The sequence below is a fragment of the Lygodium microphyllum genome, chromosome 3 (assembly GCF_053477565.2).
Source record: "Lygodium microphyllum isolate KBCC chromosome 3, Lygodium_microphyllum_v1.1.10, whole genome shotgun sequence".
In the NCBI taxonomy this organism is placed as follows: domain Eukaryota; kingdom Viridiplantae; phylum Streptophyta; class Polypodiopsida; order Schizaeales; family Lygodiaceae; genus Lygodium; species Lygodium microphyllum.
The window spans coordinates 162,433,624-162,505,712 of NC_141137.1; the positions used below are offsets into that span (position 1 = coordinate 162,433,624).

At 42.4% G+C, this 72,089-nt stretch overlaps 1 protein-coding gene across 2 annotated transcripts; it reads right to left on the reverse strand.

Annotated features, from left to right (window-relative positions):
* Positions 1 to 8,624: 8,624 nt before the first annotated feature.
* LOC148039103 (tRNA/rRNA methyltransferase (SpoU) family protein) lies at positions 8,625 to 58,979 on the reverse strand. Of its 2 annotated transcripts, XM_087674988.1 has the most exons (7): positions 58,507 to 58,974; positions 35,599 to 36,019; positions 10,275 to 10,413; positions 10,060 to 10,121; positions 9,787 to 9,925; positions 9,415 to 9,707; positions 9,036 to 9,173 (listed from the first exon to the last, which is right to left on the reverse strand). In XM_087674988.1, the coding sequence occupies exons 1-6, from the start codon at positions 58,847 to 58,849 to the stop codon at positions 9,450 to 9,452; spliced, it is 1,362 nt and encodes a 453-aa protein (XP_087531114.1). In that variant the 5' UTR covers positions 58,850 to 58,974; the 3' UTR covers positions 9,036 to 9,173; positions 9,415 to 9,449. The 2 variants fall into 2 exon arrangements, with proteins under 2 accessions (XP_087531115.1, XP_087531114.1); XM_087674989.1 differs by lacking the exon at positions 9,415 to 9,707 and having other exon boundaries at positions 8,625 to 9,173; positions 58,507 to 58,979.
* Between the last annotated feature and the right edge of the window lie 13,110 nt (positions 58,980 to 72,089).

Genomic DNA, 72,089 nt, shown 5'->3' on the forward strand with positions numbered 1-72,089 from the left:
AAATTCTCTTAGCAACAAGGCTCTCTCTCTCTCTCTCTCTCTCTCTCTCTCTCTCTCTCTCTCACACACATGGATGGGCGCAACGTCTTTGTAGACAAATGCATTGACAGGGTTGCTGGCATTGACTCAAATAAATTAACTTGGTATTGTATCTTGATATTTAATCTTAATATTTAAACATTTAAATATTTAAATAATAAATATGTATGTACGTATATAGTAATCCATGTCTTCGATGGAATTAGTTGATAACAGATTTTGTGGCCATCCAATCAATATGGGGTGTTCGCATTGAGCAACTGGCAAAGACTATGTGTTGCGTGTTCGTAGGGATGTGCTTACATCCACAAGGTATGAGCGACAGTAGGTTGTTAGGCTCAAGGCTTGAAAAGGGATTTTAGATCACGGTAGACCCATTACTAGGGATATTGAAAACCTGCCTCTTCGTCGGGAGATTCTGATGGTTATCATGAACTAGGCCAACCATAGTTTGGTATAGACTTGGTTAATGTTTTGCCATCAACGGATATAACCATTGGGGGGCTTCAAGTCCGGTGACAGTTTGATGTGGATTTGATGAATGCTTTGCCATTAGTGGGTGGTTGCAATGGTCTTAATCATATGATTATTGAGTCACACGTTAATAATGTTTCAATGTCCAAGTGCCAGAATGGGAGAAATCTTAATGGAGTGGTTTGTAAGAGTGTGTCTCGCCATGTTGAAATTGTAAATGGGGATAATGAGCCAGTTCAACAACATGTTGGTATAGATTTGGCAATGATGCATGTTGATCGAGGAGTGCCTGATATTGTTACGTCAACAAATGGCTGTGATATGTGGAAAATTTCGTGGTTAATGAGTCAAGTGTTCATAATATTGTTGTTTTTTATCCCATTAGTGGTGGATTGTGCTCCATTTTACATGCTTTGCCTAGAACGGATGTTCACCCAACAACAGCAGTACTGCTATTTCAAGAGCCAGATGTGCACTCCATGGGAGGTCTTTCTGAAATATGTGAGAGGTGTTTGACTAAGTTGTGAAGATGCGAGACTTGGGTACAAGAGTCAATTTTGTTTGGAAGGCACTGCTATCGAAATGGAAAAGTAATGTTGCCACCATTGCAACGTCCACCACAGCCATTACGTGATTTATTGCATGGTATGCACCCTCAGAGAAGGATATTTAAAAATAACATACGAGCATACAACAGTGCTCTTGCATTTATATCACTTGGAGCTAATGTTGACGAGCTACCTGTTATCGAGAATGGTTACACCTTTAGAGTGCATGGCTCTATTTATCACCGTATAGGTACTTTGCTTCTTGATGTGCAACGTCAAGAAAGGCCAAGATTTGCACGACTCTATGTTTATGATACCGAGCATGAGTTGCTTAATAGGCTGGGGGTTATACATGATTTATTACTAAATTTGCTAGGGGAGCTTCGATGTATAATGCATTGACACAACATATATGCACAGGCTTTTAGGTCTGTGGGTTTGCAACTACAAAATAATCCCGTGCAAGAACTAAGAATTGAGTATTTTTTGTGTTCAAAGAACCAGTAAGCAATACTCTACTCCTGTAGCAACTGAGGTTGCAACTATCATGCCGGGACAAGGTGACGAGGATACTCTTGATCATTGAGATATTCATCTTTACACTCGAGGTGGTCGATGTGTTGCTATTTCAAACTTGCATAGGGCATATATGCCAATTCTATATATCCTCCTTTTTCCTATGGGAGATGATGGTTGGCATGTAAAGGTTCCCTACAGTAATGTTAGTGTTCATGTTAACATATATGAATTGTCCAATAAAAATTGTGTTACCCAAATGTAATTTTATGCATTTCGTCTTCAAGTGCGCAAAGATACTGAGGTGTGCATATTGCGTGGTGGTCGACTAATGCAACAATTTATTGTTGATACTTATTGTAATATAGAGCAGTGTAGGCTAACTTGGTGTCGCCAAAATCAATCTATGTTGCGGTCGAAGGCCTACAAAGGCCTGGTAGACATCGTGGGGGAAAACGATAATGGGTCAATGCAAATTGTCGGTGCCTCTATTAGCAGGAGGATAGTTTTACCTTCGTCATTCACGGGTGGGCCAAGGCACATGTATCAATTATATCAACATGCCATGGCTATAATGCGATATAAGGAAAAGCTTGACCTTTTTATAACAATGACATGCAATCCAAAGTGGTTGGAGATAACTAATGCTTTATTGCATGGGCAAAGTGCTTATGACCTTCCGAATTTGTCTGCTCGCGTGTTTCATAAAAAGCATGTTGATTTAATGTATACATTGTTGCAGAAGGATCTCTTTGGAAAGGTTACAGGCTATGTTACTGTGATTGAATTCCAAAAGAGGGGGCTACCACATTCTCATACTTTGCTAATTTTAGAGTCGTCTTTCAAACCTTCTAAAGTATGTCACTACAATAGACTAATTTGCGTTGAGTTGTCCGATAGAGTTAAATTTTCCAACCTTATTTGAGACAATTTCAAAATGCAACATTCATGGCCCTTGCGGGGGATTGAACCCCAAGAGTCCCTATATGAATAAGGGTAGATGTACTAAAGACTACCCGCAAAAAACTAGTGGATATGACAATGCTTGATAGTTCTAGCTATCCCATTTATCAAAGACGAGATGATGAAAACTATGTGATCATAAATTGTAATGTTATTGATAATCAATGGGTTGTTCCATATAATCCTTTCTTGAGTAAGAAATACAATGCACATATAAATGTGGAGGTGTGCTCGACAGTCGCGGCTGTTAAGTATTTGTATAAGTATGTGTACAAGGGGCGTGATCGTGCAACCGTCAAATTTTATGTCAAGGTTGATTCAGCACGGAATAGTGATGATATTCATGAGGTGGACGAGATACAAAGTTATTTGTATACACCATATGTTTCTGCCTTTGAGACATGTTGGTGGATCTATGATTGTGCATTACACGATGAAAAGCTTGATATACAGTGTTTGCAGGTTCACTTACTTGATGAGAACTATGTGGTGCTTCGAGATACACAGTAGATACCAGATGTTGTGCAGAATAAAGACCTGCAAAAAACTACTCTTACTGAATAGTTTGTGTGCATCCGCATTCCTCTAGAAGCTAGGACTATTCGCTATCAGGACTTTCCAGTGTATTGGGTGTGGAATGCATGACATACGATGTGGACTAGGAGGAAGCCTGGGAATACATGTGATCGGATGTATTTTGTAGCGCCTACCTGTGGTGAGCTCTATTATTTGCAGATGCTTTTAACAGAGTGTCGGGGATGTACTTCTTTTGAAGATTTGCGTACTGTTGATAATGTAATCTATAATGCTTTTAGGAATGCTTGCATTGCAAGGGACATGTTGGAGAGTGATAATGAATATGTTGTGTGCTTATAAGAAGCTGCCTCTGTGCAAACTGATGCTCAACTCTATACTTTCTTTGTTGCAATTTTGATCTTTTGTGAGTCAGCTTGGCCTAGCCATCTATAGGAAAGATTTTTTGTGCCAATGATAAGAGGATATCATGTATAAATTGCAGCTACATCACGTGCACGCCTCTCTTGGTGTTCTGCAGCATAAGGCATCTAACATGGCTTTGTTACATCTGCAAGACCTTTTGCGCCATATAAGACGAAGACTTTGATTTTGATGGGTTGCCTAAACCTCATCAACCAAACTCACAACTGCATGCTAACCCTCTTTTGCAAGATGAATATGCATACAACACATTAGAACAACATAGGGTTTCTAAATCCATGGAGGGAATGTTGAATGAGGTACAAAGAATTGCCTTTAGTGCAATTATGGATATTGTTGACACAGATACTGAGGATGTATTCTTTTTGGGTGGTCCTGGTGGGTCTGGAAAGACTTTCCAGTGCAAATGTTTACTTGTAAAGGCGCGCAGTGGCAGCCGTATAGCACTAGCAACAGCATCATGTGGCATTGCTGTCTTGCTTTTACCAGGTGGTCATACAGCTCACTCACGGTTTAAAATCCCAGTAAAACTAAATAATCAATCCACTTGTAATATTCATGTTCAAAGTGACCTTGCTCATTTATTGAGACAATCGAGCCCTTTTTTGTGGGATGAGGCTCCTATGACCCATTGATATGTAAGGATATTATTAATGCTTCATTTTTACTCTGATTTGTGACATTACATAAGGATGCTAAGGCTATCTAGGAATATGCGAGTGTCAACAACTGGTAGTGTAGTGGACAATGGGTTCATCTATTGGATTCAAGGAATAGGAGATGAAGTGGGTATTACGAAAAGTTATGATAAGTTGTGTGTTCCACCTAGCATGGTATTAAAAGGGTAGTCTATCGAAACCTTGATTGATAGTGTGTACATTGACGTGTCCAATGTGGATGACTACACATCGTATTTTAGTGAGGGAGCTATACTTGCATCATGGAATACAGAGGTGGCTACTTTCAGTGATCATGCATTGTAACTGATGCCAAGGGAGATCATACAATATTATAATGCAGATTCGATTACAGAGACTAACGACTCATTTTGTACTCTATTGAGTATTTAAATACATTTGACCTTGGAGGTGAATTTCCTCCTCATTTATTATTGCTGAAGATAAATGCACATTATTCTTCTTAAAAACTTAAACCCAAGAAGGTGTATGCGTAATGGCACACGGTTGATATATAAAGCTTTCAATAAGAAAGTGATAGATGCTGAGATAATAATAAGGACAAATGTGGACGAACAAGTTTTTATTCCTCGGATTACTTTTATTTCGAATGCTACACAATTACCATTTTGCGTATATGTAAATTACTCTCTGTGCTCTGTTTAATTGACATATATCTTGAAATTAAATTATTTTTCATATTTCGCTATTTATTTAACTTTTGCAGACACATATCCTAAAGTGACACTATTACCCAACTTTTGACTATCAAAAGGAGCTACAATGTACGTTGTGTACAGTAACGAGTGATAATATCATAAGAATGACACTTGCAAGGATCGAGCGTTTATATGATGATATTAATATTGGCATCAAGCTCCCAGTTTTTATTGAAATTGTGCATTATGAATACACAATATTTTCGAATGCATATATACAAGGTTGACCATAAGAAGAGATTTCAACGCTCTCATATTGATAAGAAACCGAAGCATTGGTTCAAGTATGGATTCAAGGATTTGGATTATTTCATAACACTGCATCAATGTTTGTTGGTACCTACAGAATGGTTCACATGTTCGACCATGTATTATTATTGTTGGGATGAAATGATATTTGTTAGTTATTCCATGTGCTTATATTGTGATTTTTGTTCCAATGCAAGTGATAAAAAGAGGTAGAACTATTGCATCACCCATACGATTACCAATGAAAACTGTGGGATCATTTCCTACTTCGCATTCGTATATTTTACTCAAGGAGAAAGATTTTGCTAATAATTCCTCAAAAAAAAAGAAGCTTTCTTTCTATTAGGCATCTTGGAGACTGTCTCTTTTTGTTGGCATTGGCCATTTGCCAATGGTACTTGAAAACACTCAGATGTCTTATACTTGGCTTTCGTGCCTTCATTTTGACTAAGTCTCTTATAGAAATTATTTTTGTGATGCTTGGTCTTTTTCTCGATTATGACCCGTTTCAATGTAACGTTGTTATTCCACGTACTTATATTGTGATTTTTGTTCCAATAGATGATAAAGGGAAAGGTAGTACTATTGCATCACCCATACGATTACCAATGGAAACTATGAAATCATTCCCTGCTTTGCCTTCGCATGTTTTGCTTAAGGAAGAAGATTTTGTTAATGATTACTCAAAGAAGATGAAGCTTTCTTTCTATTAGGCATCTTGGAGACAGTCTTTTTTAGTTGGCATCGGCCATTTGCCTATAATGCTTGAAAACACTCACGTGCCTTACACTTGGCCTTTGTAGCTTCATTTTGGTTAGGTCTCTTATAGAAATTCTTTTCGTGGTACTTGGTCTTTGTGTCAATTATGACTCGTTTCGGTATAACGTTTCCTTTTTTTCCACAAAGCAAGCATGTGATTCTTAGAACGATGTTGAGAGAAAAGTTTGTAAATATGGTGCATGGAAGAGATTGTTTCTACTTCTAAGATTCTAAGTTACAAATTTTATAAATTACTTTTAGTTTTAAGTTTGGTGTGTGTGTAAGAGAGAGACAGAGAGAGAGGGGATGCTTAGAGAGAATTGGGGAGAGAGAGAGAGAGAGAGAGAGAGAGGAGGGAGAAAGAGGAGAAATGGATTATTGAGCACGGCAACTTTGCATGCCGCTTCGCGGCAACTGCACGTGAAGCGGCCTAGCGTACCATATGCGTGAAGCACACATGGAATGCTATTTGATAATATAGTAGCATGTAGATGTGGGCGAGATCGAGGACGTGGACCGGATCCAGGTCGCACATGGGTACCATGTGGTGGGCGACTGGGTGGGCAGTCGGGTGGGCAACGGATGCAAGGTAGGGTGGGTGGGCACGAGCAACCGGGTGGACAGTCAGCGGGCAGGAAGCTGGGGTGCGTTTGTGGCAACTGGGCAGGGGGTCGTTCGGACAAAGGGGATAAGACAAGTCGGGGGGGAGTGAAGGTCCAGGTCACAGGCGGGTGGTGCGTGGTGTCGTGCACGGGGCGTTTGCAGGCGCGCACGCGTGTTTGTGATGGCGGGCAGGGCGTCGCCCCGACAACCGGGCTGCGGCGCCCGCACGGGGGTTTAAACGAAGGTCGCCCGCATTTCGCGCAGAATTTAAAATTGTGAGGGCATGGCTGACTGACACATGGCACCCGCCCCCCTATTTTCTATTTTCCCGGGGGAGAGCTACAGATTGCCACATGGCACCTGCCCCTCCCCCTCCTAATAACTAAAACTAATAGTACGCACGCACGCACGCACGCACTCTCTCTCTCTCTCTCTCTCTCTCTCTCTCTCTCGCTAGATTTTATCCCTCCTCTTAGCCTCTCCCCAAACAAGGATGTTGATCTCCTATATCTTAAGAGAACCATAATGTGATCCTACAGATCACTTAGGCCCTGACTTTTCCTCTTAAGCACTCCATATTGAATCCCCTCCTAATATTCAATCCTCCATTAAGGGAGTCCCGATCTCAGTCTCAAGGTCGGTCGACATGTGAGCGGGAGATTGAACAACACGGTGGACGAACATTACACCCAACTCTCCTGGTGGGGATTGGATCCGTCTGGCTGTGATTCTCCATTGCTATTATTGCCCTTGCGTTTGGACCTTTATCTCCATTAGAAGGGAGTCAGGAGACACTCTGAACTCCTCTCTAACGTCGCCCCATCAGGTAAGAAAATCATGTCGTGCGGCCGGGCTAAGCAGAGCTGTCTCCTGCGGGTGGTTGGCTGCAGCTAATGTCATTATTTGGACTCTCGCATAGGAGGTAATTGAAAGGACTCTGGCAAAGCATTCTGGTAAGCTGTCACTGTCCACCACCCTGCAAGCTAAGGAGAACTCGAGAGAGGAGACATCACCCCTAATAAGAACTTTGTCTCAAGCGAGGGTCTCACATGAGGGATGCATTGGTCAATATATGCTTCTCCTTGTTTCCATCATGTAACAAGATCATGCCCTTTGACTTGGGTTAGGTGAGGTTGTTTCCTACAAATGGTTAGCTGCAAACACAGGCAAACGGTTCACGAAAGGGTCCCTACAAGATTAGCTAATGATCTTGAGGTCATCGGACTAGCGCTACACAACCATGTATTTTAATCAACTGAAAGAGAGAGAACTAGCGCTTGAAACTTTTAAACTAAAAGAGTTGGGACTTACTCGCTCGAATACAACTCGACATAGGCAAACTAAGGCTTGAGACCGCCATTCGACTGCAAGTTCCAAGTGGGAAGCTCAGTAACCCTTGCTTTGTTACGTGGACTTGAGAATTTAGAAGCTGGCCACAATTTTGACATGCTAGCTAGACTGTAGTTACCCACTATTAAAAAGACTAAATGCCACAAAATTATAGGCACGCTTAGCATTAATGTCTTCAGCTGTGTAGCTTCTAGTATAGAGTAACAATTGTGTTCTGACTATATAGCCCGCTCGTGTAACATAAGGGGCTTACTTTGCATGATGTCAATTTTAGTATTATGATGACATGTGACGACAGTCATGAATAACAGACTTACTTTGAATGCCAAGCAAAAGAATGTTTCTAGAGAGAGAGAGAGAGAGAGAGAGAGAGAGTAATCACTTCGTTTCAGCTAGCTGTAAAATTGCACCTGCAACATGCCATCAACTCCTGAATGCCAAGCAAAAGAAACTTTCTGGAGAGAGAGAGAGAGAGAGAGAGTGTGTGTGTGTGTGTATGTGAGGGATCACTTTGTTAAGGCTAGCTGTAGAATTGCACTGTAACATGCCATCAACTCCGATAAATGGGCACCACGAAGGGGTGTCTAGATCTAGCATTCGAGGTCAATGTTGACATACTACTGTTTCCATCCACTCCGTAAAAAATGCTCAATGGTTCATCTCTTCCCATTCCCATTCTTGCAATGACGTGCAATGACGTCATATCTATTTTCTGTTTTATTTTGGCTCAAATTAAGGACCAATTCACAACATCCCAAAAAAGCAAAAAGCAATTGACAATTCATCTAAGAGAGGGAGTGCCTTAAGATGCCAACATTAAGAAATAAATAGTGTCATAAGATAAACCCAGCATAGTGCTTTTAACCTGTGATCAGATTCGTGTGTAATCCTCAGCATCAGAAAGCACAGAACAGCAGCCATCCTTTGATGGATCGTCTGACATTTCATATAGAACTTACATCAAACCAAAATAACATAACCGACAAAGAACATTTCAAGGTCCCAGGTTATGCCAATTCGCAATTCCCATGGAAGTTTTAAGTGCTTCAAGGTCAAGATGAAGAACATTTAGCGATAACATAGCAATACTCTTACCAGAAGACTCCCCCCGAATTATGTTGGACTCTCTTATGGTACACCTTGTAGCAGTAGGTTGTTCGCCAATGCTCATCAGGGTTTGAAAGATCCAATACTCCTGACCTTTCCATCCTTCCTTCCTGCCAATAGAAAGTCTCTAAAGTAGCATTCATTGATTGCACCTTTTGACTTGAATGTGTTAGAAAGGTTCTGGCTGAGCTTGACATAATCTGGGACTCGTCCTGCAGAGGGCATTGAGGTCTTTTCTAAGATCAAGATGGCAATTGTGATTCACCAAACAGAGCTACCATGTAATTTCATCTGCCTTACACACTTTATAGTAGATGGACAAAATTGAGAAAACAGGATTCCTGTCCAATATAGAACAAAAATGTGTATAACCTGATAACGAACTTTTTAAAGCAGGAGTTACGACTAACAAATGTGCCAACAAACAAAGGAGAGAAAGCAGCTGGAGATTACCAATCAACTTGTATAGCTGGAGAATACAAATTGTCCTAATCAGCACCACTCTTTATGCTAATATTGTCCAGATCAATTTTTAAATAATCAGGCAGTTCAATATCAGCCTCTAGCTCTCCACGTAAAATGCATTGCAAAGAAACAGGCCCCTTAGTTTGGTTATTTTCTGTGAACTCTTCTTTCTTTTTCTCAACAAGTCGATTAAGAACACTGAGAGTTGTCGAGCTATGGCGTAAATAAAAGTCAGCACATAATATCCTCTGTTCATCAGCTGAGAGGTCTCCGTGCACACCCTGACGGAACAAACCATCATGAAAAATAGCTCAACTTTCAAGCTTCAGCAGATAGAAACTTAGTCCCTGAGAAACATACCATGCGGGTTATCCTATCATTGGCTGCATGTTGCATAACAATGCCAGCTGCAACAGAGACATTTAACGAATCCACCATCCCCACCATTGGAATCCTGCATCTCAAGTCTGACATTTCTAAAGCTTCCACGCTGACTCCACTGAAAAGACAAATCAGCACAAGTTCAATGAAAGGACGAAGGTTGATGATCGCACACAATTAATGTGCAGACCCATTGTATCCACCCCAAATAAGTGGAATCTCAAAATCAGAACAAGATAACATTACACTTACCTAAGCTCATTGCCAAAAACCACAGCTGTTGGTACAGTCCAGTCGATGTCAAATATTGAAACCTAGTCCAAGGAGAAGTCTTGCATCTATTACCACTCACTTCCCTTCTAAATGCCTTACAAAGAATTTAGCTCTTGTTACAATCTCAACCTTGTCTCACATCCATTCTGGTTTAAGTCCAGCAAATATAACAGAAACTTAAAGAAGATAGTTACACTTTGCCCTGTGACACTCGCTACAGCAATCCGATAGCCACGTAATCGCAACTCTTCAAGACAAACCTTTGTGGCCTCAAATAGTTCTGCATCCAACCATTTTTCTGAACCCATACTTACCTTTCTGTTTCTCTTATACCTGCAAGCATCGGCAAAAGTTAGAAATAGAAAGTCCATTGAGTAGAGGTAAGCGAACTTAAGAACAAACAACATTTTCTCATACTGTACATATAATAGCATCTTTGGTCTTTGACTAGAGATAGGGTAAGCCAATGCACTAAAGGTTCTCCCAAGATCCACCCTAAGCCCATAACAGGGTGGGTGATTTACGGGAACTCTCCTGGCCATTGGCTTGAATACGTGTTCTCCTTCATTACAGTGCTCTTCTCCCTATAATGGCATATCCATCCATACTTGTGGGTTGTTGATGTATTTGGTTTGAAGTATCCAATGAGCATATCCATCCATACTTGCAGGTGGTTGATATCGTAGGCTTGAAGTAACCAGGTGCCCTATATCAAAATTGAATCCTGACAATGTTCCAACAGATCTCAGGTTACTGTTTTCCGATTCTCCTTTGCCGTAAAACCATACTCTGTTGTTTTTATTCCATTATTATGAAAAAGGATGTGCAACTCATATGACAATTTTGAACTCGATTTGTGCCACTGGGAAGAGCCCAACAGCAGCAAAACAAACACATGAGTGTTCAATTCTGGCCTCTGAACGATTGAAAGACCCCAGCAGCCAGGAAACTCCTTCCACAAACATTATTGCTCATGGGTGTTCAATTCTAGCCTCTGAACAATTGAAAAACCCTAATAGCCAGAAAACCCCTTCCACGAACATCATTGCTCATGGGCAGTAAATTCCATCATGCAGCCATGGAGCCACCATCACCTCTAGGAAGGTCAGTGCAGCAGTAAAAATGCCGCCACAAATTTGTGGTGTGTATGTATTGGAAAGAACAAAACAAAATCCCCAAGGCCTGGTCTTGATATCAAAAGGAATGCGGGTCTTGATATCAGCAGGAATATACCCAATCACCTCTCAACCACTCTCCATGGAAGAGAGAGAGAGAGAGAGAGAGAGAGAGAGAAACGCATGGGGTTACGAAAAAAAAAAAAAAAAATGCATGGGCAGAGATTTAAAACCATCAAACTCAGCCCTAATGATGGACAAGGGGGGAATGAGTGCCAATAGGGTGAAGAACGTATGAACCTTGAAGGCCTACCTCAAGCCTCTTTGTACATTCAGAATCAACAGAAACTACTTCAATAGGACATTCAATGCTGGCCGACCTGACCAGTAACATGATCAACCTGAAACTCATCCCACCAGTCACCAGAATTCCTCTATGTAGCATGCAGATCACTACCATCAGTCAGATGCCAAGCAGAGATTACTTTAGCTAGTCAGCATCTGCCACCCACAATGTTGACCTCCAGATTCTCCCACCAGGAGATCCAAAATCTGTTATTTCTGCATCTCTTTATATGCATGAAGAATCTTCTCTATTCTGTGTGCCACCATCTTCTCCCAGCCAAGTTGACCTCCAAATGGTCTTGCCAGAAACCCCAAAATCTGCCCTATCCATGTCTTGCTATCCACTGCCCACTAGGTTGACCTCCACATGCTCTTGCTAATGCAGATGCCTAATACATAACTGTTGAGCTAAAAATGCATTAGCTTTACTTTTAACAGCCCCAAAACTTGCTTAAATTAACGAAGAAACCTAGTTTATTTTAAAGAAACGTGATCCTAGAGAGTTTCTATGTCCCATAAGAACCAACCCACTTGGGAGGGCCCAAACTTTCTATAAATACATATGCTGCCCTCCCTTCAGTCAACAATCTCGTTTTTGCATATTTCAGGTGTTTCAGCTTGCTGCCCACACCCCGTTCACGGAGGACATAGCCGTTGAAGCTGTCCATTGCTGTCTACATCAGTTGGCGCCTGATTTCCAGACATCTTCTTGCAGTTTGGTGGAGCTGATCCCAGCCAGGCGACTACTATTCCTGCACAGACCTGTTGCCGTATTGCCTGCCACGTTGTCGTGATGTTATAAGGACACAGTGTGAAAAAGTATAGAATACATTATCATCCAACTTCTTATTAATCAAGAGAGTCAATGTGATCTGAGTCATTAGTATTAGTGTGAGTTGCATGGATTATCCAAAAATACTAGATTTTTGGATAATTTTAGCCTATATTTGATATTATTTATTGTAAAAATCCGAAAAAGTTAGAAAAGCTTCTAGATTAGGATGGCATGCAAAAAGCAAGTTGCTTTTTCAGCCAGTTAGGAGATTTTTCATCAAAAAGACAGATTGACAAAATCGTGCGGGTCGCAATCGCTATAAACAGGCTGAAAACTACACACTAAACTGAAAGAAGAAAAGGGAGTGATCTAGGAGATCCGTGACCAGGCGTCTTGCTGTTTTACCCCCCTTTCGGAGCCAACGGAGCCATCAGATTTGGGTTCCGAGCAACAGAGAAAGAGCTGTAATTTTTATGCACGTTATGTTCTACGAAGAAGCTCCAAGAGATCTAATGCCTGCAGATTGCTTCTGAGTAGTGCAAAGATTCCAAGTTCTTTCAATACATATTGATTCAATTCATTGAGAAAAGACCATTTGGAGGTTTTTGTAGTGTTTATCACTTGGGTATTCTCTATCTTCTCTTCCATCTCCTATCTCTACTTCCTTCTCCTTCTGATCTCGGCAGATTCGACCTTTCGACAAAAACCCCTCCGACATTGGTAAACCCGACGTGAAAGGTCGTCAAAAGAAGGAAATACAAGATGGGAGAATCTTCGAATACATTCTCCAATGATGTTTTGCAACAGTTGGTGCAAAATATGAATATGCTTATGCACGTACAACAATAACAACAGGTGATGCAAGCTTCAGCTCAAACAAAAAGTGTTGTGATGAATGCTTTGCAAGCAGTTGAGCGTGAGGTGAAGTTATTCAATGGCAGGAATGTATCTGTATATGTACATACCTATGCTCAGAAGATGGAATTCTTTGCAGTGGCTCAATCTGCATGGAGTCGGTATTTTGTACGTGTTATTGTTCATGAACTGAAAGCACGGATTACTGAATTATACTCGCAGGATGCAGACTGGGTAGCCTTCAAGAAGACACTCAGGGAAAAATTTTACATTGAGGACACCAGTTTGATTACGCGCAAGACTTTTCAAGAGTGGGTTTTACAACCCAATAAGAGTCTTATGGCTACGAAATTGTTAAGAGAATTTGAAAGTCGATTTGAGCAATTGGATCTCGCAGAACAGCAAGCTCTTGCAAGTCAGAAAATTGAATTGTTTCTACAAGCAACTGATCCTGAGCTTCAAGAGAAGCTTGATGATTTGCTGGAGGAATCAGACTACAGAGACAGGTCTGAAAACAGAGTGGAGACATGTCAAGGAAGCTGTTACTGCGCTTGTGAAGAAGCATAGAAGAAGAGAAAGATTGCATGTCTCTAGTTTGCCCACTGTTACAGGCAAAACAGTTGAAGTATCCAATAAGCCATCCGCTTCTGTGGCTAACCCTATGGCTGTGCCTGCTATTGTTCCCTCTGTTAGGGAAGATGTCTTGGATGAATTGGTCAAAGGGATGCAGGATCTTCAATTGAAGATTGCAAAATTGGATGAAAAAGAACAAGAGGAAAGGGGACGGACAGCAGCCCCTAAACTTGGAAAAAGATGTATTTGGTGTGACAGTTTGCAACACGAGAGAAAGGATTGTGCTGCCTATCAGGAGGCCTTGGCATGACAGCTTATCTTTTGGAAAGATGGCAAGATCCATGCACAAGAAACGAGATTGCCTCTTGCTTTGAATTTTGGAAAGGGAGGTATGCAAAAGTTGTTGAAAGACTTGGCTGTCCGAAATGCTTATGCAGCAGTACATGCTTCTACTTTTGGTCTACAGTTGGATAGAATGCATGGCCAAGTGATGGTTGGTCCAAAGGCTGAAATATGGACACATGCTTTACATGCAGCTGAAAAGAGAAAGGTCACTGATAGTGAAATGTCTCATGCAGGGCAAGACATTCGTGGCATAACTGGTTGGGAATCACTGGTAGATGCATATTCAGTGTATGTATATTTAGCAAAGGTACAAAACACGGATGTACTTGTGGAAGAAAAACGAAAAAGAAATGAAGATATTGCAGGGACATCTAAAAGAATGACAAGAAGAAGTATGGATCAGCCTAAAGCTGCAAATCAGCCACCTCCCGAGCATGTTATGGAAGAGGTCAGTCAGGAGCAAAAACAAGATAACAAACAAGAGGGCAAAAAGAAGGGCAAGCAACCAGGATATAAGTTGCAATCTGACATTGAGACAGTCACAGATCTTAAGAAGGTTCTTGAAGAACGGATCTTAAACAATCGGGTGAAATTTACCTTGGGAGAGGTGCTTGGCATTGCCAAGCGAGAATTTCATGATGAGATCATTGACATAATTAAAAGGAAGGGTCAGTTTCTTGGTAATACCACTAGTGCATTACTGCAATTTGAAGAGGAAACTGGTTTGTTGGGTATTCGGGCTGAATATGAGTATAAAGTAAGTACTCGATTATCTATGCAGAATGCTACTAATCAGTGGACAGCATGTGGAAAAGAGAAAAAAGTGGCTGAAAATGCATTGTCTTGTAGCAATATACATGGTGGAGTAAGGAAAATGCAACAATATGGAGAAGAGACTCTAGGATTTATTCCTCAAAGTCACTACACAAGAAATCATTGGGCTAGAGATACCACTGAAACGGTAGTGAAAATAGGGGAACGTGAAACTCCTTGTGTTGCTTTACTTGACCATGGGTCTGAGATAAATATCATTGAGCGGAGATTGTATGAAAATGGTGCATGGTAGACACTGATCATGGTTGGTGTATGAGGGTTGCAAATCATTCTTCGGGAGAGCTTTATGCTGCATGTCCTAATGTAAAAGTGACAATTGGTGATGTACAAGAGGAGCAACACTTCTTTGTGCAAGATAATTCCTCATATGCAGTGATTTTGGGACAGCCCTATATTACAGGTGTGCGTATGGAAACAAAGGTACTTGATGATGGTTCTGCTTATACAAGAGTCAGAAGCAAGGATGGGAGAAAATCAGTCCAATTTCTTACTGTTTGTGTTTAGTGTTGTTCAAAGGGTGTACTCGCCCCTTGATGAATATTTACTATTGGTAATTCTCAGTTTACAGCAAACAGTTCATGTTGGTTTAAGCCTATGGAAGCTATGTGTAGGGCTGAACGCATATCTATGAAACGGGCTATTAAGAAACTAAGAGCATTGGGACTGTTAGCTGAAAATGATGGCATTTCAGGTATCTTTTATGGGCTGAATATTACTAACACTATGGCTGGAATTTCAGCAACTATACATGTAGAAAATGAGACTGAAAATAGAGTGTTGTCAGTATGTTCTTTGGATATGTATGATGTTATAGCATTGTTTGCTCAGCAGGAAGGATTACAATGGGTTGAAGCACTTGTGGAGACAAAGTATAAGACAGTTGACAAAAAGGTGAAACCAATTGCTTTGCCACTTCCACCAAAGAGTGAGGGTATATATGAAAAAGTGTCAAGGCAGCCAAGCTTACGAGATCCTAAAGATATAGGTCATCAGTTTACATCTGAAACATTATAGGAATTGAAAGTTGGTGTAGAAGGGTTTCTTTTACCTGCTGAGAGAGACTGTTTTATGCAGATGTTGGCTAGACATGGGAAGGCATTTGCATTTCAGCCAAGTGAAATAGGTTGTGTGGATCCAAATGTTGCATCTCCTATAGTCATATTTACTATGCCACATGTACCATGGAACTTGAGGCCTATTCCAATGCCTAAAGCTTACTTGCCAAAGCTGATGGACTTGTTAAATGAAAAGATTTGCATGAAGATCTTGGAGCCTTCTTTAGCCCCGTACTCAAATTGTTGGTTTACTGTGCCCAAAAAAAATGGGGCTTTGAGATTTATTCAAGACATACAACCGATCAATAAAGTAACCATAAGAAATGTGGATGCAAGTCCTATGGTTGATGAATTTGCAGAGGCTTTTGCAGGCAAAGCGATTTATTCTTTGGGTGATCTTTACTCGGGTTATGATTAGTTTTAGCTTGCAATTGAAAGCAGGGATATCACAGCCATGAAGACACCTTTGGGGTTAGTACGGATGTGTGCTCTCCCACAGGGTGCAACAAACTCAGTGGCACACATGACAAATGCTATAAATAGGGTACTCACGGATTTTACACCACAATTGACTATGCCCTTCTTGGATAATGTTCCAATCAAAAGGTGTGCAATGGATGAAAAGAATGAAGAGATGGATGCTCATGGATGCAGACAGTTTGTTGCAGACCATATTGTGGATTGTGAGAGGATTTGGACACTCTAGAAGAGGTGCATTTAACTCTTTCTGGACCAAAGTCTATCTTTAAAGTTGAAGAGATTTTGATTGTTGGGCATATGTGTGGGCCTTATGGGCGAAGGCCATCACCAGCAAAAATAGATGGGATTGATAGAATGCAAGATGTATGCACGAATGTATCAGAGGTGCATAGATTCTTGGGTGCATGTGTGTTCTATTTGATATGGATTCCTCACTTTGCACATGTAGCCGATGCTCTTTATCAGCTTCTAAGGAAATGTCAAAATTTTCATTGGAAAAGAAAGCATCAGAAAGCAATGAAGAAATTGAAGTAACTCTTAAAATCTGCTCCTACATTGAGAAAGGCTAACTATTCACATAAAAAGCCTATCATTATTACTGTTGATACAAGCCCAATCGGGATTGGATGGGCAATTGGGCAAGATGATGAGGAAGGGCAAAGATATGCAATACACTTTGGTGCAAAAGTGTTGATTGAACGACAGAGAAGATATCCACAGGTAAAAAGAGAATTATGAGGAATTGTGACAGCCCTTAAATGTGATAAGGAGTATTTTATGGGTGCTCATGTAATCATTGAGACTGATTGTTTACCGGTATTGGGTATGATTACTAGTTGTGCTACCCCGGACATTGCTATGCTCCAGTGGATTGCATACATCAAATCTTTGAACCCTGAATTTCAGCATATTGCAAGAAGAGATAACCCAGTGGCAGACATGTTATCTCGAGCACGCTATGAGAATGAAGATGGGATGATGGATGAGGAGGAAGAAGATGACTTTCTTATGGCTGAAAATGATGTTGCAAGAGTGAATTTAGCAATGCAAGGTGTTGCTACAGCATTAACAAAAGCTTGGACAACAAAGAGAAGACACTTTAGATGTTTTACATCTTGTGTAGAAGTGTTTTTGGAAGACAAATATGCAGGAGAGTGGCTGAGAATTGATCAATATCTCAGTACATTAACAAAGAGAGATGAATAGTCAGATGAGGAGTTTAAGAAAATCAAGAGGAAAGCGTATAGGTTTTTTTAAAAGATGGATACTTATGAAAACATGCTAAAAAGAAACAGGGTATGCCATTGCGAGTTTTGGGTGACAGAGCTTCACAAGTAAAAGTAATGCAAGAATTTCATAAAAGCTTGTGGGCTGGTCATAGAGGTGTTTGGGGTACTTTTACAAAGATCAAAGAAAGATATTGGTAGCAAGGTATGTATAAGAATGTTGCTCACTTTGTGGAAACATGTACGACATGTCAAATGTATTCAACTGTGAGACATCGGGATGGATTGCAACCCACATATCCATTGTCTCTTCATTTTAAGTGGGTGGTGGATTTGGTCACAATGCCTACAGGTCTTTGGCAAATAAGGTATCTTGTGCTTGCTCGTGAAGACTTGACTAATCAAGTGGAAGGGAGAGCTCTACGTACTAAGACGACAAATGTCGTATGTACTTTTCTCTTAGAAAAGATATTTTGTCGATATGGCTGTGTGGGAAAAATTACAGCAGATAGGGGTGAGCTAGATGCAGATGAGGCTCATGATTTCTTTGCACGGTTGGGGATAAAGCTTGCTTTAAAATCAGCCTATAACCCTGAAGGAAATGGCAAAAGTGAAAGAGGTCATCCACCGATTGTGAAGGCATTGGCAAAAGCATGTGGAGAGAAGACAAAAGAGTAACCACGATTGCTCCCTTATGCTTTGTGGGCTGACAAAACAACTCATAGTGCTATTACAAGATATATGCTTGCAGAATTGATATATGGTCAAAAACCTATCATGCCGAAAGAAGAGATGACAGACACATGGAGTGTGTTACCTTGGGAGGAGGAGTTGAATTGAGAGAAGTTGTTGGCCTTACGCATTAGACAATTGGAAAGAAAGTCAGAAGACATAGAGGCAGCAACTGCAAAGTTAAGGGCAGCAAGGATACAGAACAAGAAACGGTTTGACAAAAGACATAGACTAAGACCAAGAACCATACAAAATGGGGATGATAGCAATTTAGATAACCAACATAGTGCCATGCGTAAAGTTTCCAAAAGATGGTTTGGACCCTATGTGGTAAGACAGGTGTTTAATAATGCTACTTATACATTAAATGAGCTGGATGGGACAGCCATCAAACTTCCTGTAGCAGGAAAAGAATCAAATTATTCAAAAGGCGAGAATCTACTACCTATGAGTTACCAGAATTGAAAGAAAATAGTGGTCCTGATACAGGGGCTAGCCAGGAAGATATGAAAGATAAAGAAGTAAAGGATATAGTTGCAGAGGATGAGGAGGACTCAGAATCCGGTGACAACTAGGGTTTTGGCACATACCGGAGGATGTGCAGGTTCAGAGAGGGTGGATGTCATGATGTTATGAGGACACAATGTGAAAAAGTATGGAATATATCATCATCCGACTTCTTATTAATCAAGAGAGTCAATGTGATCTGAGTCATTAGTATTAGTGTGAGTTGCATGAATTATCCAAAAATACTAGATTTTTGGATAATTTTAGCCTATATTTGATATTATTTCTTTTAAAAATTCGAAAAAGTAGCTTCTGGATTAGGATGGCATGCAAAAAGCAAGTTGCTTTTTCAGCTAGTTAGGAGATTTTTCATAAAAAAGACAAATTGACGAAATCGCGTGGGTCGCAATCACTATAAACAGACTGAAAACTATAGACTGAACTGAAAGGAGTGATCTGGAAGATCTGTGACCAGGCGTCCTACTGTTTTACCCCCCTTTCGGAGCCAACGGAGCCATCAGATTTGGGTTCCGAGCAGCAGAGAAGGAGCTGTAATTTTTATGCACGTTTTGTTCTACAAAGAAGCTCCAAGAGATCTAATGCCTGGAGATTGCTTCTGAGTAGTGCAAAGATTCCAAGTTCTTTCAATACATATTGATTCAATTCATTGTGATTTGTTTTTGTAGTGTTTACCACTTGGGTATTCTCTATCTTCTCTTCTATCTCCTATCTCTACTTCCTTCTCCTTCTGATCCCTGGTGGATTCGACCTTTCGACAAAAACCCCTCCGACAACGTCATCTACAGCCTGTGTTTAGCAATTTTCTCTCTCCTCCAGCTGTCACCCAGCTTCTACAGGCTGTCACCAAGCTGTCCAGCTTGCGTTTGGCAATTTTCCCTCCCCTACAAGCTATCCTACTTGCGTTTTTAGTCTTTCTCTCTCCTAACTGCCATCTACATCAGATCTAGCTTCTCACTTCTGCATTTGCTGGTGTTCGACATCCAGAGGCTGCCTTGCTGCGATTCCGGATCCATTCAGAGTACGACTCGCTCTCCAGCTCATTACCTTTGTCCTAATCCTTAGGATACAGGAGTTCGAGGTTCAATATTCATTCACTGCATTGTGTTTGTTGCATGAGCATTGTATATTCAGCAAGTATATCACTTCAATTATTATCTGTGTTTATTGTCTCTGAGTTACCCTAATCGTAATTGAGTTCTTTTATCAGTGTGTGCTTTGTCGTACGATTGTTATTTATGCTTCTGTATCAAAGTATTTCTTTACATGGTATCAGAGCTTGGTACTCTCTGAGAAACCTAGGCCTTTGATCTGAAAGCTCTCCGCAAGAAGCAAGAACAACAGTAGGCTCAAATGACTTTGAACACATCAACACCAATTCACCCTCCAAAACAACCTATACCAAGAACTGATCCAAAGTGGGCAAAACAGCTTGCTCCACAAAGTTCCGACATGGTGGAAGACACTTCTTACAACACGGAAGAAAGGCTATACAAGCTTTCCACTAAAGAATATCATGTGATCATGGACTTTAGACGAAAGAAGATTGAGAAGCTCAATCGAAGAATTGCCCTTCAGGAGAAGCTACTCAATGAAGGTATGCATGAATTTCTCTCTTCAGATCTTGCCCATAAATCTGATGATATTGCACGGTCGTTGAGACCTCCCTTAGGGATGGGCCCCCTGTTGGAGAAAGAGATCCGGAGTATGTTCCATTCTTTCATCCTCTTCCGACCACTCCGGTGCAAGGTACTTTAGATTCCTCTTTTGTTCCTTCGTCTTTTACCTCTTCTGTTTTGCAATATACTGGTAGAAATCATCAGGAAGATAGAGTACAATCCGTTGACTATGGAAAAGGTTCTCTTGAGGACCAATTCTTGTATGTTAACACACGTCGTGGGGATTATAAGAAAAAGCCAGATACCTCTTCTTCTACCCTTCCTTCTTTTCAGTTTACTTCTCAAAATCAGAATGAATTTGGTGTTTCTATTTCTACATTGCATGGTGCATCATCATCATCATCATTTCCTTTTCAAGTATTAAATGGTAAAAATGAGCAAAATGCATTTGCACCTTTCACATCACAAATTCAAAACCCACCCATCCCACCACATTCTTTCGCTGCTTCCCCACTTTCCTTTACACCATTTACATTCCCCTATCAAACATCTCATTTGCACATCACACTGCACTGGGGGGTTAAGGAAACATAAGCACCGCCTTTAGGACCTCATCTTTTCCTCCATCAGGTGGAGTTCCACCTACTTCTCACACACTTTCGGGATCATTGCAGCCTGGGTACCCCCCCCCCAATCTCTCCCAAGTGTGGATCAATCGGTACCACAACTTGCTTCTATAGCATTATCTAGTGGACCTTCTGGTCATGTTGTTGTGCCCCAATCAAGCTTTGGACAAGGCTTTCATGTCCCAATGCCTCTACCTCCATCGGCACCTTATGGAGACATTCATGTTCCAGTGCCTCCACATCAATCGATACTCATTGGACGCTCCCAGCCTATTTTTACCTACCCACCTTTTCCCCCTCATTTTCCTATCAAACACAACCACCACCATCATCTTACCCTCCACCTCCATCTTATCCCACTTTCCCAACACCTCATGGTTCCACCTCATCTTCTGCCAAGCATGCTTTCAATGATAAGACTCGTTTCAACATGTCAAACTTTACCACTTGGTCGAGCTTGATGAGACATGTCCTTGACTCCCAGAACCTATGGGATCTTGTGCAGCGGTTGGAACCCCAACCCGATCCCGTACTTGTTCCATACGAGGTTGTCCACTCGTGGAAGGCTAACAATACCTCCGCTATTGTTGAGCTAATGCAGGGCTTATTGCCTGAGTTTCATTCTCAACATCAGCATTTTGACTTAGCGTCAAAGTGATAGGCATACTTGACTAACTGCTATGCGGCTCGCCACTCCGGATAGAACCCGTCATATAAATCTTGACCATGAGCTCCAACTTTTTAAAATCACTAGCCGAGATGACTTAAAAGTCAAGTTGACTGAGTATCGGTGACTTCTTGCCAAATTTTCCACTACATGGACTCCCAAGTCCTTTGACGATCAAGTCACATTGTTTCTGAATAAACTCCCATGGAAATACTTCAACCTTGTGGAAGGTATGGTTTCAAAGCCTACCATGCCTACTTTCTATGAATTTGAGTGTCAGCTATTGCATTACTCACGGTTGTTCGATCAATTTCATACGAACTCTTCCTAAGAGGGGGCTCTTATTGCTCATTCTCAGAAGGGGCAACAAAGGGAAGGGCAAATAAAATCAAACCTCCACTCAAAATCAAAAACAAAATCAATCCCAGGAATCCCAAGGAAACTCCCAATCACAACTCAAACAAGAGTGGCAGAATATACCTAAAAAGAATAGATATTATCAACATTATCAAAAGGTTGGTCATTTTCACAACGAGTGTCACTCAAAGGCCAGAGACACAGCACCCAAATCTAAGTCTCAGACCCCCGCCTCTCAGTCGACGGGCAACCTCCAATAAGGGAGATAGGGTGATGGCAAGGGGCAGTTTAAAGATCAGACTCGTACTGTCACCGCTCAGCCATCTCAATCGACAACAACTCCAGAGGGATTGTCTGACTGGTCTGTAGAGGCCCACATTGTCTCCATAGAGACATCAAATGCGAGTCTCATCCACGTCTGTGAGTTGTCTCCCGACGAGGTTACCGCAGAGGCCCACTTGTCACTGCCGAGCACTTTAGCTCCTGTTTGGATTGTGAACAGTGGAGCTACACATCATATGGCTTCTATAGCGGACATTTTCCGTTCCCATCTCAATCGACAACTCCAGATGGATTGTCTGACTGGTCTATAGAGGCCCACATCGTCTCCATAGAGACATCAAATGCGAGTCTCGTCCACGTATGTGAGTTGCCTCCCGATGAGGTTACCGCAAAGGCCCACTCATCACTGCTGAGCACTTTAGCTCCTGTTTGGATTGTGGACAATGGAGCTACACATCATATGACTCCTATAGCGAACATTTTTTGTTCCCAAGCCCCTACAGCCACGCGGGTTCACGTAGGAAACAACTCCTCGGTCAAGATTCAGGCTCAAGGCAGCATCAGTTTTGCCACTGACAAGGGTCAATCTGGCTTCACTGTGGACAATGTATACCATGTCCCCTAGCTTGGGGTGAACTTGTTATCTATTCAACAGCTTTGCCAGTTGGGGCAAGCAGTTTTCTTTACAACGACCACAGTCGAGATCCTTGACTCTCAAATTGATTTAGTTATTGCTCGCGGTGAAGAATAGCCTAATGGCCTTTACCACATGACACACTTTCTAACCGAGCCGACAGCCGAGGACTCCGTGTTTCATAGATTCCAGGCATTAGCCACATCTTGGAAGCCTACAAACAATGAGCATCTTTGGCACTTTTGCTTAGGGCATCTTGGTTATGACTCTCTTTATGAGTTATCCCGCTGTCAGCTAGTTCAGGGTCTTCCCCGCCTAAAACTAGCTCGAGATGTATATAAAGCTTGTCAGCTCGGAAAGCAGCACCGTACCCCATCCCTCATCAATCCACACATCGTACTGAGGAGCCTCTTAGATTGATTCATGTTGATCTTTGCGGACCAACATCCACTACCGCCTTGAATGGCACGCTATACTTTTTTTTTATAGTGGATGATCATTCTAGATACATATGGGTGTACTTCCTCAAGCATACGTCCGATGCTTTTACCTATTTTTCTGCTTGGGTGCTTTTGGTTCATAACCAGACCGGTCATCGTGTTGGTTACATGAGGAGTGATAGTGGTCGTGAGTTTATCTCCCACAAGTTTTCTAAGTTTCTACTTAAGCATGGCATCTCTCGCCAACTCTCCTCTACTAACTTGCCCTCTCAGAATACAGTTGTAGAGCGCAAGAACCAGACAGTCATGGAAATGACACGCTCTATGTTGTTCGCAGTAGTAGAGCTTCTTGAGTGCCTTTGGGTCGAGGCTCTTAATACTTCGATGTACATCCTCAACCGATGTGGCTCTTCTTCAAAAGACCCCGTATGAAGCATTTTTTGGCTCTCGACCTATCATTTCCCACTTCAGAGTCTTTGAGTGTCATTCTAGGGGATGTATTTTTGTGTCACAGTAGAAATACACACTTCAACTAGTGGAACAACACACTTCGGATCAAACACGTCCAGTGGCTACGCCTTTGGATCCTACTGTGCACTTATCGAAGAATACCCTACGACAGCCCTTCGATGCACATACCTATCGCTCTATTGTAGGAAAACTTCTTTGGTTAATTCACACTAGGCCAGATTTAGCTTACTCAGTTAGCATACTCAATCAGTATTTCACATCACCTAGGATATCACATTGGATTGCATGCCTTCGTGTGTTGCATTATTTAGGGTCTACTTATTCTTATGGCCTGACATATGGTTCTGGTTTATGTTTGCATGGATACACTGATTCTGATTGGATAGGTGTGTTAGCAGAGTATTTGTCAGCTCATGTGTGAGTCTGAGCTTGATCTGAGCTGGGCATTTTTATTAGGTATTTTAGGTATTTTTCTGGTGTGGCATTTTATGCCATTGGGGCATTTTATGCACCAGTCGGTCAGCTTTAATGCTGTCCGACCAGCATTATTGCTCCCCACTTTTTCAGCCTATTTATACTCAGTGGCTCCTCCTCAGTTAGTCACTTCATCTTCACCATCTGCAGACTCTGTGGAGAGAGGAGCCAGTGCCAGTGCCCACGCAGCCAGTGACTCACTGTTGTATGCGACTGTCTCGTGTTCAGATATATGGATTCCATTTCCCGTGCATACATCTGAGTTCTCATCTGTATCGTGTTCTTTCTTTTCTCTTTTTGTCTTGTGTTTCAGCAGTTTATTTCAGCACATGTTTATGCTTCCACCGCTGCTCCACTTCTGACATGGTATCAGTTTTCAGGATGTGTGTTTCTGTTGTGTTTTATTGCTGATTTCAGGACTGTTTTTATCCCTGCTGATCCGACGACTGTTGTCACAGCCAGGCGACCTGTTTTAGGGCTGTTTTCAGCCTGCGTTTTTTGCAGTTTTGCCCTCGCCTGCTGCCTCTGCACCCTCTGCTGCCTACGCACCCTCTGCTGCCTGCGTTTTTCATCTGCAGCTGCTGGCGACAGTTTTCTACCTGTTTTTCTCCAGTTTACAGCCTGCGTTTTGCTGATTCAGCATCTCTCGTGGCTGGGTGACTGTTACTTCAGGCCGTTTTCTCTTTTTTTGGCAGTTTTTGACTGATTTTTTAACTTTCTGCAGCAGATTTTGTCTTCTATTGATCAGATTTTGGGTTATATTGCATGTGAACTCTCATTTTCTACAGTCTGTGCTTGTGTTTTGGCTGTGTTTCCTCTCTCAATTCCATCTCTTCTCTACTTCTCTTCTTATCCTCTCCATATGGCTCCTCCGTGCACTTCCACTGATGATAAGTTACATGGACCTGATTATCTCACATGGAGTGCTGTCATGAGAGCTTGGTTTGTGCAGAAGCGGTTATGGTACATCGTCTGTGGAGCTATTCCTCGACCTCTCCGTCCTTTTCTTCTTCCTGAAGATTTTGATGAGGATAGCCATGCGACATCCTTGAGATTACAGGGGCGGCTTCTGGCACATTATGGAGATGAGGCTTATGTAGCTTCAGAGAGGGGTGACGGGAAGAAGAAGTCGAAGGCCCAGTGTTACCACTGTGGCAAGAAGGGACATTTGCGGAAGGACTGCAAGAAGTTAGCGGCTTCCAGGAAGAAGGAGCAGAAGACGAAGCGGGATGCTGGCTCTACCGATGAGTCCTCTCCTTCATCAGATTCCGACTCTGATCCTCCGGCCAAGGTGAAGTCCAAGGCGTGGAAGGGATCCTCTTCTTTGGATCGCGGGAAGGGCTTGGTTGCCCCTTCCTCGGCTGCTTTCTAGTGGTGGTGATGAGGTCATCCCTCACGACTCTCTTGTGCCAGAGAGGGAGTGTGAGCGGGTGTTCAGATGGGGCAGCCACACCTCATCTATACTTTTATACAGGTGCACAGGTTCCAGAAAGGGACGTCCCTGACGCATCGACTTCAGTCTGGCGGAATCAAATCCTGGAGCTGGGATTGACATCCAGGTTCATGCTGAGCTGGTTATTTGACAGAGAGCGGGAGGCTTTCGTCTGGAGCTCACATGAGGGGACACTTTGGCGGTCTGGCCAAAGGCGGGGAATCCATGGTCACCTATGTTCAGAGGCATTTTTGACAGGATGGTCTTGTATGCTACTGCGAGACATTAGTGATGGACACAGAGATATGCTATGATCTTCTCTATTTTCAGGTGTTTGGTACGATCGACATCGACATCAGGTTCTCTCCGAGGCACCTTGGTGGTGGCTTGATCACCCACTGCTTGGGTATCCATGGTTCTACTTGGTGGTTCTATGTTGTATAGTTTCTGATCCCTTTTCATTGTACTATTGTCTTGTATCAGATCCCCCATGATCTGAGAGAGGGTGTTAGCAGAGTATTTGTCAGCTCATGTGTGAGTCTGAGCTTGATCTGGGCTGGGCATTTTTATTAGGTATTTTAGGTATTTTTCTGGTGTGGCATTTTATGCCATTGGGGCATTTTATGCACCAGTCGGTCAGCTTTAATGCTGTCCGACCAGCATTATTGCTCCCCACTTTTTCAGCCTATTTATACTCAGTGGCTCCTCCTCAGTCAGTCACTTCATCTTCACCATCTGCAGACTCTGTGGAGAGAGGAGCCAGTGCCAGTGCCCACGCAGCCAGTGACTCACTGTTGTATGCGACTGTCTCGTGTTCAAATATATGGATTCCATTTCCCGTGCATACATCTGAGTTCTCATCTGTATCGTGTTCTTTCTTTTCTCTTTTTGTCTTGTGTTTCAGCAGTTTATTTCACCACATGTTTATGCTTCCACCGCTGCTCCACTTCTGACAAGGTGATCCCCAACACCCGGCGTTCTCATGGTGGCTACCTCTTTACCTTGGGCACGGCTCCCATTTCTTGGTCAACCGTAAACAGGAGACGATGGCGATTTCCACGGCCGAGGCTGAGTACCGGGCTCTCTTCGATAGCATCACCAAGACCATCTATCTGAGGAGTTTACTGGCAACCCTTCATTTCCCATGCGACTCTCCCACTGTTGTCTACTACGACAACCAGAGTGCCATTGCCCTTGCGGACAATCCGATCATTATACCACGAACGCGGCATGTGGAAGTCCACTTCCATTTTTCCAAAGAGCAGGTTGAGCTATGCACTATCCACCTAAAGTTTGTGCCCACATCCGACAATTTTGCAAATATTTTGACCAAAGCGGTTAACCTGCCGGTTCTTCCGTACCTGTTACCCAAGATCGATTTAGGTACACCCTTCCCTACTTCTTCAGCTTGACAGGGAGAGAGTGCTTCCCTCTTGCTTTCCCTTCTAGTTTGAGAGGGGACGGCTCCTACTCTTGATAGTGATAGTGATGAAACTAACACTTTTTAGACATTCATTCATTTATTGTATTATGGACATTTGTAACTTCATCCGCACTGTCAGGATGATATGTCCAAGTGGCACCGTTGCATTGCATCTTGCATGAGCATGACATCTTGCATCACCCTTTACATTACCCCATGCATTGGCATTCTGTTCATGTAAACATGCATCTGTGCGCATTTATCCCTTTTCGATCTTTTGGAGTGGTCAACTCTAGATCCATCATATTCATGGCATTACTTATGGCAGTCTCCAAGGTAGTTTTTTCTTAGCGTGCCTGATTGCTTCACATATTTGCTATATCCACAGCCATTTTTTTTCTTCACCGACACCTAATAATGATAGGGATAGTATGCTTGTTTTGTGAAGCTCTTGGGTCTGACCATCCTTTATCATTCTCATGTTTGGGGTACAGATACTCAATAGGATAAAAACTGATTTGAACCCCCACTAAATGCTACATCTATCAAATTTCCCAAAAAAACAAAAAACAAACAAACAAACAAAAGTCCATAGCTGATTCCATCCGCCTTTGTAGGGCTTGGTAGGCCACTGGACAGCCGATATGCACTCTTTGTCCGATGCCTTGTCTTCACTGGGGTGATCACTTGGGCTCCCTTGGTAAGATTACTATCACCTCTGTAGTCTTAGTAGGCCACTGGGTAGCCGACCCACACGCTTTGTTCGATGCTCTGGTTGCTTTGGGGTGGGACGCCTTGAGGTAAAAGATCTTTCTCGGGGCACCGTTGTTGGGCCTGAGAGGGGGTATTGAGCTAAAAATGTATTAGCTTTACTTAAACAGCCTCAAAACTTGCTTAATTAATGAAGAAACCTAATTTATTTAAAAGAAACGCAATCCTAGAGAGTTTATGTGTCCCATAAGCACCACCCACTTGGGAGGACCCAAACTTTCTATAAATACATATGTTGCCCTCCATTCAGTCAACAATCTCGTTTTTGCAGATTTCCAGTGTTTCAGCTTGGTGTTTCAGCTTGCTGTCCACACCCCGTTCGCAGAGTATATCTCAGCCGAAGCTATCCATTGATGCTTACATCAATTGGCGCCTGATTTCCAGCCCTCTTCTCGCAGTTTGGAGCTGATTCCAGCCAAACGATTGCTGTCCCTGCACAAACCTGCTGCCGTACTACCTGCCAAGTCATCTGCAGCCTGCATTTGGCAGTTTTCTCTCTCCTCCAGCTGTCGCCCTGCTTCTTCAAGCTGTCACCAAGCTGTCCAGCCTGCATTTGGCAGTTTTCTCTCTACTACAGGTTGTCCTGCCTGCGTTTTTAGTCTTTCCCTCTCCTGCAAGATGTCTTGCTTGCATTTTTAGCCTTTCTCTCTCCTGACTACCATCTGCATCACATCCAGCTTCTCACTGCTGCGTTTGCTAGTGTTCGACATCCAGAGGCTACCTTGCCGTGATTCCGGATCCGTTCAGAGTACGACACACTCTCCAACTCATTACCTGTTACATTATAAGGTAAATTAAGGGAAACATGCACGAGGATGACCGTCCGGGGTCTTGGGCGCCCGAACGGGGTTTAGGGGAGCCTAGAACCAAAGAGAGTCCAAGAATAGTAGGACTCACCAAGGTTTGACGGTTGGCAATCGGATCACGATGAAGGTGGCCAGCAAAGAACTAGGCAAGGCTAGGAGGTGAAACGATCGCTGGTGCTCATTTGGAATTGAACTGCTTTCCTCGGGTCTTCATCGTCTTCTTCAGAGCCTCCTGTCAAGGTCGTCGCCTGACATTGGTATCAGAGCCACACGGTTCGACGGACATGACACGTCATCTGTCAGTCGATTAAGGTCGCCCGTCATCCGTCAGTCGTCGAAGATTTCTATACGAAGTGGTAACTCGTGGTTGTGCCACGTCACGTAAGTGTGACACGTAGCAAGCAGAAGAAAGGCGTAAGGCGGAGCATGAGGCGACGGTCGACTGTTGTAGCCGTGAGGAAAAGCGTCAGAACGGTGAGACGAAATGCGTGAGGCAACTGCTGTGGGACGGACGGAAAAACGTCAGATGAATTTCATTTCTAGCATGACTGGTTCACTGCTTTAGTCCGGGAAGGCAAAATTTGTTCCTCACGGCTAGCGTCAGAACGGTGAGACGAAATGCGTGAGTGAACTGCTGTGGGACGGACAGAAAAACGTCAGATGAATTTCATTTCTAGCATGACTGGTTCACTGCTTTAGTCCGGGAAGGCAAAATTTGTTCCTTACTCTTCGGGTTTATTTACAAAACCAGCAACAGTTGCTTGCCATTAAAACCAGCAAAGTACTTTATTTTGTATGCAAATTTCTTATCTTTGCTTTCCAATTCCAGTGTATTAATGGCAGAAAAAGGGAAAGAGGGAGTAATGGAAGGTTCTAGTTCTGGGGACCACCCTATGGTAGATCCCCATGAATCAGAGATGCAATAAGAACAATGGGAAGAATTTTTTGCTACACAAGAACAATTTAATGATCTTACTGCTCGTGTACAAGCTCAGGGGGTTCAAATGGAATTTTTAACTCAAACACTCACTGAAATAAAATCTCAATTAACTTTATTGTTAGAAAGAGATAAAAATAAGATAGAAACCTCGGATGTCCTATCTTCATCGAGAGATTTAGATGTGACTATGTGCACATGGATGTACAACACAAGTGTTGTATGTCAACTTCTATGTGGCAGCCTACCTTTGGGCCACATGATTTAGTTAGAGTGCATGGATTGATAGCTGGAAAGAGAGTTAGAGTCATGATTGATGACTCTGCTACACATAATTTTATAAATTATGCACTTGTCAAAAAATTGAAACTTCCCCAACAAAAGAGTGGGCATCAATATGTTGTTCGTATGATGCAAGGTCAAGATAATAAAATATGGGATACAATGGTATCCAATTTGAAAATTGAGATTCAAGGATATAAAGATAAACTTGATTTCCAAATTATGAACATGGAAAGAGCTGATATTGCTCTAGGGAGGGAGTGGCTATGGGGATTGGAACCATCCTTAAAACGTAGTTACCATCATAATACACTGGAATTTGAAAGGGATGATAAGACTTTTGTCATTCAAGGTGAACATGAAGTATCTGATAATCCTTTGTTGTGTTCCACTAAGGTTCAGAAGCTGATAAAGAAGAAAGCTTGTGAGGTATATATGTTATGGTCTCTTTCTGTACAAAACACTTTTACTTTCTGTAATATAAAGCAACAATTTTCTTATGTTTGTGAGTTGAATGTAAATAATAAATTAAGCAGTTTGTTAGATGAATTTAAAGATGTGTTTCCTTCTGATTTACCAAGTGGCCTTCCACCAAATAGGGGTGATATAAATCACCCAATTGACACAAATAAGGATGCACACCCTATTTCTAAACCACCATATAAGTTAAGTGAAACACAGCACCAAGAAGTTGAAAGACAAATTAAAGGGTTTATACAACCCAGTAATTCACCTTGGGCTTCACCAATTTTATTAGTAAAGAAAAAAGATGGTTCTATGCGACTTTGTGTTGACTATAGAGCACTTAATAAAATAACGGTGAAGAATAAATTTCCTATGCCCAGAATGGAAGATCTTTTTGATCAATTACAAGGGGCAAAATTCTTCACAAAGATAGATTTAAGATCAGGCTATCACAAGTAAGAATTAAGGCACAAGATGTTCCCAAGACAGCATTTCGTACTAGATACGGGCATTATGATTTTTTGGTGATGCCTTTTGGCCTCACTAATGCACCAGCTACCTTTATGAAGCTGATGAATAGTGTTTTACGGCCCTATCTTGGACATTTTGTAGTAGTCTTCTTGGATGATATCTTGATCTTTAGTAAATCAAAAGAAGAACATTTGGAACACTTACAATTAGTATTCCAACTGTTAAGAACACATTCCCTTTATGCGAAGAAAACTAAATGTGAATTCTTTGCACAAGAGGTCAAATATTTGGGGCATATTATCTCGAAAGAGGGAATCAACATGGATCCAGAAAAAGTAAGGGCAATTATTGAATGGCCATCTCCAAGGAACCTGGAAGAGCTGCAGATCTTCCTAGGTTTATCTGGATTTTATCGTAGATTCATTCGAGATTATCCCAAAATAGCTGTTCCAATGACAGACCAACTTAAAGAGAAAGGAAAAAGTTTTAATTGGGAAACAGACCAAAATGAAAGTTTTCAAAAACTTAAGGTAGCTATTGCTACAGCTCCAGTACTATTAATTGTGGATCCCAATAAACCATTTGTCGTTGAAGCTGATGCGAGTGATAAGGCGATAGGCGCGGTCTTATTACAAGAAGGTCAACCAGTTGCTTTTGAAAGCAAGAAATTAGACCGTGCAAAACAGAATTATTCTGTTTATGAGAGGGAGCTATATGCAATAGTACATGCAATGAAGAAATGGAGGCACTATTTGTACGGTGCCAAACTTTTGATTTTATCGGATCATGAAAGCATTAAGTGGCTTAATGATCAACCGGATTTACACGGGCGTAAAGCCAGATGGGCCGAACTCCTCCAAGAGTTCGACTATGAGATAAGATATAGAAAAGGAAAGTATAATATAGTAGCTGATGCACTCAGCAGAATGCCCATCATTAATGAATTGAGTTTTACTCAGTTCACTTCTAACTTGCTTGAATCTTTAAAAGGGAAATGCCAGGTTGATCTGGCATATTCCAACATATGGGAAGCAATAAAAAATGGAAATCCAAATGAAAGTGCTTCTACTGAGGAAGGAATATCTAAGGATATTCAACAAGGAAATGGAGCATTAGGGGTTGCTCAAACCGGATTCAAGTGGAAGAATTTTACCATTGATAATGGTTATTTACTCTACAAGGGTAGGGTATGTGTCCCAAAAGATACAAAAATAAGGCGCCAGATACTCTTTGAGTGTCATGATACCCCTAGCGCGGGACATCCAGGAGTTAATAAGACTTATAGTCTTATTAAAAGGCAGTTCTATTAGCCTGGAATGAATAAGGACGTCCTTGACTATGTGGTCAAATGTAATAAATGCCAGGTTAATAAAGCTGAAAGATTGAAAATGGGAGGACTTCTCCATCCACTAGAGATTCCTTCGGGAAAATGGGAGAGTATCTCCATGGATTTTATTGTTGCTTTACCCAGAACACAGAGGGGGCACGACTCTGTGTGGGTGATTGTGGATAGGTTAACCAAAATGGCTAGGTTCATTCCAACTTCAACTGATGTTAAAACACCAGAATTGACTAGATTGTTCGTAGAGAACATATACCGATTGTATGGCCTTCCGGCAAATATAATTTTTGATCGGGATAGAAAATTTGATAGTCAATTTTGAAGTGCGGTATTTAGGAAGTTGGATACTTGTACTATATCACGCATATCATCCATTATGGTGTCATCATGTACATCATCATTAATTGTTGGATTGTCATCTAATGTAAGTAAAAGGCAAACTAATTGGGAAGAGTATCTACCGATAGCAGAGTTTGCATATAATAGTGCCAAGCACTTTTCCACTGGATATAGTCCATTTATGTTAATGTATGGGTTTCAGCCCAGAGCTCCTTTTGTAGTAGGACTGCATAAGGAAAAGGTTCAGGCAGCTAAGGATATTTTGGAGGAAATGAATAATATGTTAAAATTTGCTCAAGAAAATATTAAAAAAGCTCAAAATCGAGCTAGAGCACATGCAGATCCTCACCGAAGAGACATCTCCTTTAAAGAAGGAGAATTGGTCTATCTTAAAGTGCCTGAACAAACTAAAACTAAAACTATGAAAAAGGGACAATATCCAAAGCTTTCACCGAGGTATTGTGGTCCTTTCATAATACTTAAAAAGGTGGGAGAACTGGCTTACAAGCTCCAACTACTTGCTGGTAGTAAAATACATCCAGTTTTTCATGTAAGTAAATTAAGGAAGAAGCTGGGTGATTTGGATAATCTAATCTTAAATGATAACATTGAGAAGCTATTAAATGACCAATCTAATCCACATGAACCAGAAAGAATATTAAATGTTCGTAATAGACGAACAAGGAATACTATTTATCAAGAATGTTTGGTTAAGTGGAAAGATTGTTCAATAGAAAGCTCAACATGGGAGCGAGTAAGTACTTTAAAGAAAAGGTTTCCCAATTTACAGTTAGACCTTCCAAGTATCGTTTTCGAGGACGAAACCGATTCTTAAGGGGAAGGAAATGTTACATTATAAGGTAAATTAAGGGAAACATGCACGAGGATGACCGTCCGGGGTCTTGGATGCCCGAACGGGATTTACGGGAGCCTAGAACCACAGAGAGTCCAAGAATAGTAGGACTCACCAAGGTTTGACGGCTGGCAATCGGATCACGATGAAGGTGGCCAGCAAAGAACTAGGCAAGGCTGGGAGGTGAAACGATCGCTGGTGCTCATTTGGAATTGAACTGCTTTCCTCGGGTCTTCATCGTCTTCTTCAGAGCCTCCTGTCAAGGTCGTCACCTGACATTACCCCTACCCTGATCCTTGAGATACAGGAGTTCGAGGTTCAGTATTCATTCATTGCTTAGTGTGTTTGCTGCATGAGCATTGTATATTCAGCAGTTATATCACTTCAGTTATTTTCTGTGTTCATTGTCTCTGAGTTACCCTAACCCTAACTGAGTTCTTTTATCAGTCTGTGCTTTGTCGTACAATTTGAACATAATGGTTCTTTCTTCGTGGTGAGTACAGCTGATGTGTATTGTGTGCAAGTTGAATCCCAGGAGAACATTTGAACTACAATGTCACAACGGCTTAGAATTTGTCACGAAGTGTCTCAAAATGCTTGGAGAAACAACATCACTTCATTTGCACGTATGAAGGTCCATACACACAAATACGACCATTCCAAATTATGGCATCCACTCTCTACAGATTACTCACTCATAGCTGTATTAGCACAATTTCAGCCGGTCCTCAAACCTTTTTCAGCCCATTCTAAACCTCATATCAGCAATCTATGACAATTTTCATTTGCATTCTCAATATGCTACCCCACTCCAAATCCTCTTCCACCACCCATTCTAAGCCCCATATCACGATCTACGACAATTGTCATCAGCACTTTGAATACACAGCCCCACCCCCAATCCTCATCCACCACCCTGCACCACCACGCCCCCCCCCCCCCCGGCAAAAAAAGAATAAACAAACAAACACACGCCTAAAAGCAATCCCCCAAAACCAATATCTACCAAAAGAAAAGGGAAAAACAACAGAGTTGCTTACCCATAGAAGCTTCAGGTTTAGTCTATCCCTCTCCTGCCTTCTACTGTTATCCATAGCCCTTCTTTCTCCCTCCCTCATCCCAAGCACCTTCACACTGATGATCATAAATATATCCTTCTAATTGCTGAGAGAGTGGAGACAATCAGGCATGAATGGTGATTTCCTGCAGCACATTTTCAAGACTGGTCTGTTTTTCCAGATGCTTTCATCATGGAATCTCTGTCATAATAGACAAAGTACTCAAGTTCATATTTTGTTTTTTTTGTTGTAAGAAAAACAATTGATGTAGCAAACAAAAAATTGTAGTTTGCTTTCACAAACCATAGGCTTCACTAGCAGAAGACATTAATATCAAGGTGCAATCTTCTCAAAACCAGGTCCATTAGAACAATTAAGATGTTTACAGAGCTAGAAATTTGTGCCAACACCAAGAGGCATTATCTAGTAATGTCAGCAACAATCAGTCAATTCCTGTTACTTGCATCCCTCATACTCCAGAGTTCAGAGACCTATCCTTTGAAAAACTATTTTCGGTTCTTTCCTTGTACCAGACTGGAAGGGCAAGATCACAGGAAAGCTTTTTTGTTTGTTGCTTGATGATTATAGATATAGATTGTTTAAAATCTCAGAATCATTTGTTAAGCCGATCATATTCACCCAATTCATACACTAGGTTGTCTCAAAGAGAAATTACTAAGCGACATGTTACAAACTAGAGTTGGCAATTCAACCAGAAACATGCCTGATTATAAAAATGAAACTAAATTTGCATAATTTACAGCACATAAACCAAACGCAACAATAAAGTGGAAACACAAAAATCATGTTTCACATAAAGACAAAAAGGACCCTACCAGCATGATATACTAAACAAGCAACAAGAAATAAACGTACTTATCAAAACAATCTTCATTGTGTGATGCTTACTTTCTGGTTGTCTCGTTAGAGATGACATGCACAGACTGAAATCCAAGGGCATCAGCAGATCTAAAAACAGCAGCTATGTTGCCAAGGTCCACCAGACCTTCCACCACAGGACACACGGAGTATGTTCGATTTGCTATCACACTATCGATTTTCTTCCTCCTTGCATCTTGAATAAAAGGACTCAACATTTCTATGACTTCTGAACTTGTCAATGTAGAATCTCTGATTCGAAACTGGTCCAAGTAAGGAAACCATCGCACTTTCTGGTGATCATGAATGTCATGAAGGGCATGGGCAGCATTTAGTAGTCGACCCTCACGATCTACAGCCTTTGGATTGTGGTTCCCCAAACTATAGGTGATGAAATCCAAGCACACTGCATCACTTGGACTATTGTCATTGTTGGATGATTCCACTGTGTCTGAAAAAGAGACTTCACGAATATCACATAAAGAGAACAAACCTCATCAAATAAGTATCTAAACCAGACATATATACTACCTGCACTTTGTTTCAAAAAATGTCAACCACAGAAAGAAACTATCTAAAACATGTTCATCCTTGCTGCAGTTATAAGCACTTCCTACAGGCTTTTATATTGGTGGAAACCTGATCCTATGTCCATGAAACCAGCCTTCCTTGACTGAGAAGGGTGGTAGAACCCTGATTTACAACTGATCTACAGCACGCAATATCTACATAAATGAAAATATTACATTAAATTAAAATCCATTGGATTGGCACTTCCGTGATGACCTTGCATTTGCATTCCTTGCCCCATAGGTACCAATTGTTTTATTTCATTAGCATCTTTGGGAGCTTCAAATGAAGCGTTTAGAATTATCTTCGGTGCATCTTGCTGTTCCAAAGGTGTAGAAGACGTCTTCTTCTTCTTGCCTTTGCTGTCCTTCTTTGGAGCATTCAAAAATCAAGTAAATTGAGAATCCTTTGCCAATTCAGCAAAAGATTTGCTGCTGTCCTCATCCGATTCTTGAACTGGTCATCAAATTCCTCTTCACTTTGCTGGTCATCAGCCTCCTTATGCCCTCAACACCGTACATCTTGCCCAACAGCAACATTTTCAGCTTGCTGTCCATGGTCTGAGCCTTGTCCAAGGTCAGGCATTGCATTTCCTTCATTCCCATGTGAATATTCATACTGAAAGGCATCATCATCACTTGAATCCATCTCACTGTATGAAGACATATTGCTGTAATTTCTCAGCTGAGAGTAAAAATCAGCACTAGCACAAAGCTTTGGCTTGCAATCGGGTGCCTCAAGACCACAAAATCAAGGGATTGAGTGGTATCCCGGCAAATGGAACCATGTAACCAGCCTTCCTTCCGTGGATGGGTGGTAAATCCCTGATTACAACATAATTACAACAGCAAACAATTAATGCAAATCTAAAAATACAAATTTACCAACTAATCTTGGACAATGCATATCCAATTGGTCCCAAAATTAATGCCCCTTTCGGTATTTCCTTAGGTTTATTGAAGAAAAAGTTGATTTACAATGGGATTCTCCCAATCCCTTTCGGTATTCCAACTCCCCTTGCTGTGATGAATCACTAGCAAGTCTCTAATCCTATTTGCCCCTTGATTTGGGCAATCAATTCGCCTTCACCCGCTTTGATGGAGATGGAAAATGCCCCCAAATTCAATTATTTGTTGGTCCCTCCACTTGAATAGGCTAAAAACAGCTTTGGCCCTGTTGAATCCAAGTCTTGGAGCTTCCAATTTCAGACACACTTCCCGAGGCTATTGCTAAACCCTAATTTCTGCTACAGATTAGGGTTTACAGCAAAGAAATCTGAAATTTCTCAACCTCCACGGATCCAAATGCTGAGATCTTCAGAGCAAGGCTGTGAAATGGCTAGGAGATGAGAGGGAAAGCTGTAGAGAGAGAAAATTCAGAGTTTTGTCACAAAGAATGACTGAAAATCGGTCAAATGCAGTTGTTGCCTTCCCATAACAGCTTGTAGATGAAAAGAACTGAAGAAAATCAGTCATTTACTGCTGCTACCCTGTCTCAATAGCCTGTAGATGCTATCTCCTATTATTGATTGGTCTTCTCCTCCCCTTGGCATCCTCAAAAGGTCCTCCAATGACTGCAAATCGAACCAACAGCCTCTCCTCACTCTCTCTTGTAAGTTGAATTTATTAAAATGCCTCTCTCCAATCTCTAAAGACGTTTTTCAGTCTTGCATGGGCATTTTTTACAAGTGACAGCCTTCCCGAATGGTTTTTTCAGCATTTTCTGTAGTTAAATATTAATTTTCAGTCTTTAAATACTGAAAATTAATCTAATAATTATTTTGGTGCCTTGAAAAATAATCTGACTGGCCAATAGTTAAATTGGCTAGGCAACTTCCATTCCCGAGTGTCTCTGCGCCATCTTTGACCATTAGATCGACATTAGGTACCATTAAACACCACGTCTCTAATGTCACCAACTGACACTTATGGCCAAATGGATGATCTAGGCCAACAATTGGCACCAGATACCACCAAGTACCTATACGGCATACCTTATAGCAACTTTTGCCTTTGACATCCCATGATTTCTTCGGGTCTCAGGCTCGTAAATTTACTTTAATCCCAGTTGCACCTCACATGTGCAACATTTACTTAATCATGTGATTAAAAATTAATCCACATGCTAAATGAGGTTTTAAAAATACATGTCCTCATGGCATACTGACACTAGAGAAGTGGCGTTTAATGGTACGTAACGTCAATTTGATGGTCAAAGTTAGCGCAAAGGCACTCGAAAATGAAAGTTGCCTATCCAATTTAATTAATGGTCTATCAGACTATTTTTTGGGGCACCGAAATATTAGATTAATTTTCACTATTTAAAGACTGAAAATTAATATTTAATTGTGAATAATGCTAAAAAAACCATTTAGGTAGGCTACCACTTATCAAAAATGCCCACACAAGACTAGAAAACGTCTTTAGAGATTGGAGAGAGGCATTTTTAGTGCATTTGGCCTACAAGAGAGAGAGAGAGAGAGAGAGAGAGAAGATGTTGGTGGTCTAATCTGCAACCATTGGAGAACCTTCTGAGGCAGTCAAGGGCAAGAGAGGACCAATCAACAACAAGTGACAGCATCTACAAGCTGTTGAGGCAGGGAAGCAACAATAAATGACTGATTTTCTTCAATTCTTCGCGAAGAAAGTCTGGATTTTCTTTCTTCTCAACATTCTCTCTCATCTCCCAACATTTCTAGAACCTTGCTCTAAAGATTACAGCACTGAGATCACCAGAGACTGAGAAATTTTAGATTTCTCTACTATAATGTCAAAAGTGGACGCAGTGATGGAAGGGTGTGAAAAACTAGATGAGGTTTACCTACCCCATCTCACCACCCTCTCACACTCCCTCTCTTGCACTAGAGAGTTGTGAGGGATGATCCCATCACTTGTACTAGCAACCTAGAAGGGAGGTCCTTGCAGCCATCACCGGGGCCACATAGATGGAGTCTAAACCTAGACCTGGAGAAGAGGAGGACTCACTAGCAGAGTCGTCAACTTTGTGTACTTACTCCTGTCATAAAGCTACTAATGTCCTATAGTCCATCCGGAGGTATCCCTTCTAGCCACAATGAGAATTTTTCTACAACCGTATGGCACCTCTTTGAAACCGAAACCTCTGAAGTACCAAGAGATAGCACCCTCACAGAAACCTGAAACCTGAACACAGCAAGTCCCCAACATAACACTTGTAGATGAAGAAATAATGTCGACATCCAGAGGTTTCTTGCCACAATGAGACTTCTTCTGTGGCCATATGGCACCTCTCTGAAACTGAAACCTTTGAAGTACCGAGAGATAGCACCCTCATAGAAATCTGAAAGCTGAACACAGCAAGACCCCAACATAATACTTGTAGATGAAGAAATAATATCGGCATGCTGACCATCAGGAAGAGATGCCAGAGGCACCTCTCTAAAACTGAAACCTCTGAAGTACCAAGCGATAGCCCCCTCATAGAAACCTGAAAGCTGAACACATCAAGTCTCCAACATAACACTTGTAGATGAAGAAATAATGTCGGCATGTTGACCATCAAGAAGAGATGCCAGAGGAGCCATGAGGAGGGAGATACAGAGAAGATGAAGAAAGGTAAGGAATCTTCAGGGAGAAAAATATGCCAAAAATACAAACTCACAAGGATTGCACTAGTTTCAAGCATAAAAGAAAGCACATAGAGAAAAGAGATCAACAATAACCAAAGTCTAATGATGAGAACACGACAACCAAATGCACATGAACCCTCTCTAAAGCTGAGCAGCGTACCACAAAGTGAAAAGATGGACCAAAAATAATTAGAACCGACCAGAAAATGCTATCGCCCCCAGCCCTGCACAAGAGCAAACGGCCAAAACGCAAGCATTGATCAGTAAAATGCAGGCAATAAACACCAAAAACCAGATTTGGAAGGGTCAATACCAAGTCTCCAGCCCTAAATCAGGCCCAAAAAGCTGAAAACGAAAATGGTAGTCTACAAAACGTTGAGAAGACAAGCCGAAAATGATCAAAAGATGGTTGCCCAAGCTGTAAATCAGTCGCAGCAGTCAGAACAGGTTCAATTAGCAGACAAAAAGTCAAAACTCAGATCTTAAACACTATAAAACAACAACAAGAATAATGATCCTACAATTTGATACCATGTCAGAAGTAGATGCAGTGACGAAAGCGTGGAAAACTGCTGTAATAGATTGTTGTACACAAGAGACAAAGAAAAGAGAGAGAAACACTATAAAAGAAAAAAACAATGCACAAGGAACTCAAAAGCAAAGAGATACTTGGAAAATGGAATCCATATACCAAGATATGAGACAGTACAGAACCAATGTGAGCCATCGGCTGTGAAGGCACCTGCTTCTCTCCCTCCACCAGAACCAATCAAGTAACGAATGATCAATGAATGTGGAGGAGAAGCCTAAATAAATAGGCAAAAATAATGCCATAAATCATATCAGGTCGGTCAGCAATAACTACTAAAATGACCATCATCAAATGCCAAGAAAAATGCCTAAACAATCAGGATAATATATTGGTGCCCTAGCCCACTGACATGCACAAACTCAGTCATGAACCAACATATCTGCTAACATGTAAACCCTAATCTGCAACAAAAATTAGGATTTAGCAGCAGCTTCGAGAAGCATGCCAAAAATTGGAAGCTCCAAGACTTGGATTCAAGAGGACTGAAGCTGTTTTTAGTCAAATTAAAGTGGAGAGACTAGCAAATCAATGAATTTGAGGCATTTTCCATCTCCATCAAAGCAAGTGAAGTCCAATTGACTGCCTGAATCAAGCGCCAAATCAGATTGTGGTCATTTTGGACAGCAAGGGGAGTCGAAATAGCGAGAGGGATTGGGAAAATCCCATTGTACATCAACTTCTTCTTCATTTAAGTTAAAGATATACCAAAAGGGGCATTAATTTTGGGGCCAACAGGGTGTCCATTGTCCAAGATTGTAAGTTAATTTGCATTTCTCAATTTTGCAATAAATGTTGTTGTTGACTAGGTTGTAATCAGGGAATTACCACCCATCCACCGAAGAATGACTGGTTTCATGGTTCCATTGTCGAGAAACCACTCAATCCCTCGATTTGGTGCATCTCTAAGGCACCTAATTGCAAGCCAAAGCTTTGTGCTAGTGCTGATTTTTACTCTTAGTTGAGAAATCACAGCAATATGTCTTCATACAGTGAGATGGACTCAAGTAGTGATGATGCCTCTCAGTATGAACATTCACATGGGAATGAAGGAAATGCAATGTCTGACCTTGGACAAGGCTCAGACCATCGACAACAAGCTGAAAATGTTTGATGACCAATTCAAGAATCAAATGAGAACAACAACAAATCTCTTTGCTGAATTGGCAAAGGATCCTCAATTTACCCAATTTTTGAATGCTCCGAAGAAGGACAACAAAGGCAAGAAAAAGCAAACGTCTTCTCCACCTTCAGGCGGGCAAGGTGCAGCAAAGATAATGCGCCAGACCCTTCATTTGAAGTTTCCAAAGATGCTAATGAAAAAAAACAATCGGTACCTACGAAGCAAGGAATGCAAATGCAAGGCCATCATGGAAGTGCCAATCCAATGGATTTTGGACAGCCAGGCATGCATGATATGATGGGGCAGCCTGGATATTTTGGTGGAAGCACAATTTTTCATGCTATGGTTGGACAGAAACTAAATATGGAAATGTATGGCACAAATTCCTATGGTATACAAGAACCAATGCATGGTGTGCAAGGCCCAATGTATTACCCCCAAATGCTTATAGGGTTCAAGGAATGAACGCTAGTTATGCAAATGCTCCGTTTGGCATCAGTTTTGATATAAATTTAGCAAATGCACCCTTTTTGCAATAGCCAGTGTATGACAACGTAACACCCAAAGGAGCAAGAAAAGACTATGAGAAGGGTAGAAAAGCAGTGAAGTTTGAGTCCTTCAATGGTGCACAAGATAGGCTGAAAGCTTTGACTTTCATTCAGCACTTTTATGCAGCCTATTCAAGGGGAAACTTCACTAAGTCCTCGAAGATTCGAAAGGCAGCCACTTTCTTGAAAGGGAATGCATTACAATGGTGGTCCACTCTTTTAATGCAAGGTAGAGCACCGTCAACGTGGGTACAATTCAAGCAAGAAGTTTTGGGTTGTTGCCTATTACTTCTTATCGCCCCATACCCCTTCATAAGCAAGTGAAAAAATATATTTGTGGGCTGCCCAAAGGAATCAGTGATTTTTGCATTAAATCCACCGTGTCTAGCATATCTCAGCTCATAGAGACTGCTGCTATAGCCGATGCTTTGCTGCATGGAAAGGATTCAGGCTTCCTAGAGAGTAGGGAGAAACCGAATAAAAAGTTGTTTAAGGCTAACAAAAGGGGCAGATCTGAAAAGAGGCCAAAACAACAAAGAAAGGGCTCGAAAACATTGGCATAACATAAGGAATTGATACTACAAATAAATGTTTTATTTGTGAACAGAAGGGTCACATTGCAAGGGACTGTTCCAATAGCCAGTAAGTTGGAAAATCAGAAAATCGAGCAAATTCTAAAAGAAAGAAGTTCAAAACATCAGTGGGATTGGTACCCAATGTTGTTAGTGATCAGCCCAATGATAATGCTATTGAGTTGTGCCAAAAATGGGGCAAAGTTAGAAATTAGCATGCATTGATTTTCTTTGATAATGATGCACGAGCCAACTTCATCTCTGTTGAAATGGCAACCCGTCTAGGCATCAGAGAGGATGAGATGGGACCCATGGGAAAAGTTGAAATAGCATGTAAAGGCCATGTAGAGCCCGTCACACCACTCATCGAAAAGCTTTGATTGCATATACGAGGATATGTGAACAACGAGGAGTTCTTCATTACTCTGCTTGAGGGTTGTGATATATTGCTTGGTATGTCATGGTGTCACCATATGTATGCAGAGATTAACTCTCATGCAAAAAAGATCACTATTCAACATAAAAGAAAGGCACTCCCACTTGATGTAAAGTTGAAAGGTGAATTTGTCCCTATTGTATCTACAGCCACCATTTCTAAAGTAATGAAAAATCATCTTTTAGCGTACTTGGTTTTTGTTGGGGATAAAGGCGCCTCCGCCTAGCCGCCCGTGTATTACTACACTTTACTACACTGACAGTACCCGCCACTGCACACTGCACGTGGTGGGCGCCTGTCACAGTCACTTTTTCTTTATTCTTTTACTGACTGTTTGAATAAAGGAAAGCCCGGCCACACATTGTGGTTGTTGGAGTTCCCACTTTGAGTTTCTCTCTCTCTCTTGCTCTTGCTTTCCATCCGCCATAGCTCTCACCGCCAAGGTCCTTCCTCCTGGGTTCTACTTCCCTTTCAACTGGTATCAGAACAAAGGTATTAGAGCTTGCCTGGCATTCTCTTCAGCCCGGATTTAAAAAGCTTCAACTCGAGCTTCAATGGCAATCATGGCACCTTCATTGGCAGGTATGTTTTGATCTCCCGCCTCCTCCCCAATCTTCCGACCTTCATTCGGCACCTTGCACGGCTGCATCAGAGCCCCCTAATCATTGCCAAGTGCTCAATAGCACTACTGAAGACCCCCTAGCCCCCAGGAGCAGCCAGCACAAAATGTGGCGCATCTTTAGGGGGCTGGGCTGATCTCCTCTTGGCATTTCCAGCTCCTTCCTCGGCTTCCCGACACTGTTTGCAACCTTCCCGATCATCTTCGGACTCCCCGGCATTGGTTCTTGGCTCCTGGCGATCGATACAAGTGCTTCCACCTTCAGCCATTGTTGTATACACAGTCCCAGGACTGTCAAAAATAGGGCAGCACTCGACATTTAATGTTTGATGCTTCTTGGCATTGCCCGTCTGATGCCTATTGATGCCCGGTGATGCCCGAATGTTATGGGATGCTATGTCTATGCTTTGGGACTGATTTGGAGCAGATTTAGGCACTGATTGAGCTTCATTTGACAGTGAATATGCTGCTGTAATACAGTGGGCTGAAGCTCATTTACTTGGCGTATGCTTTGGTTCTTAGATACAGGGTGCTTACTGGAGATTTGAATGATCATACCAATGTATTTGGAGATTGTTAAATGCTTCTTTCTCGTTCCGGAATGCTTTTGAGCTTGGATTAGGCTCTGTCTTGGTCGTCATTCACTAGCATTGGGATTGAGTTGGCATGCTTTGGACCGGTTTATGCCTCTTGTCACTGCTTGATATTTAGGCTTTTTGCATTTATGCTTTGGTCAGATATGAATGCCACTTGGTTTACCCATGCTTAACAGTCATTTGAAGCTTCATCTTTGGATGTATTTGAGCATTTTGGACCTACTGGGCATTACATTTGGTTGTCAATTACATGCTATTTGAATGCTTTCAAGCTTATGCTTTACGGGTCTGAGATAGCTGGGATTTATGCTCCGGATGTACCCTACTAGGATTTGGAATGTATGATGCTATGTACTCGATGTATTTGAGCGTTGCTTGCTCTATTTGCATCTGACTTAACTTCTAGTGGGAGCTTCTTGGCATATTCGGATGTACACAGAGTTTTACTTACACTTGAGCTTGAGCTTGTGGGACAATTACATGCATTTGCTCTCTTGAGAGCTTTATGTCTGCAGTTAGTCTGTAGTGGGCTGATTTAATACGCCTATTGGGGCAAGCACCTATCTCTGTCACAGGTTTGTCAATTTTGTATGCATCTTGGATGGTTATGCATTGAGCTTCTTGCTCTATCAGTTGTGCTTGTGCTTGGTCTCTTCTCTTACCCCGAGATCCATTACATGCATGACTTCTAGACCTATGAGATGTCTCTTGCATGACAGATCCTTGGTTTGACAGTTCTTAGTACCTTCTTGCCCCTTGACACTCACTATTGGATGTATCTTGCTACCTAGCCATTGCAGTGACATTTGTATCAGTGATTGCTTCACTTCGGGATAGTTTTACATACTGCTGTAATTTATTCTAGCAAGCTAAAATCTGCAGATTTTAAGCACTCGTATGAGGGTAATACTTACTATTTGATGTTCTCTTAGTCATATTTGGTGGACAGGTGGTTCTCTAGGTGATATCCACTCTTTCAACCAGTTTTAGCAATGGTTTTAGTGCATTTTCTGCTAATTACAGCAACCTGCAATTTTGCTTTTTTGCTTTGATTTGGGACAGTATGGCTGGTCATCTGAAAGACACAGCCCTCTTTAACATTGCCAAGTTGGATAGTACCAACTATGGGTATTGAAAGTCCCAGATATGGCAGGTTTTGATGCAGAAGTTGCAGATTAAACCCTTGCGTTTCAAGGGTATTAAACTCGAGGATATGGATGATGATGTTTGGATGGAAGTTGATGAGCTATGCAAGTCTACCATTATCTTGTCACTCTCAGAAGAGGTCCATCATAATGTTGTTGAAGATGAGAATCAGAGTGCATGGGATTTATGGGAGAAGATTCAGGAGCTTTATGCGCAGTAGAGTCCTGCGTCACAGATGTATTGGCTGAAGGAGTTAATGGACCTTCGCATGAAGGAGGGGACATCCCTATCATCTCATTTCAGTCACTTTCATGCTATCATGAAGAATCTGTTGTCACAAGGTATTGAGTTCAAAGATAACTTGCACCCGTTGTTTCTGCTTGGCACCTTGCCTGAATCATGGGATATCTTCCGTACTGCCATATGCATAAACAAGCTTGATGGGCTGAAAATCAAAGATGTTAAGAGTGCTTTATTGACTGAGGAAATCAACAGGAGAAACAATGATACTTCCCGCTCTTCACATGCATTGACTGTTAGAGGTGGCAGACATGGCAAGCATAATAATGATCATAAGAACAATGACTCTCAGAAGTCCAAGTCAAAGTCACGTGGCCGCAGTAAGTCCAATGGACGGAAGTCTGATCTCACCTGTCATTATTGTGGAAAAGCAGGACATATTAGGCCGCAGTGCCATAAGATATGCGATGATAAGCGCAAGGAAAAGGGAAAAGAGAAAGTGCTGGAAAAGTCTTCTAAGCGCAGTATTGTACCTGCAAAGTCCAATGTGAAGATAGAAGAGGTTAATGTCATGCAAGCCACTGATTCAGATGAGGATTACATACTTGCAACTTCTTCATGCGATGCATCACAGGCTTCTGAGCCACATTCTATGTATGCGCAGTGTTGGCTTTTGGATTCGGGTGCGTCATTTCATGTGACCCCCTGTAGAGATTGGTTTCACACCTATCGTACCATCTCTGGTTCTGTGCGTGGTGATGACAGGTCTCTTGACATTGTGGGCATTGGAGATGTTAGGCTGCAGTTTCCTTCTGGCAGTTCTTTTGTTTTACATGATGTACGCCATGTACCTGCGTTGACTCGTAGCCTATGTCAACTGGATAGCTTGATGATGCAGGGTATTTTGTGTCTTTTGGAGACTCTGCATGGAAGATTACTTGTGACAAGCTTGTGCTTGCAAGAGGTGCCAAGTCTGGCAGCCTCTATCCCTTACTTGTATCTGGAGCTACCTTGGATCATGTTTTGTCTGTGGGTTCTATCCCCCATGTATCCCTTTGGCATGCTCGTTTGGGGCATATGTTCCTTAAAGGAATGAAAATGCTCCATGCTTTGCAGTATCTTCCACCTTTTGACTTTTCGCATTTTGATTCTTGTGATCATTGTTTGTATGGCAAGCAAACTAGGAATACACAAAAATTCTGGTAAGAAACGCATGGGTGAGCCCTTGGCTCTTGTGCACTCAGATATATGTGGGCCCATGCCCTGTCAGTCATTAGGTGGGGCAAAGTATTTCGTTACTTTCATAGATGATTACTCATGTAAGGTTTAGGCTTATCCCATAAAGAGAAAATCCGATGTCTTAGACACATTTCAGCATTGGCTTGCATTAACAGAGAACCAGTCTCGGAATAGGCTGAAATGCCTAAGGTCAGATAATGGGGATGAGTATGTATCACGTGCTTTTGAGCAATTTTGTGATAAGCGGGGTATTAAGCGTTAGTTGACCGCCCCTTACACCCCTCCCCAGAATGGTATGGCTGAACGCATGAATAAGACCATTCAGGAAAGGGTCCGTAGCATACTTAGCCAGGTTGGCTTGCCGCAGCACTTTTGGACTGAGGCAGTTACTACTGCAATGCATCTCATTAACAGGTCATCTAGCAGTAGCATTGATTTTCAAATTGCAGAGGAGGTATGAGCAAGCAAGCCCCCCTCTTATGATCATTTGCGTGTCTTTGGATGTGAGGCATTTTGCCATGTGCCCAAGGACAAACACAATAAGCTGGATCCTAAAAGTATCAAATGCATTTTCATGGCTATGGAGATGCAGGAGAGATGTATTACTGTCTATGGGATCCGCAGGTGCGGAAAGTGATCCGCAGCCATGATGTCATCTTTCATGAGGACAAAATGCATATGCATCCTGAGAAAGTGGTTGAGGTACACAGAGTTATCTTTTAGGAGGAGCCACCTGCTCCCGTACAGTCCGCTCCACGGCCAGCTAGACAGCGTGCAACATCACCTGATGCTCATGGCCCAGATGTTAGACATACTGATGTTAGAAAGGATGTTGGTCAGGCAACAGAGCCTGGGTTGAGGTGTTCTACTAGAGATAGACGACCTCCTGACCGTTTTGCGCCCTTTATGGATTACGTACTGGTTACAGATGTAGGAGAGACTCTCACTTATGATGAGGCTATGCACAAGGGTGATTGTCACTCTTGGGAGAGGACTATGCGGTCTAAGCTTAACCCATTGCATAAGAATCAGACTTGGGATTTGGTTTCCTTGCCTCACGATAAAAAGGCTTTGCCATGCAAGTGGGTGTACAAGCTAAAAAGTACCCCTGGACACTCCAAGCCGGCATACAAGGCTCCGTTGGTTGCTAAGGGCTTTAAGCAGGAGCATGGTGTTGACTTTGATGAAGTCTTTTCTCCTGTGGTCAACATGACCACCCTATGCTTAGTCTTGGCTTTGGTTGCACAGCTTGACCTGGACTTGTACCAAATGGATATCAAGACAGCTTTTTTACATGGGAACTTGCATAATGAGGTTTACATGGAGCAGCCTAAGGGCTTTGCAGACCCTGGTAGGGAACACCTAGTGTGCAAGCTAAAGAAGAGTCTATATGGCTTGAAGCAGGCACCTAGGGAATGGTATCATAAGTTTGATACATTCATACAGTCACAAGGCTATAGCCACAGTGCTATGGATCCGTGCTTGTACAGAAGAAAGCCCGTGACGGTTCTTTCTGATTTTGATACTCTATGTGGATGGCATGCTCTTAGCAGGGACAGCTCATGAGGAGCTAGATGCTCTCAAGGCTCAGCTCAAGAAGAGCTTTGAGATGAAAGATATGGGACAGGCCTCTCATATACTTGGTATGCGCATTGCGCACAACAGATCTCAGGGACTACTTTATCTGTCACAAAGGGAGTACATCCATAAAGTCCTTGAGCGCTTCGTATACAGGATGTTAAGCCTATTGGCTGTCCATTATCTTCTCATGTGAAGGTTTTACAAGCCGATTGTCTACAGACAGATGAGCAGAAGGCCGAGATGGCCAAGACTCCCTATGCATCAGCCGTGGGCAATCTTATGTATGCCATGATAGCCACCCGTCCAAATATTGCTTTTGCAATTGGGATTGTGGCACGTCATATGACTACACCTAGCAAGAAACATTGGAATGCCGTAAAGGATATCATGAGATACCTGAAGGGCACAGCAGATATGTGTATTTACTATGGCAACCACGATACAGGAGTCGTGAAGTACACTAACTCTAATTATGCAGGATATGCAGATAGTAGGAAGTCCACTTCTGGCTATTTGTTCACTTATGCTAGAGGGGCTATCTCTTGGATGTCCAAGGTGCAGAAGTGTACGGCTCTTTCTACTACAGAGGCCGAGTATATTATAGCCACAGAGGCTTGCAAGGAGGCTATCTGGTTAGGCCGTTTGATTGCAGACCTTGGTATGACAAATGCTATGCCTACACTGCATTCGGATTCTATGAGTGCCATTCAGTTGACCAAGAATCCGGTCTTCCATGCGAAGACGAAATATATTGAGGTGAGGTATCACTTCATTCGTGAGGTTGTTGAGGACACGTCTATTGACCTTATCAAGATTCCGACTGAGCATAATCCTGCAGACTTGCTCACGAAGAGCCTCACTACATAGCACTTTGCCTTCTTCAGGAGATTGATGTGCGTTGGATGAGATGGCATCTTTTTCCTCATCATGTTGTCCATGTGTACATGTTATACTGTCTTTTCTTTTCTTTTCTCTCTCACTGAGGCAAATTCGCCTTTAAGTGGGAAGTTGTTGGGGGTAAAGGCCCCTCTGCCTAGCCGCCTGTGTATTACTACACTGACAGTACCCGCCACTGCACACTGCAGGTGGCGGGCGCCCGTCACAGTTACTTATTCTTTATTCTTTTAGTGACAGTTTGAATAAAGGAAGGCCCGGCCACACATTGTGATTGTTGGAGTGCCCACTTTGAGTTTCTCTCTCTCTCTTGCTCTTGTCAGAGTGCAGCGGTACGGAAGCATAGGACTGAGAGAGAGAGAACGCAGAGAGAAGAGAGAGAAAGAGACAGTGGAAGATGAAGATCTGCTGTATAAAGTGTGCTGTATACAAAGATATGCAGATATGTATACGGGCGCAGTGCGCTGGACTGCGTGTCTCCACCTCGACAATGCAACCTGCTGTTCACCTCGAAGTCCGCTGCAGTCTGCACGGTCTCCTGTCTGAAATCTGCGAACAGAGACGGAATCTGCGCGAGCCACCAGCCTGTAATCTGCGAGCAGAAGAATGTGGGCAGAAGACTGAAAACTCGGCTATAAATAGCCAAAAACCTGGGCGCCAGAATATGCAGGTCGGCTGTACTGCAGCAGGTCGGACTGCAGCCAACTGTACTGCAGCAGGTCGGACTGCCACGTGGCAGTCCGACTGTACAGTCCGACTGGACTGTGGACTGTGCAGTCCGACCAGGCAACTGATCTCTAACACCCCCTCTCAGAGCCTGGGTGGGGCAAAAGCCTGAGGGATCTGGAATGTCTCTGAAGTAGAGCCTGGGGGAATGCCTTCGTAAACAAATCTGCAAGATTGTCCTCCGTCTTGCAGTACTCCATGGTGATGGTCTCATCCAGAAGCTTCTCTCTGATAAAATGGTACTGGATCTCTATGTGCTTCGTCCGGGCATGGAAAACAGGATTCCGTGCCAAGGCAATGCAACTCTCATTGTCGCATTGCAGCAAAGTAGGACAAGTCTGGGGGCAGCCAAGCTCCTCCAACAATCTCCGAAGCCACACAGCCTCACATGTGGTGGAAGACACGGCCGATACTCCGCCTCAGTAGACGAAAGGGCTACCGTGGGTTGCTTCTTGCTACTCCATGAGATAACACTTGCACCCAAGGTAAAACAGTAACCTGTAGTAGACCGCCTGTGGTCCACATCACCGGCCCAATCCGAGTCGCTCCAACCTGCAAGAACAAGATCTGAACCACCTGTGCCTGCTGGATAATGTATCCCTAAATCAGACGTCCCCCTCAAATACCGAAGTATCCTCTGAGCAGCCTGCCAATGCACCGTCTGAGGTTCACTCATAAACCCTGCCAAGAGCCCAACAGCAAAACAAAGATCAACACGAGTGTTGAGGAGCCAAATCAATGATCCAATCAACTGACGATAGCGGGAAGCATCCGCCATGGGAGAAGCTGAATGGGAAGTGGCCTTCCAGTTCGAATCCATAGGAGTAGAAAGGGTCCGACAATCCTCCATCGCAAAAGAAACCAAGAGCTCCTGTACATATCTCTGCTGAGAGAGGAAGATCCCCCTCTGAGACTGATAAATCTCATGGCCCAAGAAGAAATGGAGTAGACCCAAGTCCGTCATCTCGAACATCCAATGTAAAATGGCCTTCGTCTATTGGACCTGCTGTGCATGATCACCTGTGACAATCAAATCATCAACATACAACACAAAAAGCACACAACTAGCCTCGGAAGTGTGTACATAAAGCTGTGGATCGGCCTTAGAACGTCGATATCCCAACTGTGACTGAAGGAACGAATCAATCTTCTCGTTCCATGCACACGGAGCCTGCTTGAGGCCATACAAGGCCTTCTTCAACCTGTAGACTTTCCCATCTGACGACCCAAAGCCAAGAGGCTGCTCTACGTAGATCTCCTCCTTCAGATCACCATTGAGGAAGGCCGACTTCACATCCAACTGGTAGACAAGCCATCTCCTATGGCCAGCCAAGGCAAGAACAACTCGAATAGTCGCCATACGAGCAGTGGGGGCAAAAGTATCACGACAATCAATCCCTGGGCGTTGTGTAAAACCTTTAGCAACAAGGCGAGCCTTGTGCTTGTCCAAAGAACCATCGCTAAGGTACTTGGTCTTGAAGACCCATTTGACGCCAATTACCTTCTTATTCGGGGGGCGTGGCACGAGTGACCAAGTGCCATTCCTCTCAATAGCCTCCAACTCGGCTTCCATAGCTTTCTTCCATGGTGCGGACTGTAAAGCCTCCTTCACGGAGATGGGCTCTCGATCCTACATAACACGGGTCATCAAACAATAGTTAGAGCAAACAAGCTCCATAGAATGTGCCTGGTGCTGCCGTGACCGTTGCGGACCATCCTGCGGTCCCCACTCCTCAGGGACCCCCTCAATCCCTGAATCACGGAGTGTGTCACGGGCCCAACAAGGAGGCCGGACCTCTCCTCGTCTCTCTCCATCAGCTGAAGACTCGGGGATATCCACCGGTGGTAACTCCTCGGGGGTGACCGGTGGAACAATAGACTCTGTGTCAGAAACAGAATCTGAATCAAAAGAAGCGGGCTCCAACGGAACTGTAGCGGGAGCCCAACTCTCCCCTGGATCGCCAAGAACGGGATGCTCCTCACCCACCGCTGGTATGGCCGAAATCTCCACAAACCGCACATCTCGACTGGTGTACACATCCCGCTTGACGGAATCATACAAACGATAGCCTTCGGACTGGGAGCTATAGCCAACAAATACCTGTCTTCGGGAAGCTGCTTCAAATTTATCGCAGTGAGCCTTGGGAATGTGAACATAGGCATCACACCCAAAGACCCTAAAATAAGAAACATCGGGCTTAGTCCCAAAGTAAGCCTCAAAAGGTGTCATCCCATCAACGGCCGAAGTGGGGGATCAGTTAAGGATGTGGACTGTAGTAGCCACAGCCTCGGCCCACAGAAACTGAGGTGTCTGTCGGTGCTCCATCATGGTGCGCACCATCTCGATCACACTGCGGTTCTTCCGTCCAAGAATGCCATTTTCTTGAGGAGTGTTGGTATTAGCAAACTCCTAGTGAATACCTTTATCTGCACAAAAACATGCAAACTCATTAGAAACAAATTCACCACCCTTGTCGGATCGCAAGGTCTGCAATCTCCGGCCTGATTGGTTCTCCTCAAAGAGTTTTACTAAGAATAGAGATAATAGTGAGAATGTTGGAAACATATCTAAGTTAAAGAATGATCACATCTCATTTCTAAAAATGTATGCTAATTGCTTCTCTCAATCACTTCCAGGGCAGCTACCACTTGAAAGGCCAAAAGATCATGGCATAGATCTTATTCCTGGAAGTAGCCCACCTAATAAGCCACTATATAGAGTCCGCGCAGCCCAACAGGAGGAGATTATGAGTCAAGTGAATGAGTTATTAGAAAAAGGGTTGATTCAGCCCAGTTCATCTTCTTTTTGTTCTCCAATGCTTTTGGTGCAAAAAAAGGATGATTCATGGCGTATATGCATTAATTATCGTGCTCTGAACAAGATCATGATAAAGAATCGCTTTCTGATTCCTCATTTCAATGATGTTATGGATAGATTGCAAGGGGTAGTCATATTCAACCATATAGATTTGAAAAGTGGGATTATAAGATATGCATTAGATTGGAAGATGTGCCTAAAATAGCTATTAGGATATCTTTTGGATTATATGAGTTTCTTGTTATGCCTTTTGGACTTACGAATGCTCCTGCCACTTTTAATCAAATGATGGATCCCATCTTCAAGGGGCATAGAGAATTTGTGAACACTTTCTTTGATGACATGATTGTCTATTCAAAGAACAAGACGGAGTATAGAAGACACCTGGACATTGTGCTCAATGAATTGCGTGAGCATAGGCTAGTTATCAATAATAAGAAGAGTAAATTTTTCTTGCATGAAAACCACTTTTTGGGGCATATTATATCGGTTGATGGTATTCCCATGGACCCTGCAAAGGTTGAGGCAATATGATCATGGCCACCTTTGAGAAATGTGCATGAGATCTGCAGCTTCTTGGGTTTATGTTCTTACTACAGAAAGGATGTACGCAGATTCGCTGAAATTGCATCTCTGTTGCATGCTTTGCAGAAAAAGGATATGCCATTTAGATGGACAGCAATGGAAATTTCACCATTTGAAAAGTTTAAGGAAAAGATGACTTCAAATCCTATGCCTGTATTACCCGATCTAAGGAAGTCATTCATAGTTCAGTGCAATGCATGCGGTAAGAGCATTGGGGCTGTTTTTATACAAGATGGCCAAGTTGTGGCTTATGAGAGCCAAATTTTCCACAGTCAGAAAAGAATTTGTAGGTCTATGAGAAAGAGCTCTTGGCTGTAATTCATGCACTGTCTACGTGGAAACATTATTTGTTGGGGGCTAATTTTACAATGCAAATAGACCATCAAACGTTGAGGTACTTTCGGACACAGACAAAGTTGTCAAAGAAACATATGAGATAGGCAAATTTTCTCTCTCTGTTTCACTTTCAAATTGTACATATTGATGGTAAAAAGAATGTTGTGGCTAATGCATTGTCACATAAGCCACAAATTTCAGCCCTTAGCATGGTTTATGACATTGAGTTGGATGCCATGAAAGAGCAATATGTTATTGACTCAAACTTTGCTAATGTTTATGATCAGTTTTGCAATGGCCAAAGGCATGAACACTTTGTGCTAAGAGATGGATTTCTAATGATGCATGGACAGCAATGTGTCACAAAGCAGCTAAGGTCCAAAGTTAATCACTGAAAGTCATACTCCTCCATATGCAAGACACAAAGGTATTGATGCCACAGTCAAGGCAATGCAGCATTTCTTTGATTGGTCAGCTTTGAGACATGATGCAGAAAAGTTTGTCGGGACATGTATCATATGTTAGAAGGTAAAGCATGATAGGCAAAAAATGTCGAGTTTATTGCAGCCCTCGTCTGTTCGAAATAGACCTTGGCAGAGCATTGCAATGGACTTTATTTTTTAACTTCCTAGGACACCTACAGGGGATGATGGGATATGGACTATCATTTGCAAGTTTAGTAAACAAGTCCATTTTATTCCGGTGAGAAAGAAAATAAAGGCTAATCATATGGCACAATTTTTTTTGCAGCACATCTTTAAGTATCATAGAAGGCCAGAGTCGATCGTTAGTGATCAAGAACCTTAGATGACCGATTTATTTTGGAAGGGGTGTTTGAGAATATGAGTATCACGCTGAAATTCTCATCATTCTTCCATCCACAAACAGATAGTCAATCTGAGAAAGCAAATTTCATAGTGTTAGATCTTTTGAGGAGCAATGTTTTAGACCACAAGACACAGTGGGAGTAGTATTTGCCCTCGGTTGAGTTTGCTTACAACAACACAATGCATAGTTCCTCGGGGCAAAGCTCCATTTGAGGTGGTTGAGGATGGCAATTAGGTACCACCTATTTTGCAAGATAAGGATAAGATCTTTAAGGCTGATTGTTATGTGGAAAATTGGATGCAATCTATGTTAATATAAAGTATCCACTTTAGAGATCACAAGAAAAGCAAAAGAGGGCAATTAATCGCCATAGACGTGCTTTGCAATTTGTAGAGAGTGATCATGTATTGCTGTGTTTTGAAAACGCAAGGCTGAAAAATATGAAAAGAAGAGAGAGACCGTATTTGAAGTTGAGTATGAGATACTATGAGCCCTTCTAGGTGTTGGAGAAAATCAGCAATATGACATATCGGCTAAACCTCCACACTGGAGGATACACAATGCATTTCGTGTCAATTTGTTAAGGCCTTTTCATAGTAATGTGCCAAAGGATATGTCAGCTGAAATTCAACCTAAGGTTGAGGAGCTAGATGAGATTTTGGTACCCACGCAGATTTTGGCACATAAGAAAAGAAAGGTCAAAGGTAAAGTTTCCACAAGATACTTGGTGAAATTTCAGAAGTATTCACCAATGGATGCCAAATGGATGGAAGAGGATGACTTGGCAAACTATCCTCAGTTGTTGCAGCTTTACCTAGTTGCCTTTTAATTAAAGCCGACTTTACGTCAGGTTTAGTAGAGCAGGGGTCCGAAGTATTGATGCTCGAGGGGGAGGTAGCACTTCCACTCCTCCGGTTATGGACAGCTCTCGTATGTAGTGGATCTAGGATATATTCAACATGCATCCATATGTTGCACATGTGAGGTATAATTGGGATGAGAGTAAATTTACGATCTCAAGACCGAAGGAAATCACAGGATGTCGAAGGCAAAAGTTGCTATAAGTTATACTGCACAGGTACTTGGTAATATCTGGTGACAGCTCTTTTCAATCAAATTCAAGTGAAGGGACCAGCAAATCAATGAATTTGAGGCATTTTCCATCTCCATCAAAGCAAGTAAAGTCCAATTGACTGCCCAAATCAAGGGCCAGATCTGATTAAAGACTTGCTGGTCATTTTAGACGGCAAGGGGAGTCGAAATACCAAGAGGGATTGGGAAAATCCCATTGTATATCAACTTCTTCTTCAATTAAGTTAAAGAAATACCAAAAGGGGCGTCAGTTTTGGGGCCAACAAGGTGTCCATTGTCCAAGATTGTAAGTTAATTTGCATTTCTCAATTTTGTAATGAATGTTGCTGCTATAACTAGGTTAATCAGGGAATTATCCATCCACGAAAGGAAGGTTGGTTTCAAGTACAACAAGGGGGAAGGCCGATGGTAAAAGTGCCGAAACCTATAGAAAACCAAGAAAGATAGGAACCCCCTCTCAACCTGGATGTCGAGACCAAAGAAGGAAGAGGAGCCAGAGGATGTCAATCTTCGTGTAGTACCGAGAACCATGTGGGTAAAGATGATGAAGCATCTCTATTGAAAGAGCAAGGATAGAAGGCACCGCCATGATAGCATCAAAAGAGATACTCCACAATTCGTCACAGGAGGGAAAGCCTCCATGCTGATAGAAAAGTAAAACTCCGAGTAGATGCAATCATGAAAGGAACAACATGCATCTCATGTCTCCAACTCAGGAAGAACTGGTACAAGCCTATATGTTAGCTCAGAAAAGACCGGTCCAAATGACCCTAACCTCTCACAATGTGTGCAAAACCTATTTTTCTTAGAAATTTGATGCCAAACAAACCAATTTCTTTGGTTCCGTTGAAGGAAGTGGTGTCACCCTTGTTTTGGCTTGCCTTTGTATCTTGCGAGTTCTTGCCATTGGTGGTTTTCCCTCCCAAGAAAGAGATAGCCAACCCTCACCCCTCTAAATGGATATGTGCGGAGGATTTCTTGTAGCCTTGATCATATAGTCTCACGTAACGCAAGAAATGGCACTCAAGCTCATAAAAGGTTAGCCATCTAGGTAGTGAGATAATGTGCTCGATAAAATGGAAGTATTTATCAGACAACTTATTGAAAAAGAACATGACCTGATCGTCATCTGACATTAGAGAGTCAATAGTGGCAAACTCAGTGAGTAACACGCAATATTCAGCCAGCTTGAACTTCAAATCATCCCATTTCTTAATGGAAAACTCTTGAAGCTCAAAATTGCGATTGATACACCAAGTGCGATCTCTGCTACATAGTGGTCAATGAGATATCTCCAACGCTTAAATGCGAGGGAAAAATATTATAACTGAGAGTGGAATTCGAAAAGCAATCGCTGCATTAACTCAACATTGGTCATTTCCTCGAAACTGAAAGAGATTAAAAAATATCAAGAACATGAGCAACAAATCAAGTGCAACTTTGTTGATAGCTACTAGTTGTTTGTTGCAATGGCTAAGCTCAATGACTACTTAGCAAGACTCAAAAGATCCAGAGAAAGGCCTTGAGCAATGCTACAAAAGGTGAAAGTAATCATCCAATGGCTAAGCTCAATGACTACTTGGCAAGACTCAAAAGGTCCAGAAAAAAGGCCTTGAGCAATGCTACAACAGGTAAAAGAAATCAAGGAAGCAACAGGATTGATGTATACCTCAATGAGTGGCTATCATGAAAGCTATGAATGAAGCTCTCTTTCTAAACTAAAGTAAATGATGGTAAAGCTTCTCGAATGTCCGCTTTGATACCACTTGAAAGGTGGAGCCGAAGTGAGCACACAAGTGAAAGCAAGAGGAAGCAAAGCTATGAAGGTTCAAGCGAGAGAGAGAGAGAGAGAGAGAGAGAGAGAGAGAGAGAGTAAGTAAGACCATATGTGGAAACTCCAACAATCACAATGTGTGAACTGCCTTCCCTTATTCCATTACAATAGAAAAAATAAAAAATAAAGCGACTATGAGTGGCCGCCGCAACTTGCAACGTGCATGGTGTGGGCAATAAGTACAAGCAAATGTAGGTGGCTAAGCACAAGCAGTCTTTAACCCCCAACAGTTTTGGCCATTATTGGCTATTCATAGCTATCTTTCAATTTGGGACAGATCATCTCCATTTTCTGCAGGTTGCACACTCCCACATCAGACTCCATCTTTGTTTCTGGTGCTACCATCATCCTCAACCTAATCCAATGCCCTCCCTCATGCTTTAGGCTACATGCAAGGATTGATCAGTCCATCATTGTATTCAGCACTCATTTAGCACTCATTTCAAATCAGTATCGATTTCTCTTCTATTCCCTCTCTCTCTCTCTCTCTCTCTCTCTCTCTCTCTATTAAGCGTAACCAGCTAAACTACAAAGTAAAGGAAGCATAAGAGATCATTTTGAAAGCTTAACGATAATTCATTATGCAAAGGCCCGTTATAGTAGAGAGACCTCTTTACAAGTGTGTGCCTTTACTCATGTCGATATCACAAAAGGTCGTGCCAAAGTGTCCTTAACGGTGTCCCCCACGTACAATTGGCTACTTGGCTCTACCTTTCGTATAATTAATTTTTGCCGATTAACTACTTCCATACTTTAGTCGCAACAAGACCTTAAAGATTGGGTGACTTCTTGCTTGTAGATGGCTTGTTGGGCTACCTTTGGCTCTTCTACCTTGATACACACACATCTTCACATGGGCTAACAAATAATGATTTCACGTGATCATATGCGAAATTTCAATTGTGAATCCCTTTCTCTATACTTTCTCTACAGAAGTAGCTCAAAAGATTAAGAAGAACCTGGTGACGGAGTGGCATCCGAAGGAGCATCATCTGTGGCGAGAGGGAGTTCAACTGCACTGTTATGGACAGCACTTGTCGAGCGCGGGATGACGGAGGTTCTCGAGTCTGCTTCTTGTGGTTCCAAGGCAGCCAGGCTTCCTGCTGGGAGAGGGCGACGACGGACCCAACCGTCTTGCCTTGCCACAGTGGCGCCGGTAGTATGCTGCAACGGCAGGCCATGAGGTCGGCATGAGGACGTGCAGTACAGACGGATTCTTGCGTGGTGGCGGCGCCAGGAAGGGTATATGCGGGCCACGCCTACTATCCACGGCACCCTGCCGCAGCAAAAGTGCAGACTCATGGCCTATGATAGTCACTAACCCCCATCGATGAAAGACATCGTTTTTGTTGCCATTGCTTAATAAGGGCTGGCATCCATCTCTAACCACTAGGATATTGGCACCTCGCTACACCTCCTACATCCCCTTTTGGCTCTTCCTTGCATTGTTTTTTCTTTTAACACTTCTACTGTACATCCCTAGTTGCCTGTCTCCAAGCTTGAATATCCCGTCACCGTAGCAAAAGAAGAGTTTGCCCTTGTTGATTGCCCTACACAAAAGAACCTTCATAAGGCTAGAAAGCAGCAATGTTGAAGCAAATGGCTTTTAGGCACTCAATATTAAGAAAGTTGATGTACTGCAATAACGAAAGGCATGTTTAATTCAATAGAATGCCATGGCAACTTGTTCTTTCTCTTATCACAAACCTCTTTTTCAAAAAACATACCATAATATGGTCTCTAGGGTCAAAGGCACAATTGCCCAAGTTGATGTCTCACTATGGGGATACAGACAAAAGGTACATAAGGTGTTGTGCAGCCTTTTGCACACCTCTCTCTCTCTCTCTCTCTCTCTCTCTCTCTCTCTCTCTCTCTCTTCTTGCCCAACCTAAAAACAAATGACTATACATGGACATGTGACTAAAGTTGTGTGGAAATGAAACCTAGACCTCTCTAACAACCAAGCACGAAATAAAGAGCCCTTGAATCATTGGTGTGATCATCTATTAGCACTCATAAGTCAAAGGTGAAAACCAATCCTCATAGAGTATAGAAATTTGAGTGCATGGGATATAAGTCTTTAGGCAATTGCTAAATACAAAGGAAGGACTAGTACATTAGGCATTGTAAAGGAGGTACTTAAACTTACTTATGATCCTCAAAGCATAGTATACACACATTTCAAGTTAGATGGCAAAGATGTTAGTGTGGTATTAGTGTATGCTCCCAACTCCCCTAGTAGTAAGTTAGAATGTTGGAAATCACTTGTTAATTAGATCCACACACAATCCACAATGTTAGTGCGGTATTAGTGTATGCTCCCAACTCCCCTAGTAGTAAGTTAGAATGTTGGAAATCACTTGTTAATTAGATCCACACACAATGCACCATGACCGTAAATTCTGTAGATCACTCATGTGGAAAAGGTGGAACGATTGAAAGTGAAAATGAAATTTGGTGGTACCGTAGTGATAGATTGCAACTAATGGACATGATGGATTTGCTAGGATAGAAGATTCATGGTTTAACATGCCATAGTCATGTTGGATGGCACATAGAGGGTAGCACTTTTGGATTGGTTCTATGTCTATGGAAAGGTGGAGTGGATCACTAGATAATAAGCAAAGGTTCATGGAGTTTATGAAGTCGGCTTGGGAAAGAGTAGTAGCTAATGAAGTAAAGCCTTCAAAAAAATGTGAAGCATGTAATAGAGTGATAACTACAATGTGCAAGGAGCATGAATGGCATAAAGCTGCATTGAACAAATCTCATCATGACTCAACGATGTTGTTTAAAACCTATATTTCTGATTATCCTCTTTGTTGGGGATAAAGGCACCTCCGCCTAGCTGCCCGTGTATTACTACACTGACAGTATTGTGCCTGCACATTGCAGGCAATGAGCGCCCGTCACTGTCACTTTATTATTTATTCTTTTAGTGACAGATGAACAAAGGGAAGGCCGGTCACACATTGTGACTATTGGAGTTCCCACATTGTGAGTCTCTCTCTCTCTGTTGCTCTTGCTTTCCTGTCCAAGTTTCAATCCTTCTCACCTTTCAACTGGTATCGGAGCATAGTTGCTTGAGCACTCGAGCATGGTTCATGACTCCATCAGCATCCCATTGAATCCCTACACCATTGATGTATTCTCCCAATAACCATATCCAACTCCTTCGAGCTTCAATCACTCCCTAGCTTCCAGAGCACCTACCCGACCCATTTGGCACCCTTAGGGCATTCCTTCAGAGGTATTGAAGCATTCTTTTGAGTGTTTATTTTAGTTTGTAGGGTACAACAGGAAGGGTCAAACCATTGGAGCTCCCCCATTTCATATCTTGGCTCCTGCCTGATTAAGCTTGACAAGGCTTTGTGTAGGCCTTCTTTAGGCCCTACTTGAATCCCCTTTCCACCCCATTAATGCCACGTGGACTAGCAGCATACCCAGCAACATCATCCCTATTTGCACCAGTTTGAAGACATACAAAAAAAAATCATTTTTTACTTCAACCCTCCCTTGGCACTCATTGGCAGCTTGAAAATACTTCATTTGGCACTTGGAAACACCCCCTTGATGCTCGATATTGGTGATTTATCATTGGCATTGATTTGTGGACTGATTGACCTCAGTCCCAGGACTGTTTTCCATAGTCCACAAGTAGCCACAAACAATGTTACATCAGCACTTTATGTTTATGCTTGGATAGCATTGGCTATTTGATGCCCAAATGCCTATGGTTGATGCCGGATGTTTGGGGAATGTATGCCTACTAATTTGCCATCATTTTGGGCTGATCTTGAGCTAAAAAATACTCAATTTTATGTAGTGAATGTATGCCGAAAACTTCATGGCTAAAGTGGTTTTGTTAGAGTTTTCTTATACGTATTGCAATCGGGTTATGTCTTGGAAGCTTTACATGATGTATTGATGCTTTGGGGTCAACATAGAGCTTGACATTGCTCCTGGATGTATTGTTGAGCTTGAGCTCCGCCTTAGTTAGCATTTTGGATCTCCGTTTGGATGTACTTTGGCATGTATTGGTCTATGCTTGATCTCCTTTGACATGCTTGATGCTTATGTCAACTACACATGCTAGTTACATTATGCTAGTTACATTGTTTGGACTTGAATGCTAGTGGAGCTTCGTTTGGGCTTGACTTTGGATACTTTGGAGCTTATTTTTTTGGTCTTGCTTTGGCTCATCATAGATTGATTAGGATTGTCTTCATGACATTGGATGCTATCATTGGATCCTTGATCGCTCATATGCTTCGAATGTCTTCTTAATGTATGACATTGGATACTCCCTCACTAGTGCTCTTACATGCCTTTTTTGAGCTTGAATGCTTGACTATTACAGCTTTTATGCTAGTGGGAGAGCTTATGTACATTGTCATTTGATAGACATTGAGCACGTGGGTTATGTACTTGAGCTTTTAGATACTTGAGACTAGGATCTCCTTGTGGATGATGTATGGTTGATATGCCTTGGTTCATGTAGATGCACTTGGGTTGATTCCTCTTTGTATTCATTGAGCAGACACCAACTTGTGTCAGGTCTTGGCAATGGTATTACATTTTTCCCTGTTGATTGGGGGGTATACTAACTTTACTGACGGACTTTGTCTGATATGCTTGGGTGTTGGCTCATGTCAATTTGACTGTTACATGCTTGTTAATGCCCGCTTGATACTGGTTTTGCATTGACAGTTAGTGGTTGACTTGGAATATTGTTTTTTCGCCTACCGTCAGCTCTCATTGTACATTGTTGCAAATTATTACAACAAGCATATATCTTTGGACTATGATGTGTTTTTCATGTTGAATCATCCTAGTTTGATGCATTTTGATGGTACCTGGTGGGCATCATCATTAAATACTCATTTCTCACCATTTTGCCTTGGTTTTGTGGTTTTTTTGTCATTTTCTACAATTTACAGCAAGCAGTTTTGAACTGTCTGCACTATTTCAGCTTGCAGTATGGCATCTTATTCCACTGACAGTGTTATCTTCAACATCACTAAGCTTGATGGTACGAATTATGCCTATTGGAAGAGCTAAGTTTTGCAGGTATGGTGTAGAAATCGCAAATAAAGCAACTAAGGTTGATTGGAGAGCAGCTTGAAACTATGACTAATGACGAATGGATGGAGCTTGATGAGTTATGTGAGTCCACCCTCATCTTCTCTCGCTGAGTAGGTGCATTACAATGTGGTTGAAGAAGCACAGAGTGCAAGCAAAGTCCTATAAGTCAAATGTATTGGCTGAAACAACTTATGAATCTTCGCATGAAAGAGAATGTGACCATGTCAACTCACTTGAGCCAATTTCATGCTATTCTTAAGAACTTGGTTTTGCATGGCATCGATTTCAAAGAGGATGTCACTCCATTGTTCTTGCTTGGAACTATTAATGAGTCTTGGGATGTATTCCACACTGCCTTATGTGCTTCTGCCACTACTTTGAAGCTATCTGATGTTGAGAGTGAAAGGGAGCGACGGATTGAAGGTTGGACTCGAGAGCTATGGCGGGAGAGCAGGAGCAAGAAAGGGAGAGACTAGAAATGGGAACTTCAATAGTCACAATGTGTAACCGGGCCTTCCTTTATTCAAAATTGTCACTAAAAGAATAAAGAATAAAGTGACGGTGGCGGGCGCCCGCCACCTGCAGTGTGCAGTGGCAGTGACTGTCAGTGTAGTAATACATGGGTGGCTAGGCAGAGGTGCCTTTACCCCCAACAACCTCCCACTTAAAGGCGAATCTGCCCTAGTGAGGAGTGAAAAGAAAAAGAAAAAATTACAGTACAACATGTATACATGTACAACAAGATGAGGAAATACGTCATCTCATCCCACACCCATCAACCTCCTAAGGAAGGCAAAGCGCTCTGAAGAGAGGCTTTTCATGAGCAGATCTGCAAGATTCTGGTCAGCCGAGATCTTGACAAGATCAACAGACTTGTCCTCAACGACCCCACGTATGAAGTGATACCTCATCTCAATGTGTTTCGTCTTCGCATGGAAGACCAGATTCTTGGCTAACTGAATAACACTCATAGAATCTGAATGCAATGTAGGGATAGCATCAATACCAAGGTCAGCAACTAAACAACCCAACCAAATGGCCTCCTTGCAAGCCTCAGTGGTGGCTGCAACATACTCGGCCTCTGTAGTAGAAACGACCGTGCATTTCTGCACCCTAGACATCCAAGAAATAACACCTCCAGCATAGGTGAATACATAGCCGGAAGTGCACTTCCTACTATTTGCATGTCCTGCATAATCAAAGTCAATGTACCCCACGACTCCTATATCCTGGCTGCCATAGCATATGCACATATCTGCAAATGCCCTTCAAGTATCTCATGATACCCTTCACGGCATCCCAATGCTTCTTGCCAGGTGTAGCCATATAGCGTGCCACAACACCAACTGCAAAGGCAATATCTGGACAAGTGGCTATCATGGCATATATAAAATTGCACACTGCGGATGCATAGGGAATTTTGGCCATCTCGGCCTTCTGCTCTTCTATCTGCGGACAATCAGCCTATGATACCTTCACATAAGAAGATAATGGATAGCCAATAGGCTTTCATGCTTGTCGCGTGTAATGCGCATACCAAGTATGTGAGCGGCTTGTCCCAGATCTTTCATCTCAAAGCTCTTCTTGAGCTGAGCCTTAAGAGCATCTAGCTCATCATGAGCTTTCGCTACTATCAATATATCATCCACATAGAGTACCAAAATCAATAAAGAACCATCACGAGCTTTCTTCGTGTAAAGACACGGATCCATAGCACTCCGGTTGTAGCCCTGTGACTGCATAAAGGCATTAAACTTATGATATCACTCCCTAGGTTCCTGTTTCAAGCCATAAAGACTTTTCTTCAATTTGCACACTAGGTGCTCCCTACCAGGTTCTGCAAAGCCCTTAGGCTGCTCCATATAAATCTCATCATGCAAGTCCCCATGTAAGAAAGCCGTCTTAACATCCATCTTGTATAAATCCAAGTCAAGCTGAGCAACCAAAGCCAAGACTAAGCGCAAGGTGGTCATCTTAACCACAGGAGAAAAGACCTCATCAAAGTCCACACCATGCTCCTGCTTAAAACCCTTTGCTACCAATCTAGCCTTGTATGCCGCTTGGGGTGTCCAGGGGTACTTTTTAGCTTGTACACCCACTTGCATGGCAAAGCCTTCTTGCCCATAGGCAAGGAAGCCAAATCCCAAGTGTCATTCTTATGCAGGGAATCTATCTCAGACTACTGCATAGCCCTCTCCCAGGAGTGACTGTCACCCCTGCGCATAGCCTCATCATAAGTGAAAGGCTCTCTTGCATCTGTAACCAAGACATAATGCATCAAGGGTTGAAATCTATCTGGTGGACGTCTATCTCTAGTAGACTGTCTCACGGCAGGCTTTGTTGCCTGCCCAGTTGCCTGTCTAACGCCCTGACCATGAGCATCTACTGCAGCTGTAGACTGTCCAACTTACTGTGCGGGAGCTCTCGGCTCCTCCTGAAATATGACCCTGCGGATCTCAACAAATCTCTCAGGCTGTCTATGCATTTTGTCTTCAATGGAAGACTACATCATGACTGCGGATGACTTTCCATGCGTGTGGATCCCAGAGACGATAACCCATCTCACCTGCATCCCCATAACCAAGGAAAATGCATTTGACACTCTTGGGATCCAGCTTACTTCTCTTGTCCCTGGGCACATAGCAAAATGCCTCACATCCAAAGACACGAAGATGCGCATAAGAGGGGGGTTTTCCAATCTATACCTCCTCTGCAACCTGGAAATCCAAACCATTAGAAGGTGATCTGTTTATGACATGCACAGCTGTACTAACTGCCTCAGCCCAAAAGCTCTGTGGTAGGCCTACATGGCTAAGCATACTGCGTACACACTCTTGGATGGTTCTATTCATCCGCTCAGCCAAACCATTCTGGGGGGGGGGTGTAGGGGCGATCAACTGACGCTTAATATCCCTCTCATCACATAACTGCTCAAAAGCACGTGAGACATACTCACCCCCATTATATGTCCTTAGGCATTTTAGCCTATACCCAGACTGGTTCTCAACCAATGCAAGCCATCTGAAACACAGCCAAGACATTGGATTTCAGCTTAATGGGATAAGCCCAAACTTTCTGTGAAAATTCATCTATGAACGTAACAAAATACCTTGCACCACCCATAGACTGACAAGGCATGGGCCCATAGACATCCGAATGTACCAATGTCGAGGGCTCACTCATGCGTGGCCTACCAGACTTCTTATGCGTAGACCTAGTCTACTTGCCATAAAGACAATGCTCACATGAATCAAAACATGCATAATCAAGGGGCGGTAAGTACTGCAAACCAAAAAGCATTTTCATTCCCTTCAAAGACATATGGCCCAAACGGGCATGCCAAAGAGATACATGTAGGATAGAACCCACAGACAAAACATGATCAAGGGAAGAAGCTGATACAATCAAGGGGTAGAGACTGCCAGCCTTGGCACCTCTCGCAATCACAAGTCTGCCACGAGTGATCTTCCATGCAGAGTTTCCAAAAGATACATGATAACCTGCGTCATCAAGCTATCCAGCTGACATGAGACTGCGTGTCAAAGCAGGTACATGATGCCAGAAGGAAACTGCAGCCTAACATCACCAATGCCCACAATATCAAGAGAGTTGTCATCACCCAAGCGCACAGTACCTGAAACAGTACGGTATAAATGAAACCACTCTCGGCAAGGTGTCACATGAAAGGATGCACCTGAGTCCAAGAGCCAACACTATGCATACATAGAGTGTATCTCTGTCATCTCCGAAGCACTAGAAGAAGCTGCAAGGATATAATCATCATCATCAACATCCTCAGGTTGCATAACATTGATCTCTTCAATTTTAACACTAAAATTTGCAGGCATTATGCTGCGATCAGAAGACTTATCTTGCACTTTGTCTTTTCCCTTATCTTTGCGCCTTTCATTGTGCAATTCATGGCATTGCGGTCTAATATGGCCCTTTTTCCCACAATGGTGATAAGCAACATTTGCATTCCTGCCACGGGATTTGCTACTTGACTTCCCACGAGACTTGGATCGAGATTTGTGAGAATCTCATCCACGACCACTACCACTGCCATGTTTTCCATATCCATCATTCCTGCCTCTAACTTTCATAGCATGAGACACATGAGAGGCATCCAAATTCTTACGGTTAACCTCTTCTTGCAGAAGAGCACTCTAAACATCAGATAATTTCAAGGTAGCAGTAGAGGCACATAATGCAGTGCGGAATACATCCCATGACTCATTAAGAGTACAAAGCAAGAAAAGAGGAGTGACATCCTCTACAAAAGTGATGTCCTGCGAAGTCAAGTTCTTGAGTATAGCATGGAACTGGCTCAAGTGAGCAGACATAGTCACATTCTCCTTCATGTGCAGATCCATAAGCTGCTTCAGCCAATACATCTGACTCCCTGGACTTTTCTTGTCATAGAGATTTTTGATCTTTTCCCACAACTGCCATGCACTCTGTTTTTCCTCAAAGACATTATAGTGAACCTGTTCTGTGAGAGACAATACAATAGTGGACTTGCATAACTCATCAAGCTCAAGCCATTCCTCATCTAGCATAGTTGCAGGCGGATGCCCGCTTAACCTCAAAGGTTTGATTTGCAATTTCTGCACCAACATCTGCCAAATTTGGCTCTTCCAATAAGAGTAATTCATACCATCAAGCTTAGTGATGTTGAAAATAGCATGATCAGTGGACGAACTCGCCATAATGCAGGCTGGAAGACTGTAGATAGTTCAAAACTACTTGCTGAACATACTGTAGAAAATGGCCAAAAAAATCACCAAAATTGAGGAAAAATGGCGAGAAAAGTGGAACCAAAGCTGCTGCCCACCAAGTACTAGTGAAAGTACATCATTTCAGAGTGTTTCAGCATGAAAAAATCCATGTCAGTCCATACATATATGCTTACTGTAATAAATTTCAGATTTCAGTAAAAGAGAGCTAACAGTGCCAAAATCGGATCCCAAGGCAATCAGATACTGCCAAGACCAAAGTTGGCATCATGCGGGCATAGCATAAGCATATGACGGTTGATAAGCATGAATCCAACACCCAAGTATGTCATACAAACATTTGCCAGTGAGTAGGCACACCCCCCAGGCAACGGGGCAAAGTGTTCCTGCCCACTACCAAAACTTGACACAAGTAGGTGTCGGTTCACAAAGATACGGATCCAAAACTGAGACTTAGAAAATAAGCATACAGTGAACCAAGACATATGATGTATCATCCCAAAAGTTAAGAAGTCCCAAAGTCTCAAGTGTCTGTAACTGCTTAATAGTATGTAACGGCTCAATGCATAAAAGTACCGCCTGCTCAATGTCTGATAAGCATTCAAGAATGCTCCCACTGGCACAAAAGTCGTATGTACGAGCTCAAGAGCTCAAGCCAAGGCAAGACACAGTGCCAATGACATAAGTCCAAGACAATATATCAATAGTATATCCCGAACATGTAAGCGGTAGAGCATCCGTATGTAGCATCCATAAGCATGTAAGACATCAAATACATCCCAATCCAAACTCTGACAAGCCAAGTAACATCCAAGACTACTCCAGATAATCCAAAATGCATCCAAGGTGGAGCTTCAATGAGCACTCAAGCTCAACGTATGCACAGGGTAATCAACCATGACATGAGCATCAAGCCATAGGCAATGGGTATGCATAAACCTAAGAAGCATCACTGTCAAAGCATATACCAATGCCAATAAGTGCGGGTTGAAATAAGCTCAAGCTTCCAAAAGCATCTGGATTCAATGATAAGCTCAAAGTCGTCCCTCGATGATCAATACATCATAGCATAACCCAAGACATACATCCGAAACCAATATGCATATGTCAAAGCATAAAAGAGAGCTTCAGTCCAAGAGTATTCAGCATGCATTTACAGTTATAAACCATGTATTTCCAGCCCCAAAATCAGGCCAAAATCATAGCATTACATGTAGCTTCAATCCGCCAATCAATCGGGATGCAATAGGCATCAAACCGGTTATGTAGTGATGCCCAAACAAGTATATGCATACAAATACATGCTGTCTCAGATCTATTGCAAAAGATTCTGTCATCAGAATTTGGCAAATCCGACATCACCATCGCGTTCGGAGCGTGCCAAAACCCCAACTTAGACTCTTACCTTGCTTGAATCGGGTTCCGAATACCTGAAATATGACAAAAAGAGTGATTTTTGGGCCAGATTTTGAAAACAGGCGCAAAAAAAACGTGAGCTGGCTGGGAGGGTCTGCTGTCCCACGTTTTAACAATGGGGCCCAAAGGGGGCACAAATGAGGGCTAAAGAAGGCCTACACCAAGCCTCAGCAAGCCTTGATAGGCTGGATGCAAGATCCAGGTGAAGGAAGCTCCAAGAGGTGTGAGCTATGGCTGCCCACAACTTGTTTACAGCTTGTGAGACCTGAGAACTGAAGTAAACCTTGAAGAAAATGATCAAATACCTTTGATGTAATGCCTTGAAGATGCTCAACAATGCCGGAAAGGTGCTCGGGAAGTTGGGAAGTGACGGGAGCTCGAAGGAGTCGGATATGGCTGCCGGGAAGGAGACCCAATGCAAGTAGGGAGTCAATGGGAAGTTGAGAATGCCATGAACCAAGCTCAAGAGTCGGAAAGCAAAGCTCTGATACCAGTTGAAAGTGAGCGGCGGATTGAAGGTTGGACTCGAGAGCTATGGCGGGAGAGTAAGAGCAAGAAAGGGAGAGACTAGAAATGGGAACTCCAACAGTCACAATGTGTGACCGCAACTTTCCTTTATTCAAAACTGTCACTAAAAGAATAAAGAATAAAGTGACGATGACGGACGCCCGCCACCTGCAGTGTGCAGTGGCGGTGACTGTCAGTGTAGTAATACAGGGGCGGCTAGGTAGAGGCGCCTTTACCCCCAACAGAGATCTCTCTTCTGCATGAAGAGATAAACCATAAGAATTTGGATGCCTCTTGTGTGTCTCATGGTTTGAGAGTTAGAGGTTGACATGATGGAAATGCAAAGAATGACCGTGGTAATGGTTGTGAATGGGATTCGCAGAAATCTTGGTCCAAGTCGTGTAGTAAGTCTTGTAAGAGAAATGCAAATTCGACTTGTCATCATTGTGGGAAGAAAGGCCATAGTGTCATGAATTGCGCAATGAAAGATGCAAAGCAAGGGGAAAGAGAAAGTGCAGGAAAAGTCTTCTGATTGTAGCGTAGTACGTGCTAGTCAAGTGTTAAAATTAAAGAGATCAATGTTATGCAGCCCGAGGATAGTGATGGGGATTATATCCTTGCAGCAACTTCATCTAGTGCTTTGCAGATGACGGAGATACACTCTATGTATGCACAATGCGGCTCCTGGACTTAGGTGCATCCTTTCATGTGTCACCTTGCCGAGAGTGGTTCCATTCATACCATTTTGTTTCGGGTTCTGTGTGTTTGGGTGATGACAGGTCTCTTGAGATTGTTGGCATTGGTGATGTTAGGCTGCAGTTTCCTTCTGGCAACAGTTTTGTTATGCATGATGTACATTATGTACCTGCATTTATAAGTAATTAGATGCATATTGAGGTACGTGAAGTTCACTTTACATTATGGATTTTTTAATGAGGCAGATAGTAAGGATATATAGGTGTTTGGATACACAGATGTAGATTGGGTTGGTAGCATGTCAGACAGAAGATCTACTAGTGGATTCATGCTTTCCCTTGGTAGTACAGTAGTTACATGGAGTAAGTTTAAAAGTTTTGTATTTAAGTAAAGTCTCTTCTTTCATTTTTTCCCATTACTCTTCACTCTACCCTCCACCTTTCTATCCTTCATCATCACAACCATGGCACGTTCCAATATTCCTATCAAGAAGGCACCTGCAACAGCAAGAGTTCAACACTCTTACGAATCTAGTGAGCATACTAGCGGCGCGCCATGCCATTCATGCCACTGAGGACACGTCTCAACACAAACCCTAAACCACGTGCACATAGAGGCAACACACAAAAGATTGAATGACATTGCGTGCCATTTACGACACGAAGGGCAAGCATCCACGTACGCCTGTGTTTTACTACACCGACAATACCCATGCTTGTACACTGTAGACGGTGGGCGCCCATCACCGTCACTTTATTCTTTATTATTTTAGTGATAGATGAATAAAGGAAAGGCCGATCACACATTGTGACTGCAGGCGGTGGGCACTCATCACCATCACTTTATTCTTTATTCTTTTAGTGACAGATGAATAAAGGGAAGGCCAGTTACACATTGTGATTGTTGGAGTTCCCATATTGTGACTCTCTCTCTCTCTCTCTCTCTCTCTCTTGCTCTCTCGCCATAACTCTCCCATGCAAGCTTCGATCCTTCTCACCTTTCACTCTTATCTCTCCTCTGGATATTTATTCACATACCCCCTTGCAAGGTGTTAAGGATTCTATTAAAACTATAGGCCATGAAATAGAATTTCATCTCTCAAACTTGAATTGAGAGCTAGAGACACATTGCTTGGGTGAGACCTCATAGCAATATATCTACTAGTCTTTGAGATTAAAACATAGAAGGGACACCATTGTAGGGATAGAGAGGGCAACTTGATGAAGGATGAAGATGGGATTGCTAAAGTCTTTCAGAGGCATTTGTCCTTGATTATGGGTGTAAAATCAAAGGAATTGGAAGGGCATGAATAGAGACTCTTTACTTTATTGAGCTTGACAAGGATAAGGATTATTAAAGAGTTATCATCACAAACTCTGGATAGGCCATTTGACAAAGAAGAACTTAAGTTTGCTCTTGGTAAGATGAAGGAGGGAAAGAAGTTGGGTCTAGATGAAAGCAGTGTAAATGTTCAATGGGAAGTTTGCACAAAAGATTGTGCTGCATAACCTAATTGAGGCCATAAGGGATATGCCCCCAATCAAATTTAGGGCCCTATTAACTTGATTCCCAAGAATGAGTGAAGGACAAGCTAGGTCAATATAGGCCTCTAATAATGATGAACGTGCCTTACAAAATCATGGCAAAAGCCAAGTCATTATGGGCGTTTGGCAATGATGATTGTGTCTTAAAAAATCATTGGAAAAGCCTTAGCATCGAGAATAAAGTTCAACTTGCCACAAATTTTTCATGAAAGGTGATATGGATTGACTCATTCACCCTAGACAAATACATGATGCCATTCTCAATCTTCTTATGGGCAAACATCATGCCACGTAGCCAGTAGAGGATATTGTTTAATCAACATGGACATGGATCATGTGTACAATTGGGTAATTTGGCTCTTCATCACTCGACCATAAAGCAAAAGAGGTGGGATTAGCATTGAGAGACCAACAATCATGAATAGATCATAGGCAAAGGAATGCCTGGCATCGAGTTAAAAAGTAAAGGCATGTCCACCCTTCAATACATTGTCACCACTTCTAATGCAAAAAGTGTAACAACAACACGACATAATGTGAAAGTTGCTACATCAAAAG

Coding starts and splice junctions, on each gene's coding strand:
- LOC148039103 (XM_087674988.1), bottom strand. CDS start 58,849: ATGAGTCTGCACTTTTGCTGCGGCAGGGTGCCGTGGATAGTAGGCGTG. Junction 10,414..35,598: donor TCTAACGAGACAACCAGAAA/GTAAGCATCACA, acceptor CGATGCTTGCAG/GTATAAGAGAAACAGAAAGG. Junction 10,122..10,274: donor CGAGTGTCACAGGGCAAAGT/GTAACTATCTTC, acceptor TCCTTGGACTAG/GTTTCAATATTTGACATCGA.